The sequence below is a fragment of the Citrus sinensis genome, chromosome 6 (genome assembly GCF_022201045.2).
Source record: "Citrus sinensis cultivar Valencia sweet orange chromosome 6, DVS_A1.0, whole genome shotgun sequence".
NCBI lineage: Eukaryota > Viridiplantae > Streptophyta > Magnoliopsida > Sapindales > Rutaceae > Citrus > Citrus sinensis.
Genome location: NC_068561.1, coordinates 21360798 through 21416514, shown reverse-complemented (window position 1 = coordinate 21416514; position 55717 = coordinate 21360798). Strand labels below are relative to the sequence as shown.

General features: G+C 33.4%; 4 protein-coding genes across 4 annotated transcripts; all 4 read right to left on the bottom strand.

Moving 5' to 3' along the window:
• Window positions 1-1722: 1722 nt before the first annotated feature.
• Window positions 1723-3746, bottom strand: LOC102607660 (cytochrome P450 94C1-like). The gene has a single exon (XM_006481817.4). The coding sequence runs from the start codon at window positions 3619-3621 to the stop codon at window positions 2107-2109; it is 1515 nt and encodes a 504-aa protein (XP_006481880.1). The 5' UTR covers window positions 3622-3746; the 3' UTR covers window positions 1723-2106.
• A 13580-nt stretch (window positions 3747-17326) lies between these two features.
• LOC102609208 (GDSL esterase/lipase At5g03610) lies at window positions 17327-20746 on the bottom strand. Its single transcript, XM_006481747.4, has 5 exons — window positions 20551-20746; window positions 20215-20415; window positions 18854-19125; window positions 17878-18172; window positions 17327-17753 (listed from the first exon to the last, which is right to left on the bottom strand). Exons 1-5 carry the CDS (start codon window positions 20606-20608, stop codon window positions 17539-17541), a joined length of 1041 nt encoding a protein of 346 aa, XP_006481810.1. The 5' UTR covers window positions 20609-20746; the 3' UTR covers window positions 17327-17538.
• Window positions 20747-43038: 22292 nt separating this feature from the next.
• On the bottom strand, window positions 43039-44079 carry LOC107177479 (probable F-box protein At2g36090). The gene has a single exon (XM_015531336.2). The coding sequence runs from the start codon at window positions 44077-44079 to the stop codon at window positions 43039-43041; it is 1041 nt and encodes a 346-aa protein (XP_015386822.2).
• Window positions 44080-54212: 10133 nt separating this feature from the next.
• Window positions 54213-55238, bottom strand: LOC107177519 (probable F-box protein At2g36090). Its single transcript, XM_015531382.1, has one exon. The coding sequence runs from the start codon at window positions 55236-55238 to the stop codon at window positions 54213-54215; it is 1026 nt and encodes a 341-aa protein (XP_015386868.1).
• Window positions 55239-55717: the final 479 nt, after the last annotated feature.

Genomic DNA, 55717 nt, shown 5'->3' with positions numbered 1-55717 from the left:
TTCCCTAAAATACATGCACAAATCGATCCGAATCATAGCAAATCTTCTTGTTTGGCGAGATGGTGGATTTCGTCACATGCGAGTTTTAGTTATTATACATGAAATGCCGACATTTGAGAATGATTGTACGGTCGTACTTTCTCGTTTGCACACGTCGTTTTGAATGAGAAAATTAAATGAGTAAAACGAAGCATACACAATAATAACATCATAAATGAATTTTCACCAAAATGTCATTAGAATAAGCAAATTTGCCATGAAGAAAGAGCTCCCATGTTAAGAAACTATGATAATTTAATCTAGCTTAAGGCTAATGCTCTTCCACAAATTAATTCACAATTGTATGTGGTAATTACCTAAATTCAGTTTTCATAATTAATTGAACTTAATTTGCGTGAGAGTATGCAACATATGCTGAGCTGTTCAATGTGCTTGCTTTGGCTTCCAATTTAGGTACCAAACTAATTCTCGAGCATCTCTCTCGTCCTATCGTGCATCCCTTCACGCCTTTATGGTAATAGATTCCCCAATCATTATTCTTCTTCATTAATGGTTAAGTAGAAATTATTATTATTTTTCTTTTTCACCCTTTCTGCAAGGGTTAATTTATGTATCTAACATTTCCTGTATGAGATCATAACATGGTTTAAATGTGAATAAACGAGGCTATGTATTACAAATAAAATTTATTAAAAATATCTTGTAGAAAGATTTATGGTGTGTTTACTTGAGGGTTTAGGGAATGAGAATGAAACACATGTTTATTTGGCAAAATGTAGTTTGGGAATGAGAATAAAATGTGTGGGTTCCACACAATTTGAGAATAAGGAATGGTAATCTTATTTTCATAGGGGGTTGGGAATGAGGATTCCCATTCCCTGAATTGATTTTTGTATCCCTATAATTTTTTTTATATTTCTCGAATTACCCTCGTTCAAATCACAATTAATTTTATTATTTTAAATATTATTATTATTAAATTTTATTAACTTTATTATTTTAGTTATTATTATTTTTATTAATATTATAATTATTAACATTTATTATTATTATTAATTTTATTTTTTTAATTAATATCATTTTATAACAGTATTTATACATGTATCTAGCTAATGAAAATTATATTATTTAATACTATGAGTAATTTAGTAAATTGATTCACATTTTCATTCCTCATTCCCATTTATTTTCCCAAGTAAACACGTCAATGACATTCCAGCACATTCTCATTCTCATTTATTTTTGCCAAGTAAACATTGAAATCCCATTTTCATTCCCAACTCATTCTCATTCTATGAAGTAAACGCACCATAAATATTATGAGAAATCAAACCCACCAATTAATTTCGCACAATGGACGTGAAAATAACCTCCTTATTTTGTTAAATTTTTTTTTTCCTCCGCCAACAAACGGCCAAGTGTTTAGGATACGTAACCTCTTCTGATTTAATTTGCTTTTAACGTGAAAGTAATGTGTCAAGATAGCCTTTAAATAAATCAATACAATCCCACAAAAACAAGGTGATTGATAGTTTACATTTGTAATGTGGTTACTGGACTGATTATGATTAAAAGTAAGAAGAAACACTCCACAAAACTAATCCACAAATCTATCTGCACAGTATTAAAACAACAGCCACCAATCATTTTGAACCGACACCTATCATAAATTCTAATTATAGTGCTTAACCACATGTTCATGTTTGCCATTATCATTTTATACAATGATCATGCCATGGAGCTTGGTATATACATCATACACATAGCAAAATATTAATAATAATAGGAAATAATGTGTGTGTGTATATAGTCAACTTCTAATATAAGAATTTTGTATTTTATTAAAATGCAGAAAAACTTAAAATGTCATAAATTCATCTCACATTTTAATAAAGTATAAGATTCTCGTATTAGAAAATTTTTTATATGCATATAGTCATTCTCTAGTGTAAGTACCTTCAAATTTTTTTTTAATGAGAATACACTATTAAACTAAATCATACAGTTTAATAGAGCATTTTAATTAACTACTAAACCGTATAATTTAATAATGTCTGAAAAAAATGAGAGCACTCACACCTGAAAATAATTATATATATATATATATTAACTTTGTCGAACCATAGCTGGAAGGCCGCCATTGAAAGTGGCGGTGAGGCCTGGAGAGAATCGTGGAATATTCCGATACGGGGACATCAGTTGGATTTGGAATTGCCTAACAAGTGAAAGTGCTACACTCTTGATCTCCACCAAAGCCATTTCTTTCCCCAAACAGACCCTAAATCCGGCTTGAAACACCGGATATTTGTAAGGGTTTTCCGGTAAAAACACACCATTTTTCAACCACCTTTCAGGATTGAACTCTAAGCAATTTTGACCCCAAATCTCTCTCATCCTTCCCATTGCGTAGGGATGATATGTAACCCTAGTTCCTTTCTTCACATATGTTCCATCGGGTAACACATCGTCTTCTTCACAAAATTTTGAATCAAATTGAATTGGAGGGTAGAGTCTCATACTCTCAGAAACTGCTGCTTGTAAATAATGAAGCTCTCGCAACTGATCAAAGCTTGTGAGCTCTTGGTTTTGGCCTAAAATTCTGTCTGCCTCAGCCCGAATTTCTGAACAAACGCGTGGATTCTTTCCCAATAACCAGACAAAACTTGTTAAGGCTGAGGCAACCGTGTCACGACCAGCTAATAAGAAACTTACAACGATGTCCCTCAAGTATGTGTCATCATTGACACTACTCATGAAACGAGACAAGAGATCTTTATGTGTTGAAAATCCCATTTTGCGTCTTTGTTTGATCACCTCTAGGGCTAATAAATCGATCATCTTGATAGCTTCTTTTAGTTGCTTCTCGCTTCCCAAATTCAACATCCGTTTGATTTTCCAAACCAACGGCGAAACAGTCATCGCTCTTTCCGCTGACAATTTTGAAGCAAGGTCAAAGGCTACAGCAAAGTCCGACATAGGTAAAGACAACTCAAGGCATCTGGGGTCTAAACCAAATGAAAATTTACACATGCTATCAAATGAAAATCTTTTAAACACGTCTTGTAAATCCAAAACTCCATCTTCTTTACCTGCAACCGATGATAATAAGGGGATAAGCCGGGTTTTGATCTCCTGATTGACGATTTCTAGAGCATATGATCTTATCGAGAAACGGCGGAGCTCTAGACTCGCCATCTCCTTCTGAAACCTCCATGAATCACCATCAACGTTGAATATTCCACGACCAAGAAAGTCACCGAGGATCGTAGAGAAGGGTTTCCCTTTTGGGAAATTATCAAATCTTGTTTTGAGCATGTACTCAACGTTATCAGGGTTAGCAGTGATGGTGTTGCCAAGCACATGAATATGAATAGTTTTTGTTGGCGATTTGCTCAGGAGATGGGCATACCAATCACAGAGATTATCAAATTGTTTGGACCAACTCATCGTCAAATAACCGTCACAAATCTCACAGTTGCACCAAAGCTTTAGTTTCATTAAATAGAATAATAATAGGGGTAAAAAAAAGAAGACGATGGTGGTGATGATTAAGATAAGGCAGCAGAAGTAGCAGTCGTAGAGACTGTTCAAGAACCACGAAGCTTCAATTTCAAGCTCCATTAACGGATAAAGATAAGCGATGATAAAGAAACGGTTAAAAAAGATTAGAATTAGGAGAGACCAATGAGAGAGACAAGAGCGCAGTTGAAGGTTTTATTTTTGTATTGGATTCTCATATTTTATATGGTTATTACAAGTTTACAAACAGCCCTTTTAACTCTTTAATTAGTTGCATTCACTGTTTGCACTTATTATGCAGAGAAAAAGAGAAGGATAAAATAATTGAAGGACGATACAATGAGCTAGAATTCCTGTGTGATGGAGAATAAAAGTAGAGTCAGATACTAGCAAAGACGTCTCTCTGTCAACCGATATAATTAATGATATTTGCCCACGTGCTTTTTTTCTTGTCCGTACCCTGATTATTTTATCAAGTGATAATTTTCAAATTGTTCCACAAAATTTCATTCTACAAAATTTCTTATACAATCTGAGACGTTGGTTTTGGTGACACGAATTAGAATAGTTTGTTTCACCAATCGGTAACTTAATATTTTGGCTGGTGCATTATTCAAGTTATTGTCTAGGTGGTAAAGACTTTTCCCTCGACAATGGTATGAAGGGAAAGGCTCTTCCTCCCATCATGAAGGGAATTAGTTGAAATCTACATATGTAGAAACTATCTCATGATTCTCATCTTAAATTGTTAATGTTTACAATAATACTAGAAATTTATAAATGTAAGTAGATCTCATTAATTTTTATCGAATGCCAAAACTTTAGACTCATGTACACCCCAAATGCACTTAGACCATGTAGACCCTCTATATAATGGCGACCGCAAATGGAATTAGAAGAAGAGTGGCACAAAATTATATTTACAGTACTATACAACTCTAAATTTTGTTTAAATCTGGACGTCCAGCCTTAGAACTATTGACTATAATTTACACACACATGTACAAATATATATTGAGATATATTTGTTAATATCTGTGTATAAGTTTCTTTTTTTCCTTGTTCTAATTCCTTTCTTGGGAAAAATCGTTCTAGTTATTATATTTATTTTTCTCCTTCTTTACTAATGGTATGTGTTTGAGTAGAACTTCTGTTGTGATCAGTTTGAGAGGCGAAGACAAAAAAGCACACAAAATAATAATAATTATTAAATATATATATTGGAAAATGACCCAGTAGGCATGGAACATGTGGATAACAAAGAGGGAGAATCAAAGTAGCGATATTTTACACTCAGATTCATCCTAATTATTCTTCACACTGATGATTGCGAATGCGCATGATGGGTGTCCAGAATCAACTGTTTCTTCTAGTGATAGGCTTTTATTAGTTTAAGACCTTATTAATATATATATATATTAAAGTATACCTAGTTTGTTTGAATACAGTACATAAATAGGATAACAATTTTGACTAACCCCACATATGTGTTTCCAGAAGATATAATTCATCACTTGATATAGTAAGCCGAAACAATAATATTTTCCCTTTCAGTGCATTGTATTGATTCTCTTATCTTTCTTGTTTACAAAGTTGGTGCTAAGGTCAGTGTATTGTTGGAGGACCACCATATATATGCATGGTTGCTATCATAAACGTAGACTATTTAAATTTCATAAAAAAATTAAAATAAAATTAAAATTTTAAAAAATTTGAAGTCTAATATATAAACTTGAAAAGTCTAATGATAAATGTTCCTTAGTCCCTATCCAGCCGATCCCGTAATTTTCAAAAGGGAAAAAGCACTTCTCATCCTTAGGGTTTCATGCAATAACCTATTTCATCCTTATTTTTTAAACAATAACCAAAAACATCATTCTGTTAACTCACTGTTAGTTGAATGTCGTTTGTTAGTAATTCATTAAGGGTTAAAATGGATTTTCTATTAAAGAGAAAATTAGAAAAATAAATAAAATTTGACATACAACTAAAAATAATTTTATCTAATCCCACTAAATAAAAAATACTAAAAAAGATGAAAAACTTATATTTCAAGCAATTCTTTTTTCATTTCTTTCTATTTTAGCGGCATGAAAGCCCTATAAACCTTAAATCTAAGTACCAAAAATCTCACAATTTTTTTATTCATATAAGTATACTCTCTAATTACACTGTAAATGACTTTAATTGAGTTGAAGATAAAGAAAATATTCAGCACATATAAGCCCATAAAAATAGGTGCTATTTTTGAGTTTTTATTCTAATGATTTAAAAACATTGTGTTAATTACAGTTTGTTCCTTATAGCAATTGTTCAATAGCTATATCAAATTGTGTCATCGTTGATTTCATTTAAGAAAAAGTTAATGAATTTTGCAAACTTTGTAGTGTTATTTAATTGTGTAAAAAAATTATTTTAATATAGCGTGTATCACTTTAATAAAAAATCCTATTTTCCCTCAATGAATTACTAGTTAACGGCGTTACACTAACGGTGAGTTAACGGAAGGATATTTTAAGTTATTGTTTGAAAAGTATGGATGAAATGGACTATTGCATTAAACCTTAGGGATGAAAATAACTTTTTTCCTTTTCAAAATTACTAAAACTTTAATAGTTATTTATATAGTTGTTGAATCTAAATTGAAAGAGTAACGATACTTTAACTCTCTCAATTTATCTCAATTGCCCCTACTCCTTAATTCTCTCTATTTATTCTAACACTACCCTTATTCATTTTTTTTCTTTTTCATTAACTCAACAGCTCCCAACCTCTAGTCATGAAGCATTAATTGCCAAAATGCTATTGATCTTCCCGTTATTTTATTTTTCAACATCCCATTAAAACTCAATAAGCATACATGTAACTAGTATACTGTAATTGAATGAAAACAAAGATGGATATGAATCCAAACAATATGTAAAATGATGATGGATTTCGCTTGAAAAAATTCGATCCATGTCTGGCCAATTCAAGTTCCTTATATGATTAAAATAGAAAATAAAAAGTTGTGTTTAAAATTCAAATCAATTGAAGTGAACGCCGCATGCATTTCCGGAAAAAATAAAAACACTGAAAATACTGAAAACCATGGAGGAGGTGCTAAGTTGTCGGATTATTAGTGTTTGTGTTATCATTGGCAAGAGAGAAAATGAAGGAAAGTGTGCTACTCTTCTATCTTTAATGAAAATGAAGATGAAGGAAAGTGGGGAGAATGAGAAAAAAGGAGAGAGAAAAGAAAGGGTAAATTTTAATAATTTAAGTTATTTTGGTGGGTATTTTAGACATTTAAAATTAAAATAAGAAAATTAAGGGCTAATGAAATAAATTAAGGGGGTTGAATATCATTACTCAAACTAAAATTTGAGTAATCTGATACAAGAATAAATGATAATTAAATTGATTTTGATGGAAACAAATTTATAATATGAATTTTTTTTTATAAACTTTAGAATACAAGATTAATTGAGTAACTGAATCATACTATAAGATTAAAAGATCATGTCTCAAAGTCTAATGTAAAATTTAAGATATTTATATTCATACTTTTATAGTCCTCACGAGTCACACCACATAAATTTGTATACACATGTTTGTATAGGATTTTTTTTCGGTGTATTAAATCATCTAGTATCCGAAGATCATATTGGGTCTCGACTAATCCAGATTCGAGCCGGGTAAGACCATTAGGGCGGCAAAGATCTCCCAACAAATATTTAACGTAGCTGCATTCCCAAGCCTCAAATCGAGGACCTTGGTTAAGCTAGAACAACCTCATACCAGTTGATCTACGCGCTTATTGGTACATATTTTGTATAAGATGATTATAACTCTATCATTACTCATTAATTATAATAAAAGATGGTTTAAAAAATGATAATGTAGGAAGTTTGTCAGTCTTCGCTTGCATGAGAGAGAGCTATCCCAATAACATCATCCATCAAATCGCGAATAAATGATGCGGTGCGTCTCTCTCATATAAAATCTTTTACATTAATTTATACATTTTTAATTTATTTCTTGGCATGGATGTGATCAAAGTAAGTTTTCTAGGATGACTCTTGCCATATTCCGGGCAAATTAATGTTAAGCTATAGCTTTTGGATGGTTGCAAGTATATATGGACGACTAAAAGAAATCTCTGAAACACATGGTCTCCAATTAAAACAAATGGATAAGTTTCATCTCTTGAGCTTTTCATGGGACACAGTGCGTTGCGCGGAGAGATAAGAGGCTGCATCTGCCCATTACTCACACTACTGCATGGGATTGTGCTTTTAAAGTTGATCCTCACCTCTCATTTCTAAACTTATTCGGGTAATATTAAGAAATATTATCCAAAAGATAATAATTGTCATAATTTTGGTTGCTTTGGCTACGTACAATCAATACTAGTTAAGTGAGCATGGCGAGCACGGAGCACATGATGAGATCGTAAAGAGACAGCATACAAACACAACAAGAATCAAAAGCAAACCCAAAGCAGGCGGTGGGTGCCATATTTATTTATTTATATTTAAAGGCTTATTATAAGCTAGAGCGCCTGTCGGCTGAAAACAAAATGCAACACGGCTCTAGGATGTTTAATTTATTTGGGAAATTAAGTCATTTACTTATGTATTTTTTAATGTATTATTATGGCCAGAATTAATAATTTAATATAAATGCATTTCTTGCAGTATTTTATTAAATGGACGGATCCATCATCCATAGATAATTTAGTTTTCCCGTCCCGACCGGCAATGATGTTTGCAGTTTGCATGTCTGTGGGAAATTAATTTTATCACGTTTACTGGTAAATTGATGTGAGAAATGCTTTTTCAAACAAAAAATTGAAAAAGATCACAAGTAAGATTCTGACTATTGTATATCCTCCATTAGTACAGACTTTAAAATTTCATTTTTTTTCTTCTTGGTATTCTCTAATTTCAAGTTTCAATTAGTATCTTATTCAGCAAACTTCTTTTATCCCATCATTTTGAGTGCGCATTATCCAGCAGACTCATTTTCAAGTGGAAGAATATAATATATCTGTGTTCATACAAAGATTTTAGTCTATATATTACATTCTAAGGTTTATATTGTGACTCTAGATGTATAAATTTATAATACAACCAGGAATCTATAGAGATTAAGTAGCTCATAAATCTACTCTCACTAACAATAATGGAGAGAAATCTACTCATGCTCCATATTTATATTTAAAGGAGAAAAAATCACTGTAGAAACTCCAAGTGGTGCTCTCAACGTTATTTGGAGCACCCAATGGAGCAATGATAGATAAACTAAAATCATGATAATTTTTTTTTTAATTTCTTAGTGAATTTTGAGAGTTCTTTTTAAAAAGAAAAACATAAAATCACTAAAGATAAATTTATAATTCACTAAACTAAAGATATATTTATAATTCACTAAAAGAATTTTTTTTTGTTTGTCATGGTTGTTCTCCTAATTAGTCATTTTCCGTCCAATATATAAGGTCCAAAGAGCAGTAATATTCAGACAAAAAAGAAATAAATCATACGAGAACAAAAACAATAGTAAATTAGTGCTAATACACTTAATTACAAATATAATAAACTAATTGACGCTTGTTTATAGTTGTTTTATCAGCATATTTTAAATTTTTTTTCATCTTTTCAACATTTTTCTTTAAAATTTTGAATACATAATATACCGGTTTAATGGTTAAAAAAAATAATAATAACAAATAAATAAAAGAATAACAGTAAGTAATAATTCTTTCTTTGTTAATTCTCTCTAAAAGCAACTCAATCTCCTCATAGAATAATGACCACTTGACTCCAGCCAAAAATACAAAATTCATCACTTTCATATGTCGCCCACTTCTGAAGGTAGGTAGGCACCCCCTGCATGGTATAGAATTTATCAGCATCTTGTACTTTAATAAGATTCCGGGGCGAATTTAGCATCATTGGGAAAGGTTTTAGAACGTTGTCATAACGTTTTAAACATTGACAGCTCCATGCTCAGGTGTGGAGCTGTCGATATTTCGACCACTAAGATTCTGTTTGGAATTAATATGTTGTAATTTTTAAGTTACAGATACTGTAAAAAAAATTATAATTATGAAATAAAAATTAATAATATGTAATAAATATAAATTTTAAATAATAATTTTGATAAAATTATTAAAGATATAAAAGATTTTCTATTATACAAGTGAAAAATCATATCAATATATCTTTCAAAGTACAGCAGCTGCCAACTAGTGTTTATTAAACATTTTAATACTGTAATTTTTAAACTACAACTGCTCAACCTCAATTCCAATTGCACCCTTAATTTTTGTCACATGATTGTTTGTCACGTGAATCAAATACATCCAAGTATCAACACAGTCGATTAATTTTGTTTTGTGTAAAATTTTAATTTTAATTTATCAATTATAGATTAAGTGTTCAAATGACTCGATTACAAAGTCATATGGTGTTCTTGTACAAAAGGTAGCGGTATATCTCTAAAAATAGGGATGTCAATGGGGCGGGTTCGGGTGGGGATCATGATCCCCGAACCCAAACCCGATTTAGAAGCAATCCCCCGAACCCGCCCCATACCCGGAAAATTGTAATGGGGGGATTGTTTGGGTATATCCCCGAAAATCTCCAAATTGAGCGGGGATTAAAACGGGGACCCGATCCCCATTTTTTGAATAATAATTTCTAAATATTTCAATTTTTTAAATAATAATAATTCTAACAACCTCCATATTTTGAAATAAAATTACAAATAATCAAATTTCATACTAAAAATAAAATTACAAGTGATCAAATTTTAACAACCTGCACATAAATAAAAACATAATAATTTTAAACTTTCAACATAATTACAAATGATTAAATTTTATACGACAAATCAAAATAATTTTAAGTAGACTTGTAGCCATCACAATTGGTACAAACCCCTTCTTACACATATTGGGTAGCAAAATGAATCTTTAAAATTGTGTGGCCAGAATTAGTGAACCCACCACACAGCAAGCAAACAACCCGCGACTGTTTGAGTTTCGCTTTCTTTTCTCCTCTCTTGTCTACTTTCTTCCACATGGCTCCCGCCTTCTCCTTCCTTCACTTCATCTTCTTCCTCAACAAAGCAGCCACATAGAACAACACGCATTATGACGGCTTTATCATCATTACACTCGCTATTCTTTAGCCCACTTCTCAAAATCCCTTCACCAAAACTTAAACCGTCACCATTTTTTACACCACCAACAGCAGGAAACCTTGCTGCAGGAGAACCAACAGGTGCAGTTGAGTATTGGTCGGTGACGACTAACGGTGGCGGCTGACCGGCTGTTAGTGATGACGGCAGCTCACGAACTGTTAGGGTTTCTTTTGGGGGAAAAAATTTGATTCGATGGTATTACAATTTCTAATTTCAAAGTTTAAAATATGGCAATCTCTATCTTACATGCACGTAAGATACATTCTCCTCACATAAATAGTGTATGTGTGGGACTCACACACTATTCATGTGAGGGGAGTGTATCTTACATGCATATAAGATAGAGGAACCCTTAAAATATTAATTTTTTTTTTGTTTTTATTTTCGGGTTGAGTTAGGGGATCTGAAAAATTCCCAACCCGAATCCAAAAAATTTTAGGATTTTAGACCATACCCAAATAGACCCGAATTTATTTTCAGATTTTTTCGGGGTCCCGCGGGTTTGGAGCCCCGCGGGTATTGTTGCCAACTCTGTCTAAAAACAACAGAATCAAGAATCTAGCGGTGAGCTGTATATGCCACAACCTAGCTCCTGCCATTGTCAACTTTTGATTGATCTCATACTTGAGGTAAGTCTGTCTGAATCCCCTAATTTCTTGCTCCTCAAATTTCTTCAGTGGGTATGTTGGGCTATTATTGGGCTGGTCACTGCTATGGACTTTACTGGTATTCGCAACAATATTTAGACCAGCTCTATAATTTTAAAATCGTTTAAACATCTTAATCAATACACAATTTAGTTAAAAGGAAAAATATATGTTCCACATAAATTTAAAGTTTCATTCTTCACAATCATTAGCTCCCTTTCTAAAAAGCATGCCTTGTAAATTTTAAACCCCATTTCTGACTCAGTTGAATGAAGAGACGCACCATCTCTGTTATTCAAATTGTTTCACCAGCAGCTGCTTTGTAAGTGTAAGATTATCTACCCCGTTGGATCTGTCAATGCGCAATCCAACGGCTAATAAATTTTTAAATGAAAAATTAACTTGTACTGTGTTTCATACTGACACACCCCCGTAGAGAGATAAGATTCCCTCTAAACTCGTGGGTCACGCGCTGCGTTGGCGGTGAATTTCATGTTGGTACGGTCGAATCCAACCCATGAGAAAAAAAGCCGCGTTTGGATTCACGACATACAAATGCCCGTTGAACACTTCAACCGTGAGACTGCTCTAGCTTGGATGTGTGTTGGCTTGTTGCACTTACACCTTGGCCTGGTGCTCGCGAGTCGTCCGGTGGTGTCAATTTCGTGTGATGTTAAATTTAGTTCAATTCAAATATGATTTATTTAATAATTGTGTTTTTGAGGTTTTTTTTTTTTTTTTTATAAGGAAGTAAAGCTTTCCAAGGTAAGGTGTTAAGAGGTTAAAACTTAAATCCAATACGAAAAATAAACAGATTACTTAATAATTTATTTAATATCTACATATTTAATAAATATCACACATACACACATAGATATATATACACACCCCAAAAAATTACACTTTTACACTATTAAAATATTAATTATATATATGTAAATAATATTACATATTAATATCATAAAATATATATGTAGACCAATATTTTATACACTTATATAATTAAAATTCTAAATTTATATGAAAATTTTATAAATAAAACACTAAGTATATATCTATCCTTTAAAAAAACTTAAAAAGAAAGGATAATGTCTAATATTTAATTTTTAGTAACAAGAATCTAAAAATTAATTTAAAAAACTATAATTGTATTATTAATTGGGTAAATTAGTCAAAAATTTTAACCTAACTTAATAAAAATAATAATATCAATTCAGACCTAATCTATTTAATAATTACATTAAATTTAATCACTCATCTATTTATTTCGTGTTCATATTAAATAATTAAATCGTGTCAAATTTTATTGCTATGCCATGGCCGATGAAGACTTCGTTGCCGAGTCTTTTTCGCGGGGATTTAATTGCTGAGTCTTGATTCTCGTTCAATATTATAAAAGAAAATTCATTTCAGTTGCTTTCACGTGGGCCATCAACCTTATCTTCCATTCATCTAGTTTAGTCCACCAAAATGCAGTTTCAAAAGTTAGTTGCAGGAATACAGTGTTTTTATTTTAACCAACTTCAATTCCACGGTGTCGGTGCAGCGGGAAATTTGTAGTCTTATACAGAAATATACAGTGATTCCAACTATTCTCTTTCTCTTTTAGTGTAAACTTCTATTAGATAAAAAATAAATATTAAATTAAACAACATAAATTTAATTTTGTTACATAATTTTTTTTTATTTTCTCAATTAGTTTGTCATATTATTTAAGTCTTTCCCTATATTATTTTATGTATTATATTGGTTTAAAATCACGGCAATTGAATTAAAAAATCATCACCGACACAAAATCACAAGGCTGTCGTTATATACAAGATTTGTTATCATTATGTATCGTTTAGCTACTGTCATATCCCAAAAGGAAAACCAAAAATAATAATTGTTTTCATATCTTTCATTTTTTGTCTTGAAATTTCACATCTTCCATTTTAAATATAGCCTTTAAATTATTGTTAAACTTCAATTTTAATATTGAAGGTGAAAAAGAAATATTGAAATTTACTATCAAATAAGATAGTAAATAAGCCCTTAATATATCTACATGGTATATGAGAAATTTATCCTTCAATAAGACAAAAGAAACTTACTAAAGTATTTTCCAACCATGCAGCATATATATTAATATTGAAGGTGAAAAAGATAATAAAAAACATTATTAGAATAAAAATATTTACATTGAAAGCTAACGTCTTTACAGGGAAAAGGAGTTATCATTTGGAAGAGGGCTTTAGAATATAAAAGCATGAGTCTATTTTTGGATTTTTTTTTCTTATTTTTCCAATTATTGCTCACTTGAAATATCTCCCTTGCTTTCCTCTAGCAAGTACCAGAACCACATCTCCAGCACCGACTCTGGTCTACGGTAGGACACTTGAGAATTATTATTTTCTAATTGTTATTTGGAGAATTTTTATTTTTTTCTGTTATAATGTTGTAGCAACAGAAGAGAATAAGGTGGCATTATGCAAGGAGATAAAAAAACAGAAAGAATAAAAAAATATATAAAAAAAGAGATTACTGAGAATCTGCAGGGATTTCCTTTTATATTCTGTTGTGCTATTTTTACTAGTGAGAACGTAATTTAATTGAAGTTAAATAAATAAATTTATGTACCTAGAAAAATTTTGTTTCCTCCTTTTACCAAGATAAATAAACAAAATTCTGTTCATCGCGATAGAGCAGCTGGGTTCTGGGTGAGATGTCTATCATCTGTAAGAGTATAGAGTATTTTAAAGGAATTGAGTGAACTTGTTTTCTGTCTTCCAGCTGAACAGAGAGCTGTTTAATTTTCTTTCTACAAATCTTGAGTATTTTTTTTAGACCTGTTTTGCTGCATTTCCCTCTACAACAGCTGCAGTTTTTGTTCTTATGTTAGTTTCAGCACGATACTAATGTAGAATGAGATTCAAAAGCAAAGAAATTGTGTCAGCTCAATGGCAATGCACGTGCCAGAATTGGACCCTGAGAGTTGAAGCAAATCTTTCTTGAAGCAAAGAAACAAGAAAGCTTCTAAATATGAATACTAACCCCAACCTCAAAAGATATAATGCAAGCAAAGTGAGATTTTGGTAACAAGAAGCAAAAAATCTAGTAAGAATGAAAGCGAGAGAAGGAACCACACTAGAAAAAGAAAAAAAGACCTTATAACTGGTACTTATGCGAAGTTTTTAAACGAAAAAACTATGATGTTAGATTAACATACTTAGAAGCCAAAAGATCCAAATGCTCATTGGATTCAAATTAAAAGTCAGAAAAAAGAAAATCAAAGCCCCCAAGATTTCTCTCAATGAACAACTAGACTCCAACATTTATCAAATTGATAACTAAATCCTTACCATTTTAAAAATAAATGTTCAGACCCTCTTTCTTAGTAAGTTCCGTCTATTTGGATTCATACGAGAGCATTAATGTACAATAATGTCCACTAAATTATTATAATATAATAACCACCAAGATTAATATATTATAATACATTTATTTATCCAAATAGACAGAATTCACTAATAAAGTGAGGTCTAAACATCCATTTACAAAATAATAGATATCTAACAGTCTATTTCTGAAATGATAAAGGTCTAGCTATCCATGGGGGCAAACTCTAGTGATATGAGTGCATTTTTTTTCCCCAAAAATCATAGCAAAACACCTGAGTTTACATGACAACTGCAGCATATTATTTAATCACTCCAAAACCTGATTGGCAAACCAAGAAAACAAATGACAGATATTGACAACTAAGACGATACGGCCTTTGACTTTCAAAGAAATCATATCTTGAGGGACAAGGACCCCGAGAGTAGTGTAAATTGATATGATTTTGAATGCATATGGCCCATAATAGGAGATAATTTACTTCAAACAAGTGGTACTCATAGATCTTGGTCCAAGGTTTTATGTTCTTGCCCAATTCTCTTCATTCTAACCAAGATCCTTCTACCACTTATGTCAAGTGGTAAACATTGATCTTAGTCCAAAGTATGTTTTACCGTAGGAAAGAAATGTTGATCCTGAACCTAAAACCTAAATACTAGAAAATTATATACTCAAACCTGATATTTTTCCTTCTTTTTTTTTTATTTGTAAAATAAAACATACAAATACTCTGAGAATAGACCTTATGTTTTGATATAGGTTACCTGCTAAAACTTGGCTGAAAATAATTTGCAGGATGTGTTTGTGGGAGGGGATTTGACCAAAAAACACGAGCACCCCATCCTCTGATGGCTAGACTGCATTTCCTAGCGAGCAAGTTGATCAAGGTACCAGGTAAAGCAGACGCAGATCATAAGTAGACGTCAATGCCAATGTTACTACAAAGAGAAAGACTAACATCTAGGGGCTCACTGTTAAAAACTTGTTAAATTTTCTCACCGTATGGGGCTTGTAGCATGTAATGATTAAAAAAGTCTCTAGTTACCTAATGGCGTGCTCAAATTTGAGCAATTTCTCTGATCTTAGGCAACAATCGTAGTAATGTGTACTGCTTGGCTATTAGCATTTTCACACATCAACACAGTCAATGTAATGAAACTAGAAAAATTAGAGAGAAGGCTCATGAGCAAAGGAGTTTAAACATCTACATTACTTGAATGCACCGTAATGATAATTTCTTAATCATGTATATGTTTAGACATACGAAACAGCATAAAAGGTTTTATTAAAGTTTATATTAAACCACACAGCCTAAAAGGTTATTTGTATATAAAAAAAAATTAAAAATTGATGAGGTCTAAATTAGAGAAGGACAAACTCACAACTCTTCAATAAAAAAATCCGTTACAAAATCATTTAGCTGGTATTTTTTTTCCATAATCAACAAAGTTTCCAACTTAAACCCACCCAAAAAAAAAAAAAAATCATTGAGTTACTACTATTAAATGATTGTATTTATGAAATTTCATCGGAAAGAAAATTGTTCTATCAACGTAGGTGCAATTGGATTTAAATTTAAAATAAATTATCGGAGAAAACATGAATTCCAATCGGAACAGACAAAATCAAACCTCAAAAATATTATCAATGGAGTATTATGATGATGAGAGTAAGACGGTACCTTTGAATTTGAGGGGTAAAATTAAATCTGAAAATGCTGATGATAAAGTAAGAACATAGCTCTGAATTTGAATACTGGCGCGGTGAAATGAAAAGTAGAAGACGGAGAAGGAGAAAGAAGCCGCTTGCATCAAATAAAGGGAAGACGAAGTAGAAAAGTTATGAGGAGCATGTGATGATGTAGAGAAGATTTGCCGCCAATTTTTTCGTGAAGTTTCCCTCCTAATCGTAAAGTTTGAGCGCCGTGGTGTTTTAAAAAAGATGCGGTAGGTGGGGTGATGATACTACAGACCCACTATATCTATTATTATAAAATTAGTCGGCTCTATTTTTGAATTTATTATTCTGTCGCGTGATAGAACAACACTAAACGCAAACGCATGGGTCTACGTGGATTTGATTGAAAATTAATATGATGAGTCTATACGGATTTGTCATATGATAAAAATAATAAATTTCAAAAGTGAGGTCGGTCGATTTAGACACAATGAATATATTAATAATGATACTTTCGAAAATTTGTTGTTGGTAAAACCAACCTAAATGAATTCTATTTTGGTACAATAAGATTTTTGTTGATATATTAAAACATATTTATCTCTATGATATCCATATTTATGAGAGATTATTTATCTAAGTTAGTTCTTAGTTTTCAACAAATTTTTATTGTAAACATAATTAAAAAAAATCCATTAAATAATTTCATCTGTCCCCTGTGAAATTTTACTTTAATATCTTTCATCGCTTGTGAGGTTTTACTCTAATCTTTGATCTATAGAATAACTCTATAGCACGTACTGGCAACCCGCTTTTACTGTAGTACAAATATAATGCAAATATTGGAGCAATTGAAGGTTTTATGTATTGGGTTCTCATAGGTTATTTCCTCGGAAGAAAGACAAATTGAATCCCAGTTATACAAAAATCTATGGCGTATTATCTATAGTGAATCTGCAGCTACGTGCAAAAGACACCATCTGTGTTATTTCCTCGCACACATAAAACGAGCAGACCAGCAAACGCTGTTCGTAAACAATTGAATAAGACGGAGGCTTGACATAAAAACATACAAAACACGATGGCTAGCTAACAACTGAATTACAAATTTGGACACTTGAAATTCTAATTAACAATAAATCTGTAGAAGCTTGGGTTTCAAAGCAGAATACACGGATTGCCATCCCTCCTGTGAAGGATGAACACCGTCCCAAAAGAATGATGCTTCAGGCTTCGCACAGACTGTATACAACTTAACTCCATTGTCATCTACACTTCCACAACTGGAATCTTTCCCTATCCCAACACAGCATGGCTTCAACGGATTCTCAGTCTTCGAGCTTCCTGCAAGCATAAGAGATGATCAAGAGATTGTTATATCCTACTTGCTTGCAATAATAATAGAAATAAATGAATAACAATATTGAAAGCATAGCGATTCGTAATCTAGATGATATGATGACGATACCTTTGTTCTTGAAAGTAGTCATGAAGGCGCCAAAAAGATCAAGAATGACAAAAGCAGAATCTTGGGTCTCATTGTTCAGCTTTGCAACGGCTTGTTGCAACAGAAGGTTGTGGAAGCCGGAGAGGGAATTCTCTGTTTCGTTGCACTGTTGGAAGGACAGTTTAGAAGTGCTTTGAGGAAGACATCCCAATGGTGGCAGAGATGGCACCAAAATTTTTCTCACTCCCAATCCATGAATTCGCTTCATGTTCAATGTAAGTTGGTTCACAACTTTTGTTATGAACGGCTGGAAACCCTGTCACAGTATTAAATAGGTATAAGAGATTGAATAAATTTGGATTTTGAGCTAATCAGATCTAGTGTTGTTCTTTTTACAAATTTGATGTTTGTTATACAAGTACTTTATGCAAGTAAATTTTATTAGTACATGTTGTAAATATACACATATCACAAAATTATTTAAAAGTGAAAGTAACTTCGATCACTATAAGTTCTATGATATAGATAATTTAATAAATTAAAGATGATAGCCTTTACATATTTTCAAAATAGCATGTTATTCGTACTCAAATTCGTGTTTTTTGAAGTGCATGCATGTACAAGAGCGCGATGCATTACCTTAAAAGAAATTAATTTTAGCATAACCAAATTTAATAGATTTAATAAAAATATTAGCCGAGGCAATCCCAGCTGTACATCAGGCATGTACAAAAATGCTCGATCAATTCGTCCAGGTAAAGTAGCTGACTTGGGTCTGTCACTAATCTCCTATAATGGGTCCAAACTTTAAGCTTGTCGCCATCCATCTGATTTATGAGAGGACACATACAGACACCAACTAATCAACGGTGGATTACATGTATGATGTATGTTAGGGTCCCACCAGTAAGGGTATATATATGCTTGGGATTCGACCAATTTTAAAGATTTTTAAAAGAATAAATAAATAAAATTGACAAGTAAGAGTTGTCGGTACCTCAGCTGAACCATTTACGGCAACGTAAGTAGAGTAATCATTTCCGGCAGCTGAGACGAGGGCCAAAGAAGATTTTAGGTCAGCTGGAGAGTAAACTGCCTCCTTTATAACTTGCTGGAAGAAATCGATTTGGGTCGTCATATTCGGGTTCGCAACCAATGTATCGAAAACCCCCGTGCCACCAAACGCGAAATTCATGCCATATTTCAAGTTTTTTAACGCAATTTTCCTCCATCTGTACGCAATCGGTGACTTGATTCCCACAAACCTAGCTGCATCGATTGTTCAGAAAACAAAAATATTGATGGTAAATTTTTTTTTGGCGTTAACACACTTTTAAATTTGATAACTTCTAATACATATATGGTTACCATGTGTAATTTTCTCATAACTCGTTAATTATGTTGAATCTTGGGACTTGAATTAATTAATATTTAAATCAACGAAAACAATTGCACGTTAATAAATCTAACTTTGGGTTACTAAAGTAGAGATAGAACATTAGAAGTAGCTTAGCTGGAAAAGCACTAGCGATAAAGTTTATGGAGATTAGGCACTAGGTTAAATAATTGATAACTAAAGGTGGTTCTAATAATAATGGTTCTAGTTGCTTTATAGAAGAAGCGTTGCCACGGTGCCACCTCACCTTTAATTTTGTTTGTAACTTACTAACTTTGCATATAAGAATTATACATATATAGAGCCTTTTAGACTTTTGCTTCAGACCCATTTGAAGAAGATGAAAAATATTTATAAATAATATATTTAGTGGGTCTGCTGTCAGCTGAGTTCAAATTAAAACGCAGCTAAATAAGTAGAACAGAGATAAAAATCATGATGTGGCGGGTAAAAAGGACCGTAAGGTACCGCCATAATTGCTTAGGGAAGCACTGCAAGTTATGGTTTATTATTTGAGTTTTCTATAATAAAGCTTAACAAAGAACAAAAATGTACCATCACATAAAATATCACGTGAGAAAGTATTGAAGACGTACTACCAAAAAATTAAAAAAAAAAAAAAAGATAGAGAGAGAGAGATAGAATGCTCAATTGTTGATCTGACGCGATAGAAAGAAAAAGAAACCAGAAAAGAAATAAAGGTGACTCAATAATGCGAGTTAGAAGAGAAAAAGCAAGAAGAAGTGAACAACTCAGTAGTAATCATCACAATATCAAAAGTGGCAAACTTGCAGAGAAGAGGAACCCACTGGCACTTAAATAACACAACACGCGAAACGGGAAAAATGAAAAAAAAATAATAATAACATAAAGCAAACTCATCAAAGAAAAAATAAATAAATAAATAAAGCAAATCATTACAAGAGAAATAGAGATAAAATAATTAATGTTGATAAATTTACCTAAGTAATCAGTCAAGACACGGCCATCCGAAAAACGACCGGCTGGTTTTCCAGGGAAAGTGAGTCCGTAGGGTTCTTTCCAGGAACCAAGTACAGATTTTGGGATGTTTCCTGTATCAACATATGAGTCTCCAAATACAAAGATCTTTGTTGGCCTGAAACCGTAAAGTTGTCGGTGTCCAAGCACTTGCTGCTGCTGCCCTGCATGCAAATGCAATTTTCAACATATGCAAAAATCAGCTACAAATTAAAGATATAATAGACCCTTCAAAATAGAACTTTAAGTTATGAAGTGAAAAGATTTCGGAAATAGCTTGTTTGAGATAAATTATTTACCTGAGAGAAAGAATAGGAGATGGAAGAAGGAGAAGAGGAGAGCTTTTATTGTGTCCATAATAAGGGACGAGACAAAAGGTGCAAAGCAATTGTAGGGGCCTGCTCGATAGCTTTGAAATGAGAGGGTAGAGAGAGCAGAGGAGCTATTAACTTGGAAGGGTATCCAAAGGGCTTTATGGGTTCATATATAGAAGATCCGTGCCATTTGATTAGATTTGATGAGACTACCAACCGGTGACATAGCTTTGGTCAACTTAGGAATCCTTATAAAGCTAATTAATTAAGCGAGCAGATTATGGGGTATTTGACTCACCTAAAACGGGGTCCAAAAAGTTCCGATTTCTGACATACGGGTAGAACACTTCTGAAAATTTGACACGAATTAAAAATCCTTTTTATTTGTAGAACATAATATGAAAGGAAGAAATTGTTTCGCATCCATAAGCGGATCTAGAATGGTTCAGCTAATTAATTTTTTATTGATATAAATTCTATGAATTTAATTTAAAAAAATAAAGTTCTATGAATTGATTTTCAAAAGTATTGAGGTTAGGAGGATTTTGGTTTATTGTTATATGATGATATTAAAAGTATATTGTTTGGGGGAAAAAGATGACAAATATATATACGCCGCATGTCATTATAAACAAGGAACAATTGAGTATTTAAGGAAGTTGGAGCTATCTCTCAAGTATGAAAAGCCCGAATGAAATATTATGAGAAATAAAGTCACAGTAACCAAACAGTTGTGACTTAGTTGGCGACGCAGGCAGGGTAAGTGGGAAGAGCTCTCGAGTTCGATTCTCACTAAACACACTATTTATGAGGGGTAAGAAGCTTTAAACTGTGACTATACCCAGAATTCGGATTAGTCGGGATCCAATGCAAAAAAAAAAAAAATACAGTGACAATAATATTGTCTCATATATAAGGATAAAGTAAAAAGAAAATTAGTTTATTTAAAATCACATGAAAGGTTGATATCATCCAAAAGAAATATTGTCTCCTTAGCTAAAAAAAATAAGAACCAATGAGCAAGCAAACCACCAGAAGGAGGCAGCGACAGTTGGATCACCATGTAAGGTCTGACACATGTATGTGCAGATAAATTACATAAATAATGAGCAAACTTATTCTCTCAACATGTTCCAAAGGCTCAAACAGTCGTAAACATAAAAGGAAAAAAAACATTAGGGGAGGGAAAATTCCAATGAAATAGCACTTGGTGGCATGGTGACAAGAATACATTAGGCGCACAACAGTCATAAACGCTCAGGTTTTCTCTATCTAACTAAGGAACATTCATGCACAAAAAAAGGGGACCAAAGTTTGTCTTCAACCTTGAGTTGACTTCATTGCTAATAGTTAGTTAAGTCTTAAACACATGCTCTCTCCATATCCTTACTCTTTTCAACAAATCCACCATCTTAGTTTGTTTCTTAAGTTTCGTCAGAGATTTAAATAGGCAGCACATCTTAACCGCACCAGGCACCAAATCCCGAACTTACAATTTTATTGTGTTGGACCATATCTTTAACAAATCCAAAATTTAGTCAAAAACATATATATCAAATGTCAAATATTAAAGGAAAATTATCTGCTCTCCACCCGAAGTTTATCAAAAATGGTATAAAAATTTGAATATGTTCAATTTTACACCTAATATAGGTAATTTGTGTCAACCATCCATCAAAAAGATATAATTACTCTTATAAAATAACAAAATAAAAGTAAATACAAATTATAGTGGTAGTTATTTTATTTTATAAGATTAATTCTGTATTTTTTGTGGATAATTGATCCACATCATAAATAATGGATGAAAATTTGAACAAATTCTAAATTTAGAGGTATTTTTGATAACATGATAAATTTTGAACGAATGACTAATAATCTCCTAATATTAAATCCCTTACCTTAAAATTTTTTTTTTTTTAAAAAATCCTTTGAAGTGCTTTTGAATATTTCCCTATACCACTAAAGTCATTTTGGAATCATCACAACATCGAAAAAGCTCTTGGAATATTTTATCACAATCTGCCCACGTGCTAATATTTATATATTTTAATGCCATTAGTTGGTGAATGCGAATGGTCGTATTTGGTGCACTTCTGATTTCCTCACATTCACTTTCATCCAACGGCAGCCAAGAAAGGGTCAATACTAAATAGCCGTGCGGATAATGTGAGCTAATAAAGAAATCCAAATAAATTTTCTTTTGAATTTGACATTCAACAAGTTGAAACTTGCAATTGTTGGTGAAAATGTTCCCATCTACTCTGTGTTTCTTTAATATTTTCTATTCATAATTTGATTCGTTCATTTATTTATTTTCAGATGTCTAAACTCGTACCAGGAAGTCAGAAAATTGAGATTGCACAGAGAAAGTGTTTGGATCGATATTTGATTATATTTGGACCTACATGACAAACAGCGAGTCTCACAAAATGGCCCAAGATCCAATTATTGGCCCACAGCAGCTCATCAACTATGTTGACATCATTTGCTAAATTATCATCGATGAGAATAGTACTTCAAACATTCTTTTATTGATACGTGTCTGTTACTTTGAGATTGCGCCAGGTGTTAGGAACATGAAATTTTTATGCTCAAATAGTTGGGTATTTTGCTATTTTGTTGACGAGACTAGGTTGAATAATTCTAATAGCTTACCGATGGTATGTTTTTCATTATCGACAACAATTTCCCGTCGTATTTACAACTTATGTGAGCGATTTATTTGAGATATTTATTATAACAATAGATTGGACTGCGTCAACAAACTAAACACGTTTATTGTTCAATAGGGTGTCTTATTTTGCTACCTTGCTGCGGGATGTTAAAAAAAAAAAAGCCCGAACCCGCTTCCTGCCGAGCTTTGCCTGACAAGGGATCAATGTATCCAAGCCACAGTTGGGCCGGGCTCGAACCCTTGGACCAATAATTAAATGATAAAGTATTTTAAAATACACCCTATAACTTCTAAAATCACACCCTTTTAATAAAATAAATGATATCTTTTGTTTCATGAATGTCGGACATGGCTATAACAGCATTGTCCTATGTTTGGCGTTTTATGGGACTAGATAATAAAAAAATTATAATTAGTATGAAAATTAAGTGAAGTGAATTATGCTTAAATTTTGACAATAGCTTTTGAACAAAATTTACCTTCTATAAATGACATCAATTTTCTTATTAAAAAATGCGCCTGATTCAATAATATCTTACATCTCACTACATAGTCACCCGGCATAAACATTATCTACAATATATAACATTTCCATTAAAATATAGAGCAACAATTTAATTTAAATAAGATACAGATTATCGTATAATATAAATTATAAAATAAAACAACAGAGAAACGATAAACGATAACAAAAATGTCTGCAATTATGTAATTAAGAAAATAAATCAGTGGAGAAACAATAGCAAAAAGTCTAAAAATCAAACAAATTTGATATGAGAAAAAGGAAAAAAAAAACCCACAAACAAAACCAAACAATATTATTGATAATACAAAAATTAGAGGAATGTCACTACAGAGTTGGAAAAGGTAAGCGAAATAATTGAGATTTGACTGGAAAACCATGTAGATTCACTTATTGATCAAAGAAGAAATATGAGTCTTCAAGTCCTACAACCAAACCAACAAAAAAAAAAAAAAAGATGAAGGCCATATCGAAAAATAAATTTGAATATTTTTTATTGTTGTTCAGAACATCCAATTTTTGCTTTCGACTTGATAAAAAAAAATACAATAATTTCACTAGATATCTTATCCAATGTAAACCCACGTGAAGAAAGAGATTAATAATCCTCAGATGAGTGCTGCTATTTACCCCGAATGTAAAACACACCGTTTGGTTTCATTTGCTCTTGAGAAGCACGTGTTTCATTTGCTTTGTGTAATTTGATTGCCAGTCAACGTGTTTCATTTGCTTTTTCCATTTATTGCCTCCAGTTGTGCAGCACTTATTTCATTTGTCTTTTCCTTCCATGTTGTTTTCGTTTAAGCGGAGTAGAGACTTCATTGCAGTGCTGAAAAACCCTAAGTGCAAAATTTCATTTGGAAACTGCAAAATCGGAATTGGTTTGTGAAAGTGCTAAACCTGTACATTGCAAAACCTGTAAGCATTTATTGTTCCTACATTAATTTAAAACGTGTGAGGGTAAGAGAGAAAAGAAAGAAAAGGAGAAACGTGTGTAACAGAGAAAAGCTAAGGAAAGGGAAAGTGGAAAGGGAAAGTGTTAAAGCAAATGAAACCAAACGGTGCATTTTACATTCGGGGCACAAATTCGGGGTAAATAACTTTTTCCTTTTGGAATAAAAACTAGCTTTTTGTTTTTTTTAAAAAAATCCACATAACCAAACACACTTTGGACAAAATTTAAATTTTGAGTCCTAAAAGTTAGCCTTATCCTGTCTTTTTCTGAGGCTCTGAGCCGCCAAACATAGCCTAACTCTTCTAATCTTCATCTTCAAAATTACCACAGCAGCCCCCTCCCATCTTCCCACCCACAATTTGTTTTGTTATCAAATTGTTGATTATTCCGTCTTCAAAAAATAAAATAAAATTGTTTATAATTCTCTTCATTTACTATTTTAAATTAATAGACGAATGAATGATTAGGAGCTCATTTTTTTTCCCAACTTACAGAAACCGAAACCTCATCAACAAATTCGTCTTTATAAATGCAGGCATAAATCTCACATGGAGTTTCCTCTATCCACCAAATTTTCTCCATAAAGTTCTGAGGAACGCATCTTGAAATTCAGAGTTCTGCCATGTTGCTTTATCATCATCATCATCACAACAATTTTTCATCGGGGTTGGATGCATTTAGGGGCTGGGCTTTAAGTAAGTATATTGTCATCCTTACCTGCTACGTCACAAATATTGTAATTGAAGAAAATTTGAAACCGATGATTAATTTACTTAACAAAATCGAATGCATTTAAAATTTGTTGAAAAGTAACTGAAAAGAAAGTTCGTACACGAAAACAATTCGAAAATTTCATTAATTAGAAGATTCCAAAGAATGACTACTTACTTTCTTGCATGGTATTTGAGGGAAAGTTATGAATCGATTAAATAAGTCTCACAAATTTAGGAGTTTTCATTCAAAAATTTTCTAATCAACTTGTGTTTGTTTGGTATTGAAGTTGAACAACAACAGTTTAAAAATTCAAAATACTAACAACTATTTGTGGCTTATAAACTGAATTAATTTGATACCATTATTATATGATAAACATATAATTTTTGTCATAATCATTTATAAATTATAATTTTTGTAATTTTAAAAACTACAACACCTCAATATTAAAAAAGACCGATCGTCTATAACTAGCTGATCGGAAGCAAACATCCAGCAAGATACATGGGAAAGAGATAACTCACTCGCCTTTTGCCCCCACCGTTCCCTGGAGTAAAATTACCAAACTATCCTCCCGCTCAATTCCTTTCCAAACGCAAACTCACCATCGTCCCGTGCATGCCTCCCCACACAGAGAACCCTTGCATGTGACCATGACCCCGCGGTTCACGTAAGTCGTAACGTACTCATCAGCTTCCCCTGTTCGGAAATTCCCAAGCATAACGCACGTGCACTTTTCCAGTTGTCAGCCAACAACGTTCTATAGTCACCGGCTCTGTAGCTTGGGAAATAAGATTCATATCGCCCCTCAACCAAGACCACTTGCTGCCGGGTTCAATCTTTGACCGGGGGAGGAAGCCCGGCTGGCACGGAGTCGTTCGGGTCAAGTAAGTTAACTCTTAAACAGGGAGCTATTCAATGTCAACAATCAACATAAAGAATGTTTGTCTCGATCTTTGCCACCCAACTCAAAAGTTTGATTGTCAAACCAATATTAATATTATGGCTGGCGCTACGCCACACACAACAACAGTTGTGGATCCCGCCACGAAAACTGTTGCTGTGTGTGGAACGTACGTTACGTTAAACGTAACGTAGCGGGATCCTAATAATATTTGACACAAAAATTTATTATCTATCAGCATTAAATTGATTGACTTAACCTTTGTAAATTAATTAAATTTTCAAGTGGGATTCTCTCTTTATTTTATTTTATTTTCTCTCCTAATTTTTCATGCTTAAATAAAAGATCAAGACTGAATTTTAAATTTTTATATTGATAATAAAATTAATTTTTTATTTTATTTACAATTAAACCAGTCTTTTTAACTAAATTTAAAAATAAGAAAAGACTAAGAGATGAAAAAAGAAAAAGACGAGAATCTCTATCTTAATTATAATTGTAACATTTTATTTTTAAAATCTTCGTTTATTATATAAGCTAAATCTTTATGTATCTAAAAATGAACAACAGCGGAAGTTTGTTGTGTTTTTATCAATCAATAATGCTACGTTTTACTGAATTGCAATATTCACTTATGTGTTCCCAATCATTTATTACCAATGCATAATATACTAATTGATTTTAATGATAATTATTTACATATGATTTTTATAACTCAATCAATACATAATACATAAGATGCTGCACCAATGAGTGTCCCAATTGAATAAAGGCTAATTTGGTAATGTTGTACCTTTTGAAATAATTTCTATTAGCTGTGCTGTAGAAATAAGTAATTGTGAAAAGAATTAATTAAAATTTTGATCAAATTTATTTTAAAGTGTTGTGAGTGTTAAAAGCAATCATATGTATTTGGTAAATATTACTGTTAAATTACTGTAAGCATACAAATGATTATTTGGTAAATAATACAAGTTATTGGTAGGGATGGCAATGAGGAGGGGAGAGGAGGGGACCAATCTCCCCGTACCCATCACCGATATTTTGCATATGTCCCCGTCCCCATCAGAATTACTTGAGAGAATCTCCATCTCCTCCCCGAATAATAACAGGGGATCCCCGATCCCCGAATAACTAATACATTTTTGTTTTGTATTCGATTTTGAGTTAATCATATTAAAATAAAAAATTTAAATAAAAGTAAAGTTCGAAATATATCTTATATTAATATCCATTACAAAAGTCACATACATTAAATTAGTAAGTAACGCAGCATGCAAGGGATATAAACTTCTTTTACAAACTATCATGAACAAATTAATAGTCTAATACAAAATTGTTACAAATAAAATCGAATTTAGATTCGAAATTAACTTTTTCAATGGTGGCGTGGGCACTTTATAAATGTGGATTATTCTCTTTACAACATAATAGTTAAATCGGAGCAAATCAAGAGCAAATATTAAATTAGATTAGATTAGATATTAAAATTGTGATTCGCTGTGGGTAATTATAACATCTAAAAATTAATAAAAAATAAATTTAAGTTTAAAATATTTAAAGAATATTAAAATTAAAAAAATTTTGGGCTAATAGAATCTACTCGGTCTTTTTAATGTCCTAAATAAAAATTTAAGACTTTAATTAGTTAATTAGGCCTAAAAGTTTAATAATATAAATATTTTGATATTTTTGATTTTTACCAATATTTATAATTTTATAATTTAAATTTTATTATTTATTTACTAGTAATTTTAAAAAAATTAAATTAAATTAAAAATTAAAATGGGGAAATGGGTAGGGGATGGGGATTCCACCTCATCCCCGTCCCCTCCCTGAATAAGAAATTAGGTAAAAAAATTTCCCCGTTCCTTCCCCGAATGAGAAATTGGGTATGAAATTATTCTCATACCATTCCCGAATGAAGAAAATCCCCGAGGGTACTCATCCCCGTGAGGATTTTTGCCATCCCTAGTTATTGGACATAATATTGAATAAAATTTATTTATATATTTATAAACATGTATATGCCACTTTTTTAGTTGTGTATATATAATAATTGATAACTAAAATAAATATTTTTATATTATTAATTATATATTTAAAAAAAAAATTGATTCTCGAATCATATTTTAAGAAGTTACTCTTTTCTTTCTTTCATTTTCAAATCTGTTGAAGGATAGGTTAATTTTGTGAGAAATGATTTCTAAAAAAAATTACTAAACACTAAAATTAGTTTTGAACTTTTTAAAATAAGTTTTAAACCTCTTAAAAGCAATTCCAAATGAACCCATAGTGCATCAAAATAAGTTTTAAACATCTTAAAAGCAAATCCCAAATGAACTCTAAGTGCATTACTCTTTATCGATAACAACTTTTATCAATTATATCTACAACAATTCCAATAGTTTAACTAAACTTATTTCAAATATGCTAAATTTACCCTAGTATTTCGACATAAAATTTTCCGCTGTAAACAAACGATAATGGAGGAGCAAATGTTTTCTATGATGTTTAGAAAAAGATATGTAACACAAGAAAAACAAAAATGAATACCGAAAAAGCCAAAAACAATGTATCTAATGTCCTCTGTCGTTTTAGTGGCTTCCTCACCTCGCCCAGGAGTATTTTAATTCTCCTCATCTTCTTATACGCATCGTATCTCCGCCTCCCTTCCTCTTCTCTCCCTTTTACAACTCCCCTTTTACCCATCATTCCCTTGTGTAAAATTGCCAAACTATCCTTCCCATTCAGATGCTTTCCAAACATGTCTTCCAAGTGCAGACTCACCTTGCTCACATGCATCTCCCCAGTGTGAGACGCACTGAACGTCGCCGTAACCCCACATTTCACGTACTCAAGTGACGATCCCTCTTGCCCGGCAGAGAACACCCATGCATAGCGCAGGTGTACTTCTCCTGTTGACAGCCAGCGACGCTCTGCGGCGGTCACCGGCTTGTAGCTTGACATATTCATCGCCCGCCGTCCGATTGGGTCGATAAGAATCCAACTCAACTTTAAACCCTCGCGGATTTCTTGATACATTTCCTCATTGACCGGGTGAGGTATCCCGGTGGGCACCGGGTCTTTCGGCTCGAGTAAGTCAACTCTAAACGGGGAGCTGTCAGTTGTTTCTGTTTCGACAACTTTACTGAAGATATGTCTTTCCTGAAAGTGGATATCAACGGCTGAGATTAATCCTGGCGGACAGTCGAGATTGATCGAAGAGGAAGAGGTTGCCATGTCGGGGTTAGTAAAGGCGTGGGAGAAGAAGGAGCGGGGCCCCTTGGGGAACGATGAGATGACGTGGCGCAGACGTGGATGGTTGGTGGAGGGCCATGTGGAGTTGCAAATATTTGTCCATAGAGTTTCGTTGGAAGTGAGGGAGTAGAGTCGAGAGGAGGCGCAGGAGGCAGAAGCGAGGGCAGTGGGGTCCAAACGTGTTAATATATGAGTTTCGATAATATCAGGATGGACGGCGGAGATTGAGCTGCTGCTGGTGCCGGCCAACGACGGAGGATCCATATCCATTTGATTTGATGCGAGGCTTTGTAAATCTTCTTTTTGTTTGACCTTTTCGATGAGATGATTTTTGGGATTGGAGTTCATAACCTTTAAAAAAGAAAAACGAAAAATTGAAGACGGCTGTATTGCGATATAACACTGCATGTCAAGCGGACCCATATATATATATATGCGGTTGCCCACAGCAGCCTCAGCAATACTAGAACTTACTTTATTGTCTTTTTCTATTTCTTTTTTAAAATAACAGGACTGCCATTATACATTAATCACGTTTTTTGTTTAAATAGTACCTCAAAATTTAGCATATGCTTTTATATATGGTCAAAAATGGCGAGCTTGTTGTTACAATTTTTAATCGTTAAATCTGCTTGTCTCGAACCATGCAGTTGGGGAGTCAACCATGCTAGGATAAACTCAGTTCACGATTGATTGGAAGAAATGAAAAAAAAAAGGGGGGGGAAGGGGGGGGGGGGAGAGCAATAGAGAGAGAAGGGAGGATAGAGAAAATAAGAAAAATGCGTCAATTTTACTATTTAATTTGACATAAAATTTATCTTCTTTTCTTATCTTTTTTTTTTGTTTTAATCATAAGGTATCCTGGGGAGGGTCCCAACTGTGAAAAGCACATTTAAGCCCGTATCATAACCTAAATTAGAAGTTTCCACTTGAACCGGGAGGTACATGTTTTCCCAACAAAGTCACATTTTCTTTTTTTTTTCTCCTATTTTCCTCTTCTCTACTCTCCTTTCATTTCTTCAAATCAATCATGTGATTAATTTTCGGTGATATTAAATTATTTAGATTGTGTGGTTGTCTTATTACGTTTATGTGTGAGATTTAATATATGATTATGCTGATTGTGGGCCAGCTACGTGATCTCCATGAAATCACAACTTATTTTTCTTATATTCTATATGATTCAGAATCTGTTTGTGTGTGTTTGTAGGTATGTATGCTGCGAGAAAAAACCTATCTCGCTATATATATATATGTACAGCTACGATTTGCTTGCGATGTGAGATTTGATCGTGAGTGATTGTGCCACCAAATAGCATTTAAACAAATTAATTAATAAAAAGGCTACTCATACAAGGGAAATGACTATGGAGCAATAACGAACAATTTAATTTAGGGACTTAAATTTTTGAAATGAACTAAAGTGTCACAAGATATATAAATGAATGTTATGATGAGTAGATGACTTTTTCCGAAAATGAGTTTAGCGTTTGGGGTTCATATATTTGCTGCCCTCGTAGATCTGAAAATTACGTTAGTTTTTTTCCCCCTCCTATTTTCGGTTTGTTTTTAAAGTAACAAGATTCTTTTTCTCAATAATATGATTGGGAGCCGGCTAAGTTACGTTAAACGTAACTTACGCCAGGCACAGCAACAGTGACAAGTCCCATCACTAGCACTGTTGATGTATCTGGCGTAAGTTACGTTTAACGTAACTTAGCCAAAGTCATATGATTGCCATGAGTCAGGTATGTTGTATACACATACAAGATACTACGCACAACTCAATATCTTTTGAGTCTTTCCGTCAGATTTTGCTTGAGATCCAGTGATCTGTCTGAACAATCATTTGGCATCTACTTAATAAAATAAAATTTCAATCAGGTGCCTGGTGCAGTGTTCAACCGAGACATTGATCACCTGTCATTGAGATAAGGTTTTCTGAGTTTTAAATGCGTTATACTTGTCGCATGTGCTTCCGTCCGTGGTCAGCAAAAGTTAGCTATTAGTTATGTGTAATTTAGCGCTATATCAACAAATGGCACTCTGGCTTTCGAAATTATTATCATAATCTGCACCTCGTGCTAATAAATTTTGATACCTGATGTCGGTCCTCTTTTTAATAAAATAGTAGCAGTAATAATAATAACAATCACATTCAACATGTAAAAAATTGGGATCGTCGGTGAATTAATTATGATTTCCGACAAGTTTTTTTTTTTAAATAGTTTTTTTTTTAATGTTGATTTCTTCGTTAAAAAAAAAAAAACGAGATCCGAAAATGATATTACTTGGAGAAAATGATTAGATCACGGAGATTTTTCTATTAGATCATTAGTTTGGAACCATACAAATTTGAGCAACTCCCATAAAATATTATGTTCTAAATCTTTTGCCAGCTATAGTTGTTGGACAGATCTACTCGGATAGATCAAAAGTCTTTGAATTTCTGAATGGAAATTTAAGGACACAGAACGTGGGAATTTATTAAGGAAATGAGAAAAAGAGAGCGTGGAAGAGTGGGGGTGTGGGGGGAATCAAATTAGTGAAGGACAGAGTAAAATCCTTACCCCTTAGAAATATGCATAGCCTTAATCAAGACAAAGAAACTACATTTTAGAAAAGCAAAAGAAAGCCAAACAATTAACACTACTGGAACTGGAAGCAAGCTTATGAAAATCTATAAACCCATTTACATGCTGATAGAAGAATTTTCAAACTTTTGCAAGTAGAATCTGCCCCCCACTGAAAAACAGTAATGTGAAGCCATGAATTGGCAAAGCAATCAACATTCGTCTTAGAAGAGCATTGAGATTAAAAGCAATATAGATAAATATTATAACAATATAGCACTACAACAAAACTGAGATTTAGAAGCACCTGCAATGTGCTACTAAAGGTAAAAGGTAATACTTTTCGAAGTGCTTTGTTAGGCCATGTAATTAAAAGTATACTCTTCTATTAGCAATTATGAAATTCCATAACCAATAGACCTTTGGTCCAGTGGGAGAACCCTTGCACTTACAATATTGAGTGCAAGGGTTCGAGCCTCCATAAAAGCATTTATGTGGGTTATTTACAATTCTCCCTCAATTATCAAATAATTGAGTGGGGTCAGTCTATCCCTCACGAAATGTGAGTGGAGTGGACAGCTCTCGAATATTTGAGAGGGTTTAAAGAATATGGGCAGCGCTTCAGAGGAGTACACGCCACGAAGAAGATCTCAATTATAGAATCTGTTTGTAAATATTAATTGTAATACCTGATGTATTATCAATAAAGTCCTGTATAACAGTATTAAAAAAAATTATGAAATTCCATAAATTATATTTTTGTAGCATACCATAAAAGTTACATATGTATTTTTAGTTTCTTTAGGTAGATGTTACTATCTCATAACTCATAGCATTTATAAATTGCTACTAAATAACTTGCCATAGCGTTTATAAAATGCTTCCAAATTCTAAGTCCCAATACAGTAAAAAATGCTATGATCTCTTATAATTTCGAGCATTTTTATGTTGCTTAAAATTAGGTAGTTAGTAGCATTTAGACATTGCTATTATATTTGGTAACAATGTATTAGCACTGTCATCATAATTTTAAAGAAATTGCCAATTAGCTTAGATATTTATATTATTCATCTTGATAATAATACAAAACTTTTTCAAATACAAGCCTATAATCCAAATGAACAAAAAATACCATGTATTAGATCAAATATTGCATCAAGGTAGCAATGTATAAACTTCATAAGTTGAAGATCGAATATCAACTCCAAATAATAATTATGGTTGACTATCAGCAAATATGCTACTTTTAAAATACAAAAAAAAAAAAAAAAACTAAAACTAATGCTTCATCTTCAGAATGTGGCCAAAACTTCTTCACTTGTCGTTATCATCACGACCTGCAATATTATAAATTGAGAAAATAAAAAGATAAGCATGTACTATCATAAAATACATAAATAAAGTGAAACATTTGTGTAAGTATTTAGATGTGTAAGTTTATTGTCATGAGTTTGCATATAAAAATTTTCATCATAATATTTAAATAATAGTAAAATTTTGGTCCTAAGAGCTTTCTTTTCAACTTGTAGCTTTGGACTATTGTAGTAGTAAGAGGGTAACAACTCGAATGTTAGAACTAAACTAGAAAATGAATTAAATAGAAGGCAATTTGTTTTCAAGAACAATTTAAGAAAGAGACTTGCAGTAGTTAACGGTAGATATTCATGGTATTTGATTCAAAATGTATCTCTTTTTTTATGCATCACCAAAATTGTTTTCTCACCTGCAATATTCATTCAATCATTTAGGCAATTCAATTAAGCTATAATCAGATAAAAAGGCTTACCTCAATTTCAATAAGAGTTGGACTATTAGCACCTCTTCATTGATCTTTTAAAACCTCTGTTTTCTTACAATTACGTTTAAAGACAAATATAAAATTATAAATAGAATTAACTCTACTTATTTTTTGTTTCGCTCTTCAATTTTTTTTCCCTTTTTCTATAACCTTGTCAATTTCTTTCACTTGCACAGGTATGATTTTTTTTTTTTTCACAAAATTCCAAATACAATCTGCTAAACTGATATGTTGGTGTCTTCTGCTCGTCATCTTTATCTTCAATCACGAACTCGCCCCATTTTAAACTAGCATTAACCATTAATCTCTGATTCCATGTTATGTTCGCTTTGGTGTTTGCTTCGCTTATATATATAAAAGTTGGAATTGCTTTCAAATCTGCAAATAAATGAATGTATTATTATATGATGCAGCAGAGTACAGCATCTTCCATGACCAAAACCTCCAGTTAATAATATCAAGTAATTACATGTAGCAGAGTATTACATCTGCCATTACCAGAGACTTCAATTAATTACTTGATCAAACCACGAGCCCTCATAATTCTAGGATTCACAACACCGCTCCATCGACTGCAAGATTTTGGAGACTGTGCGTATAAGCAGGGGAGCTAGGGCTTGCAATTTCTGTTCAAGCACTTGACATTGCTTATTAATTAATCACAAACTGAGATTAGAAAGAAAATGGTATTTTTGGCATTAAGTGGGGCATAATTAAAAGAGGGGTACTAAGAGAATTTTGAAGGGGTGCTAATAGTTTAGCTCTTTCAATAAACTGCAGGGATGATCGATATATAAAAACACCTTTGCCCGAGAGCTCCCGAGTTTGATCAAGAAAATAAGCTTTCATATCATTAACATAGAGGTGCCAGAAGGAATATCATATGCACAATCATGTTTAAAAAATTAGTAAAGCACCAAGAGTGTAGCACCCACATTTGTTGTGTTCCAATACAATACTACTTCCCTCTAATCAGCTGAATACCCTGCATAGTACAAAAATAGTCTATCCAACAAAAATTAAGCCAATATTGAAAAAGGTAACACAAGTTGAGGTGGCGTTTGCAGGTCCACCAAACTTTCTCCTTTTTTTTATTAAATCAAGCGACTAGTAAAATTGATATTAAACGGAAACTGTTAATACAACATCAAGCCAAGATACTAAACTTTATCAGCGTGAAGTAGCATGGTGTCTTTGGATGGTGAGGGGTAAATAAAAATAACAATTTTAGGCAAAAAGAATACTATATCTGTATGTATGGAGGCCTTTTCTTAATGTTTTGCTGTGGACAAAAATTTCCAGCTAAATATTTTTTTTCCCTTTGAAAACATTTTCTGGTGCCACAAAATTATTGTTAACTTTGCTGTTTGTTCGATATTATATGTACCACGTATAGATATGCTATTGTATTAGATATTATTGAATATTTGAATGTAACATTGTTTTGTAGCATTTCTAAGTGTTACGATACTAAAAATTAAATGTAGCATTTAGGTACAAATTAATTGTGAAATATAATTAAAAAAATAAATGATACTATTTAATGATTAATTGTAGCGTCTAACTCTTTGAATAAGTAAAATTGACAAATAAATATGTTGTTTAAGAGCACTCTAAGAAAGGGGGAAAAAAAAACGCATAGTTCATAACTCAAGGGAATATGGCCGAATCATGTGATTATTTAGGGTCTGAAAAGACATTTTAGAGACCTCCTTATACGTTTATAAATATAGGTAAGATTTTTTCTTTTTATGAAGAATCGGTTTCAATTTTCACCATTTTAATTTCAGTTAGGAATGTTTCGATACAAAATTTATATACATATCATGTAAACAATATCGAGGACGGAGAAGTTAAACACTTTGCTTAATTTCTTGCGCTGTCCCTTTCTCTCCATTTTCTTCTAGAGTAATAATCCTATTGAAACCCCGTTTCTGTTTTTACGATTTTAACCATCTATAAAGTTACATTAAAAGACAATAAAGATATAATGAAGTACGAAACCTCAGCAGCCTGCACAATTCGTTTTTGATACCTCTCTTCTCTACAGCCTTTCAAAACAATGGAGAAAAAGGCTTAAATAATAAGGAATTGGTTGTATATGTTTATAAATTTGTACTAATATTTGTAAATTGTTCGTTCAAATTTGATGATGAGCTAATCCCAAATATTTCCAAAATACATATGCTTCATTGATGCATGCAATTGGGATTAAAGCAACCTTATAACTTTTCTGTTTCAAACATTCTACAAGAAGAAATTAGTCTTAAAGAGAAATCTCCGCATGATCATGACACAAACTTCATCACTTTTACTTCTTGACGGAGGATTGGGGGTTCCTTATTTTATTAAAGTTTCTCCTCTCCTCCATAGATTGAAAAATACTAATTAGTCTCCAGCATATAAAAATTGTCGTCTGCTTCCTTATAAAACTCCACTCTTTTCGTATGTAATTTCAAGGCTTCGAAGTGGATTATTAAACTCGGTTCTCTACAAACTTTATTTTTTAATAGTAGACAAGGGTATTCAGAGAATTGAATTTGAAGGTAGTGTTTATAAGAGAAAAAGGTAAGTTTTGAAATTATTAGACGGGGGTATGTTTACAGAAGAGGTTGCGAAAGAATTATTCAGGGGTGTGCCGGTAACTCCACTCTTTCTTCTATAAGGTTCCGAAAGGTGGGGAAATTAAATCCGGCCCACGAAAACAAATAAACCCAAGATAAGCAAATATAAAGCAACAAACGACGCCTCTACTAATATCCATTGTCGCGTCCGCAGCTCGCTCGCGAGTTGCATCTTTTCCGTGCTCATTTTCAAATGCGTTTTGTATCTCCGCTTTGCTTCCTCTTCTCTCCCTCTTACAATTACTCTTTTACCCACCATTCCCTTGAGTAAAGTTACCAGACCATCCTTCCCGCTCAATTGCTTTTCACACGTGTCTTCCAAGAGCAACCTCACCTTCCTCACGCGCATCTCCCCACTCTGAGACCCCTTGCACTTGACCATAATCTCACAGTGAACGAACTCATCTTCCCCTGTAGAGAATACACATGCATAACGCATGCGCACTTTTCCTGTCATAAACCTCCAACTTTCCACGGTCACCGGCTTGCAGCTCGATAAATTCATCGCCCGCCGTCCGATTGGGTCGATCAGAATCCAACTCAACCTAAAATACTCGCTGAGTTCACTTCCCTCGCCCTCGTTGAACGGCTGATTTAGCCCGGTTGGCACCGAGTCCTGCGGGTCAAGTAAGTCAATTCTGAACGGGGAGCCCTCGAATGTTTCTGTTTTGACAACTTTACCGAAGATGTGCCTGTCCTGATAGTAAATATCAACGGCTGATAGTAATTCCGATGGAAGGTCGAGATTGGGAGAGGAAGGGGTTGCGTTGTCGGGGTTAGTGATGGAGTCGGAGAAGAAGGAGCGGGCCCCCTTGGGGAAGGACGAGATGACGCGGCGCAGACGTGGAGTGTTGGTGGAGGGCCACGTGGAGTTGCAAATGTTTGTCCAGAGAGTTTCGTAGGAAGTGAGGGAGTAGAGCTGAGAGGAGACGCAGGAGGCGGAGGCAAGGGCAGAAGCGTCTAATCGTGTTAAGACATGAGTTTTCATGATATCAGGGTGGACGGTGAAGATTGAGCTGCTGGCGAGGGCGGTGTCTGCCGGCGACGGACGATCCATACTCAGATGATATGATGGCCTCCGTACAGTGTTTGAGTAGGAAGAGTTTACTTCACCACAAAACACAAGAGGGAGGGCTTACGGCTTGGAGTTAGTTTTTAAAGAAAGTAAACTGTCATTAATCGGCGCCAGTGCGACACGTGTACGCTTTCTAGAAAAGAATACTAGTTAAAATTATAAAGCGCTTGGCTACCGGTCATTAGATGCACTCTATCATAATTATTCTAAGTTCAAGTACATGCATCCAAATGATTGTGGTGGCTGCGCTACCTTGGAGCTGATCCAAGGTGGCTTGCTGCCAATTATAAAATTTGTGGCTTGGGGAAATTGGTGAAGTGTGCGGGTGGTGTGATGTGATAACGCGGTGAAAGTGTGACGTAAAAGGTCAGATGTACAACAGTCAACTTTGAAATCAGACTTTACAGGACCGCATATGTAAGTAAGCGAAATCGAAATCGAGATGTCCAAAATATCATTTTTTTTATTTATGGTCATGCCTAATTTATAATTTTTGGCGGCTTTTAGTGTGGATCACCTAGGCAGTCTATGATATTTCTCTAATAATACTTGAATTAATAATTTTTTTAGTAAAAAAAAGCTTACTTGACTTCTTCTTAAGTAATAATTAATTATCTTATACAAATATATTTGATAGTCTTTATATTAAAGAGTTATAATTAATAATATTTGTCTAACAGTTAAATTATTGTTAATTTTTTTCCAAAAATAATTTAAATTCTTTGTCATTTCAATTTAAATCCTACAACTAACATTTTTATACAAATATATTCAATAACCTTAATGTTAGAGAGTTATAATTAAAATATTTGTATTGCCATTAAATTTTTATTAAATTTTATAAAAAAGTAAAATTTTTATTGTCTTTCAATTTAAAAAAAATAAATATTTAACATTACTAAATTTCTTATGTTCTTATCTAATAAAAATTTGTTAGCTCACTTTTGAAGCAAAAAAAAAAAAAAAGAATAAAGATTCAAATAGAAGTTAAAAAAAAACATCTTGTTGACTATTTTTCTTTTTTACAATTTCTTACTAATTTGCTGATTATTATTAAATTTTAAGATATAATTAAAAATTTTAATTAATTTTGATATTTCTTTATGTTTCTTTTAAGTGTTAAAGTTACTAAACATAAAGAAGTCTCGTAAGAAAAATTTGTCTGGAATTCCCTAAATCCTGTATAGCCACCTTTGTGGGTCCCAAGATATATACTTGACAATGAGATAAATTGTCAATCCCACAATAGACTCACTTCTAGAAGGCTTTGTCTTTGGATCTAAGCTGCTTGTCCGGCGTCAGATTTACTTCTTTTCTTCTTTTTTTCTTTAATACACTAATATTTACCATAATAAATTTATTGTGATTATTCTTCATAATTTTATTATAGTATAGTCTGAATTTCTATTCCTCACATAATATTGGAAAAAAATATTTTATTCTACCCTAAATTACAAATAGATAAATCAAAATCTATCAAGACTATCTTTAATAATTCTACTATAGTATAACCGCCCTAATTTTTATCTTTATATAATTGTAGAGGCATATCTATTCTACCTCAAATTATAGAGAGACAAATTAGTTTCCAATCGTGCATTAGATTCACTTATATATATATATACACACACTAATATTTACAATAAAAAATCTATCTAGATTATCCTTAATAATTTTATTATAATAGAGTCTGAATATTTATCTTCACATAATACTAGAGAGATATGTATTCTATTCTTAATTATAGGAGATAATTTTACCCCTACAATTTTTTTGGGTGGAGAATTGAGTCCCATCCAATCCTGGGATTGGATCGCATGTGTATGGGTTGTGTAGCCCATTGGCCGTCAGTTCTTTGTCTTACATCCAACAACTTCCAAATCTTTTGTCAATTTATGTGCTTTCATATATATAGTCTCCAAAAGTTAGCTGCTTGTCATATTCTTGACCTCTAAGGCTGCAAGTTTTGGAAGCAATTGCGTGACAAACAGCTTAGGCTGATCTTTGGTGACAAACAGCTTTAAGGCTGCACGTCATATCCCTTGCATGATATCAAGATGGACGGTGGAGATATAGCGGGTGTTCGCCAACAACTGAGCAGCCACATGTAAATATAGGATGTAACTGTGATGGCTTCTTAAACAGTGTTTGATTAGGAATGGGCTTACCAAATATTATAATTCTTCTGTTTTTAGGCTTCAATTCTTGCCTTTTTAAAGGATTTTCAGGACCACATGTAATCCATGGGACGATCATGAGAATAAACACACGCAAATTATTGAAATTGACACTTAATTGCTTTATACATGGACATTGGTCCTAACCCATAAGCACATTAATACTCAATTTATGTTAAAATTGCACAGGTGTCTTTCTCTGTCTCTCAAAACGAGAATAAAAAAAATATGTAGTTTCAACAACTGAAATGTAATAAATTAGCAATCAAGTGCCCAGGAGTACATCTCCTGCAACAATCTAGTTAATGACTCGTCTTAGGAATCATCAAGTGATAATGCCATGTAAAGACCCAAAATTTTGTAATGACACCTAAAACAAATCTCAGGACACCGCGTGTCAAGGTATTAGTGTAAGGGCGACATTGTGATTAATAAAGGGACGGGCCTGCAGCCGGCCTATACAAATAAAATAGAAGCCTAAAGCCCATTTTATTCGTTGAATAGAGGAAAACTCTGGAATTCGCGGAAGATTTTCCTAGCAATTAACCCAAACAACAGGTGCGTCAGTGTCTAAAAAAATTTCGTTTTTTAACGATCGTGTATCATGCATTTTTAAATGATTGTGTATCGGTAAAATTTAATTTTTTTTAAATTTTTATTAATTTATCAACCAATCACTTATATATTTTTTTATCTATGAGAAGTCTAGTTAATGAGAGAATCGAAACCAATTACATTTAGTAAATTAAGCTTTAATTTAATTTAATTCGAAGAATTAAAGACTATGTGTGTCAACGTCAAAACGTCACTAACGTGGGGTTTAGTAAGTGAGGAGTAAATACTGTTCGCTATTTTAGAAAGAGTTATTACTTTATTAGTGACTTGTGAAAAAAATTGAAATAGATGAATTACACATCCGAGGCCGGCATTAATGAAGAAAGACTTGTTAGCAACTGACATCACAATAATGATCCACAATATATTTATACGAATATATAACATTAACATTAGGGGTTATTTATATTAAGAGTAATCAATAATTACGACATGAAGTATCCCCGAAGGCGAACTTAATTTTTTTTTTAAAAAAAAAACCTCACTCAGTGTTGAAGTATAAATTTCCATGAATTTGTCGCTGTCGTTATGAAATTTCCCTATAAGTTACTTTTACCACAATATACTTATCAAATCACAACTTTTATCATTTTAATATTTCCATAAAGCAAATGGGTAAATCAATACTCTTACTATTTAATTGTTCATAATTTATGTGTAACGATATTTAAGGATATATATCTTTATGAAAAAAAAAACTTTAGTTTCAAAAAAAACGAATCGAACAAATTGATGTAGGATGAAATTAGAATTTAACTTCAACGTATATATATAATTCTCAATAGATTAGAGTGGTATTTGAAAAATGATCTGAAATTGTATTTCCTTATTTGATTGTGATTTAATTTTTCAAGTTTGAGTTGAGTCTTGGGATGAAAGTGCATTTATTCTATTATAAATGAAGTGGTTATTTGACCTTTTTAATCATCCATTATCTTGTTGTGTTGGCACTGGCAGGAGAGGAACACATAACTGATCTTCTAGCATTGCCTCGACATAGGTCTTTCATACCATCATTTGCACAAAGGCTGGGTGGTTATGGTATCAATTATTTGATTGAAAAGGCTGGACAGCCGTGTTATATTGAAGGGTAAAGGACACAGACACCCCTAACGTTTGAATAAGGGACATAAAACTACCTAATGTTTCAAAAAAGACACTCAGACCCCAATTGACTAACGGAAATCGTTCCGTTAAATCATTAAAAGGTTAAAATCGTAATTACAAATTAAAAACAAGTGAATTGACTAAAAACCCACACACGCATTACACGCACAAACAAACCCCACGCACGCACACACTGATACTGATTTCAGACAAATCTTTTAACACACTCACGGTTTGCCTCGCCGAACGCTGCGGGGCTGCCGGAAGTTGCTGCTCGTGCTACTAGAAGCTGCTGGAACTGCTCGTGCGTGGATCGAGACCGAGTCTAGTTGCCGGATCTACTGTCGATCGACGTTTGGCTGTTGCTTGTGCTGTTGGAACTGCTGAAATCTCGCGTTTGGCTGCTGGAATTGCTCGCGTTTGGCTGCTGCTTGTGCTCGCGTTTAGTTGCTAGTTGTGCTCGCTTTTGGCTGCTGGTTGTGCTCGCGTTTGGCTGCTGGTTGTGCTCGTGTTTGGCTGTTGCTTGTGCTCAGGTTTGGCTGCTGCTTGTGCTCGTGTTTGGTTGCTGGTTGTGCTCGTGTTTGGTTGCTGGTTGTGGAGGGTATAATGGACAATGAACAATTAGTTTTTAATATGCTATAAGGGTATAATGGTAATTGCACTTTAAAATTATAATTTCTGTTAAAACAAACGGTTTCCGTTAGTCAATTGGGGTCTGAGTGTCTTTTTTGAAACATTAAGGAGTTTTATGTCCCTTATTCAAACATTAGAGGTCTCTGTGTCTTTTTCCCTATATTGAATGAACCAAATTCCAAGCCAATAAATTCTGATTGATTTTTGTGCCGACCTTTTAGTAAGTTGTGGTAGGTAGTTAATGAAAAATATATATAAGTAATTAAATCCTAACTATAAACTGTTATTAATAAAAAAAAATTTAATACTCTTGAAGTACTGTTTATTTTTTATTTATTCACTGTCACATATATACTTTAATCAATTATGAAAATATCCATACTCATATGGTAAGCATTGAATGAATAAAGAGCAATGCTCTAAAAATACGAAAAATCTTCTTATTATAAATACATGTGTACATGACAGAAGATTTATTAAAAGATAAGCATAATGGTGGAATTAATGCATAGTTATAGCATGCAAATAGAATCTCTTGGATCAGTAGCTGACAAGAGTGAAAATTGATGACTTCAATTAAGAACAAAATCATGCAAACACAGAAACCCAATTAGTAAACTCGACAACCTGACGATGAGGAGATGAACATGCGTACGTTACTTAATAATTTTCTCTTTGTAATATATACATAATTGTACATATCAGCTGGTTGCAAGACTTTGTACATGTGAAATTAACAAAAGAGACATGACTGAAGATGTTTCCCAGCTACATTTTGCTTTTCCTGCATGCATATGTTGTCTCTAGATCTACATGATCTCCATAAATTACAGAAGTTCATAAAAAGAGAGACATAAATATCCTGGAAACAACTAACCCTAGCGAAGCAAATATCAATGCACCAAAAGCCATATACAACGTATCTATTCTTCCTTGATGTTTCTTCACCTCGCTCAATATCTTTTCCCTCCTCATTTCTCTGTAGTCTTCATTTCTCCTCTTTCCTTCCTCTTCCCTCCCCTTCACGTTCCCCCTTTTACCCGCCATTCCCTTCCGTAAAATTACCAGACTATCCTTCCCGCTCAATTGCTTTCCATACATATCCTCCAACTCCAAGCTCACCTTCGTCACGTGCATCTCCCCGCTCTGGTTCTGAGACCCCTCGCACGTGACTGAGATCCCACATCTCACGCACTCCGTTGTTGATCCCTTCTCCCCTGCATTAAAGACCCATCCATAACGCACGTGCACTTCTCCCGTTGACAACGAGCGACGTTCAACCGTCAAAGGCTTGTAGCTTGATAAATTCATCGCCCGCCGTCCAATTGGATCGATCAGAATCCAACTCAACGTCAAACGCTCGCCGAGTTCACGACTCAAGTCCTCGTTGACCGGCTGACCAACCCCGGTGGGCACCGAGTCTTTTGGGTCAAGTAAGTCAACTCTAAACGGAGAGGTATCGAATGATTCAGTTAAGACAGCTTTGCTTAGTACAGGCTTGTGCTGATAGTAGATATCAACGGCTGAGATTAATCCCGACGGACAGTCGAGATTGACCGGAGAGGAAGAGGCTGCGATGTCCGGGTTAGTGAATGAGTCGGAGAAGAAGGAGCGCGGCCCGTTGGGGAACGAGGAGATGACGTGGCGGAGACGTGGAATATCGGTGGAGGGCCACGTGGAGTTGCAAATGTTTGTCCAGAGAGACTCGTTGGAAGCGATGAGGGAGTGGAGTTGAGAGGAGACACAGGAGGTGGAGGCGAGGGCAGAAGCGTCCAGCCGTGATAAGACATGAGTCTCGATGATGTCAGGATGGATGGTGGAGATTGAACCGCTGCCGCTGCCGGTTGTGTTGGTGGCGGCCAACGACGAAGTGGCCATATCATGCATTTGATTTGATGATGCGGGGTGTTGTAAAATTGCAATTCTTTTTTGTGAAATGTCTTTCGAGATGCGGAGTTTATACAATATATATATATATACACACACACACACGCACGCACACTCTCCGCACAGTGTAGGGCTGTCTTGTCGGGTTTGTATAGGACAATTGGGTTTCTGTTAATTAATCACAAAATTGCCATTCATTTCACGACGTCTTGGACATTGACCTTTTGGTTTTCATGTCCTTGTATCGTCTGATGGTGAGTTTCCATTAATGTGAAATCACAATATACAAAACACTACGTTTCATTTTCCTCTCCCAGCGTATGCAAACAGTAATTAATGATAAAGACGGATTCTAGAATTTTGTTTAGGACGAGCAACTTATCTCATTATTATTATTATTGCTTAAACATATATTTGTTAGTTGTAAGGGAGCATTTGTCAAGTTTTAAATTAAATTGGATTTACGCCAAATTTTAGTATGGAAAATGGAATCAATCATTCGTTCTTTCCAAAGCTAAATTAATCGTGTGTGTGTTTGTGTATGTATGTGTGTATAAATTCTGAGTTTTTAACGGATTTCTAGCACCAGATGGGGTCAGGAGGTATCTTCGCATTGTAAATGTAAAAAAAGTGTAAAAGTATCTGTAACGAAGATCTGATTATTTGTTTTAAGTTCTTCAATAAAATAAATTATTTTAAATATTATTAGTAATCATTTTACAAACTAACACACGCGTGTATTTTAGTAATAAAATAAAATTTATGGATTAAGCTATTTTAACATTAAATTTTGATACAAATATACATCAGTTGATCTCTATACAATTAATCATATAACATTCAATGGTTTTAAAGATTGGAATTTAGACGAGTTGGCGAAGCGAAGACATCCAGAGGCGTGAAAGGATCGCCCTAGCCTCAAAATTTTTGAAACGTTGCTACATCCCAACAAAAAAAAAAGTTTGATTAGCCATCTAAAATATTAGATTTGATTTTATTTAAGAGTGAAGGATATCACAAAAAGGGTCCAGGCGTCGAGCTAGCTACCAACCGTGATTCCGTACCCCCACATTTCGTCTTTTACCGATTTGGTCGTTAGATTTGCAGCGTAGCCATGGAACGGCTGTGAATTAATTTAGACAAATAACGTTGGACGTTGGCTACCGTCACGAGCCGTTCGAGTTAGGTTTTCGAAGAAATTAGAGTTGTATTGGGGAACATCGACGGCAAGGCGATTGCTGTCATTAATCCAAAAATTAAGACAAACATGAATCGATCCTTTTTTGCATTACGGTTGCCAGCTGAGATTATAAGATAAGTATCGATCGAGTCTTGCATCATTCAACTGAGAAGATTGGTCTTGGACGAGCCATATGGAAGGGGATTTTGTGAATATTTCATCATAAGTGTGGAGAATCAAATGCGGATGAGTCAACAACTAAATTGAATCTGAGATACACTTTTCCAAAGAATTGATGTGAATAATAATTTTGTGTAAATGGTTTGGGCAAGAAGTGCGTTAACATAATATTGTGTTTATTGGGATCACATAAAATAGCATTGTCTTCCTTCCTTACAATTATGCAATTAGATACCCACATTACTTAGTGGCTAGTTACGGCGGTTATCAGAGGTCTACAACTTTATCCATTGGGAGCTAATAAAATTGCCAATCTATATATTTTTATTTAACTGCCCTTCACGATTTTTTCCTCAAGATGTTTACTTAAACCATACATTGGAACTATTATCTAATTTACCTCTACTGATTTTTTTTTCTTAATAAAAAATTATAACTCTCTACTTAATCCAGTAGTGAAATCACTCATTTACATTGTTCGGAATTCTGGAATATTTTAAGTATTTATTTTAAAACTATTAGATAAACCAATACTTACGTTGCGAAAATGAGTATCAACCTTTACTTGCAGAAACCAATTGATTGCATATATTATGCGTTTATTTGTTACAACATTTTTACCCATTTGTTGTATTCTTTGACCTAATATAATAGTTGTTCGTCAGAAGTTACTTCCAGTGGCTGTCGTGTGTCATCCTAGGTCGTTGGATAATATCCAACGGTCTTATGGCTACAGGACAAAAATGAGGGGTTTACAACCACTGTTGCAATGTAGACGTGGCCTCACAAAAAATTTATCCCAAACGAGATAATAAAAATTAATTCACTTTACAACTTGTGAAAAATAATAACCATTTGATAATGACACGGCATTTAATAAATTTAGGATAAAATTCATTACAACAAACAAACTTTCCAAATCTCCTCGTTAAGGTATCTTTTATTATAATTTGGTTCTGTTAGTTATACTTCAGAACAAATTTCCCTGTTGTAATTTGGCAGCGTTAATTTCTGCTTTTTTATTATGAATATTTTCCATTTGATTATATAAGATTAATGAATGAGAATTTTTAACAAAAATTTGAACAAAAATTTTTAAATTGAAATAGCTCCAACCGTGATACAAATACATAAATGATATTGCCGTCTAAAAAGTTTTACTTTTGAGTTTCCAATTAGTTCATGATAAGGCATCTCAATTCTCAATCTCTAGTGTGAACCATATCCGACCGGCTGCGAATGAGAAATGATTTTTTTTTCTTTTTTTGATAGGATAAAAACTATGCAAGTGAACATGATGTTCTAATTTCTAATTTCTAATTTATATTGATTAAAATTGGCCGTGAAATCAATATATATCACTTGCCCACTAATTGTTTTCATAATAGCCAATAACTTTCTAACAGGATAATTTTATAGTATTATTATTATTTTTAAATACACTTTCATTTATATTTATTGTAAAATAAATAAATAAATCATATAAGTGGAAAGTAACATACAAAAATTTAAGTATTAAAAATAAGAAATATATATGAGTGCGAATAAAATTAATAATAAAATATTTTCTTGTACTTTTTATTATTTTTTAATTATTTTTCTAATAATAAATATATATTTTGTATCCTCAAGATAGATTATTAAACAAATGACCTATTTGCCAATCTTTTCCTCTAAATTTTTTTTGTACCAAAGGGTGAATATTAAAAAAAATAATAGAGGATAAGTAATATATATTGATTTTAATACGGAAAAATTAGGCATCTCCGGATTTTTCTTTTTTGGCGATCTTCCTTTAAAATATTTAAGAATTGTGCATTGATATTACCATGTTTAATCAATTGATGTATAATTGTTGGCCCTATTTATGTACTTGTTTGATTGGTTTTCAAACAATTATTTTTCAGTAGTCCCTTGAAGTTGAATCTTGTGTAGAAGACACATGAAAAGAATACATGCATTTAGATGTGTGGTTTTCTTGGGAATCAAACTACGCAGCAAACAACATAATTTGACATCTGGTGATTAAACCCATAATTCTATAATTTTTAGCATCACAATTTATCAAATATTGTTCTACTTTTTTTTTTCAACTGATTACTTAATCAGGTACTAAAAAAAAAGTATTTTATTTTATATCCTACAAAATCCTAAACTAGCCTCAAAGGAGAAAGTTAAAAACTTTTTGCTCATTTAGATTAATTAAATAAAGTTGGCCCTTAGTCACATTTCAGTTGACTGTGAATGCGGATTACATCTATGATCACCCAAGGCCAAAAAAATAATAATAATAAGAGATAAGGTTTGGTATGTAATGAATGTGATTATCACCCCTATTTAAACCTTTAACTAAAAATTAATTTAGTTAAGTTTATAAATATCTTTAAGGTGAGGTTATTGACACTCTAAAACTTACTTTGAATACTCTAATTTTTAATATAAAAAATTAAAGTAAATATATCCATAACGTGAATTATTGTTAAGGATAATTTATTATAAATTAATATACATAATTATTTAGATCACTTACACCCATGTAGAATACTCATTGCCCCCAAGGACGTGGTCGGGTTGGTAACAACATGAAACTTGTAGCCGTTGACCACATGAGTTTAATTCTTGGGGGTAGTAAGTGGGAAAAAAAACCTATTTCTTTTTTGCCCACCTCCTTACTTTAAAAAAAAATGTAGAACACTCATTATATAATATATAATTCCTATTTCTTATTAAATATTTATTCCAATATCTTAATTAATATTTAAATGGGTAGTGAGGACATCAATATTTTGAAAAAAAATTAACTACAAAGTATGCGTGACAAATTTATTTTTCAAAAATAAAATCAAACAAAATTAATTTATAACAACCAATTTTTTATTGGCTTTCACCCTTTTCATTCTTTTTCTTCAAGGTTTTCTTCTTCTCCTTCTTCTTTTTTGTTGTCAATAATTATAGAATATTTTTTATTAGGTTGTTCTCATTGCAAGTTATTTTGGATGGAAGATTTAATATTGAACATAAAAATATTAATAAACAAAATAATATGTTTATGACTTGACTTTGTTTGGTTATGTTATTGTAAGTATATATTAAATCTCTTAAAATTAGGTGTATTAAATAGTTTTTGTTAATGTTTAAAGTAAATAAAGTTAATAAATGTAGATAGTTTAAGTAAGAATTTTTTTCGAAATTTAAAAGGATATATAAAGTAAAATTTAATCTTTTAAAATTATATACATAATTATACAAAAAAACAAAGGGTTTAAAGTAATTTTCAAAATACATATCCCCGCCATGATCTTCCAGTGGCACCATGAAACAATCAGTTCAAGTGTTCAACCACCTTTTGTCGTTTTTCAAATAAAATACGTAACCATCATTTGTAAAAATCATTGCTCACAAGTCAAACTTTGCCTCTTTAGGTCACCGGGAACTCACTTCTAGAAGATGGTGTTATGTACTTTAATTAATTTTATCGGGTATTCTATTCGGATTCACGTTTGTTTGGGTGGTGCATTGCAAATACTCAAAGATAAAGAAGCGGGCTCCAGCCTACCAGCACAATTACTTTTACGGTGAGTTTAAAAATTTTACGGTGTGTTTACTTTTTAAATTTGGAGAATTGAAATTTAGAATTGATAGTATTTATTTTATAAAATAGAGGTAGGAATTAGAAGCGAGACCCACCCTAATTTAGGAATCAGAAATAGGAGACAACTTGAGAATAAGTCTCCTACACTTTAAAATGATGATTTTGTCCTTATTAACATTTTTAAAAATACTTACTTATAAATAAAAAATAAAAAATAAAGAAAAAGGCAAATCGCAGCAACCCAATTGTCGTTGCCAAATCGAGCAGAAAAGCAACTGGGATTCGGCAACCAAACCATTGTGGTCATTTCAAGTTTAATTTATATAATTCAAGTAAACAATTTAATTTGATTTTCAATCTAGCTCATTTCAATTCCTTCCCATCTGATTTCAATTCATTTTGATTCTCATTATCTATTCTCATTCAAGCCCATTTAAATTTTTAACCCATTCTAATTTTATCTCATTCCAATTTTATTTAGCAAATGCACAGTTATTCTACAATAAATATAAATAAAAAATATCTCTTCTACAAAAATTATTAAATCGAGATGATCGAAGTGATCAATTCGCTTGAATGAGGTGACATGACATTTGATGTTACGGTGCGTTAAAGATGGCCAACCTCGTCAAACCACAACTGAAAATTTTTTTATAAGGGCCCGGCACGGCCTCGTGCCATGCTCGGGTCATGCCGTGGGCAGTGTCCCTATCAATTGTTTTTTTTCCCCTCAAGCCCACATGTTTAGTGTATTTAAAAAAACTTACATGTCTGTCGTGCTTTTTTAAGCACAGCACCATGATAACAACAACAACAACAATTTTTATTAAGAGACAATTAATATTTTATTATCAGTTTATCATAATATCACAACTATATATTTAATTTCACTTAAATTTATCATAAAAAATATTCGTTCGTAATTTTATTTTTTTGTGTATAAATATGAAAAATATTTCATTCGCAATTGAAACATATCTCCATTAACTAAGTTATGATTTCATAAATGAACTATTAATATCGTAAAACTTTTTATTTATCATTTATAAAATAATGATATTTATAATTTTATTTATTAAAATCATGATTTTTATTTATTCATTTAATAAATTATAAACATAAAACAACTAGAATATTTATTTAAACTAAAACTTAAATTAATTTTTTAAAAGCCTATGCTAAAAAATATATTAAAAAATTTAATTTCAATATATTTGTAAAATCAAAACATTTTATAACTTTTCTTTAGGGCCTGTTTGGGTTAGCTTTTGCTGTTACTTCTACTTAAAAGTAAAAAATAAGTAAAAACTCTAGTTTATTTTTGCTGTTTAGATGACCATAGTAAAAAATCTTTTTTTTTTAAATAAGAAGCTCTTTTTGAAGTGTTTGGATGACCATCTAAAAAAAACCTTTTAATTATTATAAAGTCATTAATACCTTTAAGTATTTGAATCTAACAAATACTTATCAAATTTAAAAATCAATGACAAACAAAATAATTATTTAATCAATCTAGTTAAACTTTTACAAATTAAAATACCGTTTTTCTTTATAAAAAAAGAAGAACAAAAATAACTAGATTAAGTTTATCTAAACATTAGTTATAGGGGTGGGCATTTTCGGGTTCGGGTTGGGTTCGGATCAACCCGATCAGATTTCGGATTGATCGGGTTAGAAAAGAATTCATCCGAACTCAACCCGAAGTTGTAACCCAATCTGAACATAATCGAATCCGATCGGATCGGGTCAAATAATCAGGTTAAATTTGGGTTAATTTAGATCGGATGAAGCTACTGCACATATCAAATGCAAAATATTTAATTTTAGTGTTTAATCTGCTTAATCTATTCATTAAAAACAAAACAAAAAAAATCAATTCATACTTATAATTTAAGCTTCTACTCCAAAATTTTCCATACAAGAATTTCCCTCATTTTATTATTAACATTTAACAATACATATAAGTAGCAATTAACAGATAATATATAATATATTATTATATACCATCAAAACATCAAAAAAGAAAAGAATTCAGTTTGCCGGTTCGCGGTGGAACTTGGTGATGGTGGACGCTGCAGTGGCAGATCCAGCAGCAGTAGATCCGATAGTAGTGCAGCGAATTCAGCTACAGCAGATCCGGTAGCTACAGATGTCGCGGAGCAGTAGATCCGGTCGCGGGTTAGGTGGTTGCGTGCGCTTCCTCCATTCTCTTCTCTGCGTTTGTTGCCGGCTGTCGCTTTGCTTTTGGCTTTTGCGATGTGTGTGTGTGAAGTCGTGAGTGTGAGGATGAGGGCTGTGATCTGTGAAGGCAGTGAGATATGTTTGTGGGTTATAATTTGATTTTTTTTTATTTGTCAATTTTTTTTTTATAGCCAATTGTGTTTTGAGTTGTGACTTTGTGTGTGCTCGTGTGTGTAATGTGTTTAAGTTTAGTGATTGTTTTTTTGGGGCAACCCGATCGGGTATTCGAATCAACCCAATCAGGTTTGTAATTTTTCACTCGCTCAGGTTTCAATAACAACCCGAACCGACGCGAACCCGATTTTTTTTGGGTCGGGTATTTTGCCCACCCCTAATTAGTTCCCTAGCAATATTTTCACGAACCACTCCCATTTCACTTGCTTCATTTTCATCAACATTAATGTTAGTTGATGATTTTTCATCATCTGTAATAAAGCATAACCGAATGGACAAAGAATCAAAGCATGAGATTTCCGTGTATATATACATATTAAAAAATTAAAAATAAGATGCAAATTAAAGCTTGAGATTACAAAAAAAAAATTCTTACTTAAAAGAAGATTGGTGTGGTGATTTTGCTCCTTTTGTTGTTTTTTTTTTTGGTTGAATAACGAAAAGGCAAAACAAGAAAAATACGTAAGAAATAGGGTTTAAAGGTTTAGATATGAATATAAATTTTTTTGTCCCTTTGTTAATTTAAGATTAGTTTAAGAATTATGAAAAGTGTAATAAATGAGAAAATAACTTCTCAAAAGTTCTTTTGGGAAAAGTTAAAAATCATGCATTCTCTCAAAATACTTTTTGAATTAAAAAAATGACTTTTGGTTTGACATCCAAATAGTCTCAAAAGACAATTTTTAATTTTAAAAGCCAAAAAGAACTTAATTAAGCTAACCCAAACATGCACTTAAAAAATTTTATTTTGATATACTTTAGTCCACGTGTTATTAATAGTTACAGGCCGCGTGTTAGCACACAAATGAAGCGTACTTATTACGTGTCTTTTCGTGTGCCGTGTTTTTAAGGTCCGCGTACCTAAACTTTTAGGCCAAGCCTGGCCCCGTGCGTGCCATGTTGTACCGTGTGCCCTATCGAAATGTAATCATGTCATGACGCGCCGCATAACGCCTGGCCCAGTGGCCATCTTTACAGTGGGTTAATTGTTCCCAAATCATCAACGTCCCATCTCATGTTCATCTCGTCTTGTTCTTGTTTATGGAAGCAATCGGCATCAGAAAGGCCAAAACTTCATTCTCCGTTCACCACTCAATTCCCCATCTTTAAGCTTTACAAATCAATGGCTTTTTATACGAAACTCAAGTGCAACCCAAGTGGCGATTTGACACCAAGAACAAAAAACCAAATGCCAAAGCAGAAAACTGAAGGCAAAAAATAATAATCAATAAATAAATAAAAAAGGAAGCAAAGGTCAATGCTTGTACAATTTATAAACTGAAAGAAGAGGAGTTTTCGACAGTTTAAGTAAACTAAAAAGGAAATGCTTCAAGTCTTGTTGCTGAGCAGATTGCATTTTCAGATCTTCCCGAGATGCTTGCCGCCGTCGAGTGAGGAGGATTTTTTTTTTTCTATATATTTAGATGAGAAAGAAATTTTGTTATATAGGGATTTTATTATTTCTGGGCATTTTCGTCTTAAAGATAATATATCTGGACATTCAAGTAAATTGACCAACTTTGGTGATCTCGGTTTAACGTTCATTCGGGCCGTCTTTTTACTCTTATCGGTTTAGTTTGAGCTGACCGGCTTGGCTGGTAAATAATAAAATAAAGAGTTGGTATACACTGGAAGACAAACCGGCTTAATGCAAAATCGGCGGGGCAACAAAAGTTGGTGTGGGGTTGAGGAGATTTTGAATTACCTGGCAGTGGAGAGTGAATCATCGGTCTCTTCTATCTGCTCTCGAGAACTTAACCAAAATCGAATTTATCAACAAACCCACTTTGAAATTCAAGTGGTTATCTTCCACTCATCATGCTTAAAGAACACACAAGAGTGAAAATTGCCGCAGAACAACGCCCAATTTCAAATCCGCCGGCGGTGATTGATCAATAGAAATGTATCACCGATGTTGGTAATAAAGTAGTAGCACCAGTCAAAAATCCAAAAACGTGGACAAATATTTGTATCATGTCATTTGGTAAATTTGATGGGTCTAACAAATTTTTTTTTATTTTAAATATTATGAGTCTCATCGCATCTAATCTAATCTTTAGATTTTCACTACAAAACTCGTCAAACCTGTCAAATAAAAGTCCGAGTGATTAGACGCACTTTGTCCCTGTGCTCCACACCAACTTGCTAAAACGACTAGTCAACCAGGGATAAAATCGCAATGTTGTAGCCAACATTTTGAGTGTTTTTTTTTCCGATTGCAGTAACTGGATCAAGTGGCTTTGAATCCAACCGTTGACGAAACAAATGGACAAAAAGAAACGGGGTTACGTTACGTACCCCTCTTGCAACATAGCCGGACCTAAAATTATTAAGTCGAATTTGCGTACGATACTACTACTACTGTTTTGTGCAAAAAAGGGCGTTTTTTTTTCAATATGAATGTCGGTCATCCTTATCGCCAGCGACTGTTGCTTCTGATAACTATAAGGTAACAATGGGCGTGCAACCCACGCGTGTCAATCCGAAATTCTCTCTTTCAGATATTGACACGCGCGGGATTTCAATGCTCCCAAAATTTCAGTTAACCGGGGAGACCTGGTGGTCGGCCGGTGATCGTAACAACATGAATTAACATGCGAACAGAAAAGAAAATGATGAGACAAAAAGGAGGAGACCGAATATAGTTTCTAATAAGTAATTCTCCCTGTACATGTGAAATTAAGGAGGGATCACCCCTGGCAACAGTTAGTTACATTGAACTGGAGGAGATATAAGTTAAAAATAAAGAGAAGAAGATTAAAAAAGTCTTCTGAAGAGCAATAATCCGAGAGAAGCAAATATGAATAGAAAAAAAGCCACACGCAGCTTGTCTACTCTCTCCGGTTGTTTGCTAACCTCGCTCAATATCCTTTCCCTCCTCATTTCCATGTACTCTTCGTACCTTCGTTTTCCTTCCGACTCCCTCCCTTTCACTTTCCCCCTTCTACTCGCCAACCCCTTCTGTATAATTGCCAAACTTTCCCTCCCCGTCAATTGATTTCCATACATGTCCTCCAGATTCAAGCTCACCTTGCTCACGTGCATCTCGCCGCTCTGACAACCCTCCCACGTGACTGAAATCCCAAATTTGACATACTCCGTCGCCGACCCCTCCTCTCCGGGCTCCGCACAGAAGACCCAAGCGTAGCGCATGTGGACTTCTTCTGTAGACATCCAGCGGCGTTCTACAATCACCGGCTTGTAACTCGATAAATTCATCGCCCGCCGTCTGATCGGATCTATCAAAATCCAGCTCAACGTGAAGCGCTCCCCAAATTCGCACATCATCTGTTCGTCCACCGGGTGAGGTATCCGGGTGGGCACCGAATCTTTCGGATCAAGTACGTCGATCCTGAACGGAGAGCTATCGAAATTCAATGGCTCAGTTTCGACGACTTTACCGAATACGTGCCGTTGCTGGTAGAAAATATCAACGGCTGAGATTAATCGTGAGGGACAATCGAGATTGACCGGAGAGGAGGAAGGGGTTGTGATGCTGACGTCGGGGTTGGTGAAGGAGTCGGAGAAGAAGGAGCGGGTCCCCTTGGGGAACGACGAGATGAGCTGGCGGATGCCTGGAGTGTTGGTGGAGGGCCACGTCGAGTTGCTAATGTCTGTCCAGAGAGTTTCGTCGGAAGCGAGGGCGTAGAGCTGAGAGGAGGCGCAGGAGGCGGAGGCGAGGGCAGAGGCGTCTAAATGTTTGAAGACATGAGTTTCCATGATATCAGGATGGACGGTCCAGATTGAGCTGCTGGTGGTGTCGGCCACCGACGGAGAATCCATATCCGTTCGATTATTTTATGGGATGGGTATGAGTGAGAGGAAATATAAAAGCTTTCAGAGATTCTTAATGAGAAGATTCGGAGTTGAGATTTTTTTTATAGGCGTCGCTCTAAGTAAATGACCCTCGGTGTTCCCTTATATAACGAGATTGCCATTTCACCTCACCAAAATTTGCTACTCACTTACCACTTACCACCAAAATTTATTGTATTTAATACATTATTATTCATCAAGTTGCACGTTAAAAACAAAATTCCAGGCTGTCTTTATCGCGTTGCGTCATTGTTTGCGAGAGAGAAATCTAAAACGGCTCCAGGACGGTGGGATTTGTTGGGGAAAATATAAAAAAAATGCACTTTTTTTTATGTACTTTTCAAATTTCAGATTATTCAATGCTAGTGATATGTTTTTTGTATCTATTTATTTATAAGATTATGATAAGTTGTTCTCAGATTAAAATATATGAGATTAAGATAAGT

What these genes read in the sequence shown, in the direction of transcription:
- LOC102607660 (XM_006481817.4), bottom strand. Translation starts at nt 3,621, where the DNA reads ATGGAGCTTGAAATTGAAGCTTCGTGGTTCTTGAACAGTCTCTACGAC.
- LOC102609208 (XM_006481747.4), bottom strand. Translation starts at nt 20,608, where the DNA reads ATGGACACAATAAAAGCTCTCCTCTTCTCCTTCTTCCATCTCCTATTC. An exon ending in TCTCCTATTCTTTCTCTCAG is followed by an intron (nt 20,416 to 20,550) that starts GTAAATAATTTA and finishes ATTTGCATGCAG; the next exon opens with GGCAGCAGCAGCAAGTGCTT. An exon ending in TGTCTTGACTGATTACTTAG is followed by an intron (nt 19,126 to 20,214) that starts GTAAATTTATCA and finishes CAATCGATGCAG; the next exon opens with CTAGGTTTGTGGGAATCAAG.
- LOC107177479 (XM_015531336.2), bottom strand. Translation starts at nt 44,079, where the DNA reads ATGGCCACTTCGTCGTTGGCCGCCACCAACACAACCGGCAGCGGCAGC.
- LOC107177519 (XM_015531382.1), bottom strand. Translation starts at nt 55,238, where the DNA reads ATGGATTCTCCGTCGGTGGCCGACACCACCAGCAGCTCAATCTGGACC.